This window comes from Boleophthalmus pectinirostris, unplaced genomic scaffold (assembly GCF_026225935.1).
Source record: "Boleophthalmus pectinirostris isolate CB_2022bp ecotype Guang Dong unplaced genomic scaffold, ASM2622593v1 HiC_scaffold_20, whole genome shotgun sequence".
Taxonomy (NCBI): Eukaryota; Metazoa; Chordata; class Actinopteri; order Gobiiformes; family Gobiidae; genus Boleophthalmus; species Boleophthalmus pectinirostris.
In genome coordinates this window covers 8,955,233-9,027,321 of record NW_026571153.1, presented here as the reverse complement: position 1 = coordinate 9,027,321, position 72,089 = coordinate 8,955,233, and the positions used below count along the sequence as shown (strand labels likewise).

Sequence of the window (72,089 nt, the reverse complement as noted above, 5' to 3'; positions counted from 1 at the left end):
GCAGACAGGTGAAAGTCTGGTTACGAAGTGTACTGCCGTGTACTTTAGCTGTTCTCTATGAAAGCATGAACTGATGGAAAACGTGTAATACATTTTTTCTTACATTTATTTGAGTAAACTACAGAAAAAGTTTCCAAATGATACTTCTAAATTTAAAGGTTGTATGGAGGATTTTTTTGTTTCAAATTGTCAGTGATAGTATTATAGAGATAAAGTAGCCTTCTAATTATGGCTACGTTCACACTGCAGCCTGAAGTGACCCAAATCTAATTTTTTGGCCCCTATGTGACCTGTATTTGATCTTTTAATGACAGTCTGAACGACACAGATCAGATTTTTTCAAATGCGACCCAGGCCACTTGGATATGTGCTCCTAAAACCGATACATATCCGATCTTTTGACATGCGACTTCAGTTTGAATGGCCAAAGCGCATTCATCCGACCTACATGTTATCAACAAACCACAAATGTCACTATTCTGCGCTGAAGTAGGCTGTTATGACCCAGCTCGTTTGGGGTGAGGGAAGTAACAAAAATAAAACCAAGATGTAAAATGGAATAAATTAAATAATGTTTAATTAACAGGAATGTAAAGGTAAATTAACAAAAGACAAAAAATATACAGTATTCTGCCTCCACTAGTGTTTTGGAACTAGCTTTACAGATAGTGAACAGTGTCCTCAATAAGCACCCAGGAAGCCTCTTGCTGTTTTGGATATTTACTGAAGGGTTGATTGTAAAACTGTAACATACAAAAAATAAATGCATATTACAATTATATCTTCACATTTAAACAAACAAAGAATAAGCAAAGCTACATAAAACAACGTAGGGCAACGCAACAATTCAAAATATGTACGACAATAGCAACAACATCACAAAAAAACTGTCTATAAAACAGCCAATTAGCATCATGCTAACATCAATGGAAACCTCCATAGAAAGGCTAACGCTACTAGCATATTACATTTTATCAGGAAACTCAAAAATAAAACAACCCAAAGTGCCACCCTCACTTTAAAGATTTTGTAAAATTTCAAATTCATAAATTACTTTATGAAAATTCATCAGTTAGTTTAAATTTGGAACCATTGGAGCTGGTTGACTAAACAGAGGTGACATCTGCAGGAGAGGAAACAGACCCTCCTTTCTCCTCTCCTTCCTATGTTCCCTCCTGCTCCTCCTCCAGGCAAGGTCCTTTCTGATTTTTGTAAATAGTTATTTAAAATGAAATGTATATATATATATATATATATATATATATATATATATATATATATATATATATATATATATCAGCGGATCAGCGAGACATCGACTCACTGATCCACACCACAAGGATCTACAGTACAGACATTGGGATGTCATTCGGGCTTGAGAAATGTAGCAGGATGGTGACAAAGAGAGGGAAGGTAGTCCACACAGAGGGGGTGTCACTCCCAGAGGGAACAATAGCAGACGTTGAGGACAGTTACAAGTACCTTGGTATCCCACAAGCAAGTGGCAACCTCGAAGAGGCAACAAGGAAAGCGGCTACGGCCAAATACCTGCAAAGAGTGAGGCAAGTCCTTAGAAGCCAGCTCAATGGCAAGAACAAGGTGCAGGCAATCAACAGCTACGCCCTGCCAGTGATCAGATACCCTGCAGGGATTGTAAGCTGGCCAAAGGAGGAGATACAGACCACAGATGTTAAGACACGAAAGCTCCTGACCATGCATGGAGGGTTCCATCCCAAATCCAGCACCCTGAGACTGTACGCAGGCCGGAAGGAAGGGGGCCAAGGACTAGTGAGTGTGGGAACCACTGTCCAGGATGAAACATCCAAGCTCCTTGAGTACATCAAGGACAAGGCCCCAGCAGATGAGGTGCTCAGAGAATGTCTCAGACAGTGGGGTCCAGAGGAAGAGGTGCTGGAGGGACCATCATGGCAGGACAAACCCCTACATGGGGCGTACCACCGGAACATAACTGAAGTGGCTGATATCAAGAAATCCTACCAATGGCTTGAGAGGGCTGGTCTGAAGGACAGCACAGAGGCACTGATCCTGGCTGCTCAGGAGCAGGCCCTGGGCACTCGAGCAATAGAGGCCCAGATCTACCACACCAGACAAGACCCACGGTGTAGACTGTGCAAAGAGGCTCCTGAGACAGTCCAGCACATAACTGCGGGGTGTAAGATGCTGGCAGGGAAAGCATACATGGAGCGACATAACCAAGTGGCGGGCATAGTGTACAGAAACATCTGTGCAGAGTTACGGGCTGGAAACCCCAGGATCAAGGTGGGAAACACCTCCAAAGGTTGTGGAGAATGACCGAGCCAAGATCCTGTGGGACTTCCAGATACAGACTGACAGAATGGTGATGGCGAACCAACCAGACATAGTGGTGGTGGATAAGAAACAGAGCAGAGCCGTGGTGGTTGACATCGCAATACCAAGCGATGGTAATATCAGGAAAAAGGAACACGAGAAGCTAGAGAAATACCAGGGGCTCAAGGAAGAGCTGGAGAGAGCCTGGAAAGTAAAGGCATCAGTGGTGCCTGTGGTGATTGGAGCACTCGGGGCTGTAACCCCCAAACTGGAAGAGTGGCTACAACAGATACCGGGAAAAACAATGGACATCTCAGTCCAGAAAAGTGCAGTACTGGGAACAGCAAAGATACTGCGCAGAACTCTCAAGCTCCCAGGCCTCTGGTAGAGGACCCAAGCTGAATGAGGGTGAGAGAGACCTACCACCGAGGAAGGTGAGAAACACATTTTATATATATATATATATATATATATATATATATATATATATATATATATATATATATATATATAACATACTGTTTAAATTGTATAGACCCTCCACCTTCAGAGATGAACCAGTTGAAGACATACAGGAGGAAGAATTAAACAATCTCCAAAATACTATGTATGTATTAGTTTTAATTTTAAGATCCCTGCATTTGTGCATTGAATGTAAATTATAATAATTGATTGCTTTTAGTCAGTGGCAGAGCGTGCATTTCACGCCTAGGCCTTCAGTAGTGCTCTGTCTGAAACAATCCTCAATACTCCTCCTCAATAACAATTTTTTAACCACAGTATAAAGAGCCGTGGAGATTCTGTGCAGGTAGAAGTGAGGAGAGGAGGGTGCGCAGTGCACGGAGAAGAAGTGAGGAGCGTTGGGTGCTAAACCAGGACTAAACCAGAACTAAACCAGAACTAAACCAGGACTGATTGTTGGGACTGGCCCGAAGGTGTTGGGGGACCGCAGACGAAAGGACCGCGTTGGGGCCGATGCTCCTCACTTACCGGGGCTTGGTTCCGTGCTGCACGGTGCACCGGCCCCGGCAGCTGCATGGGGCTCAGTGCAGCTGTCGCCCGATTGCGCTTTGCGGACACTCTCTCACTCACTCAAGTCCAAGATTAGTCCTGGTTTAGTCCTGGTTTAGACCTGGTGTAGTCCTGGTTTAGACCTGGTTTATTCCTGGTTCCGCTACAGATGCAGTTTGCTGCTTTGACTGGTTCGCTCTCTGACTGTCCAATCAGCGGGTCTGAATCTGGTGACGTCGTACATCTGCTAGAAGACCCTGGTGACACCAACTCAAAATCTGATTGGTTGAAGCAACAGTTTCATGGACATTTATTTTGTGTTCAAGGGCCTGCAGAACAGAGGACGAGACAAAGGAGGTGAACTCTGCCTCTGATGACAGCCAAGATCTAGACTACATACCACCAATTTGTCTAAGGTACTGTGTTTTTTTCCTGTGTATGTATGACATTGGCTTGGTGAGCGTGAAATGTTTTACTCCAACCCCCAACACAAAGACTCTACTTGGCACATATTTGGGGGTAGAAGACTGATCAGATTGTTCTTTTCCTGTCACACCTGCTTAATTGCATTTGCATTTTCACACCACAGGGCTGGGGCTGCACTGAAACAACCGTTTTCTCTTGACATATTGCCACAGATTCACATGGATGAAACAGTCCATGATGAGCCTGACGACTGTGAAACTGTGGAAGATGCCATCCCTCCTGAGACTGCTATGGCTGTTATTGAAGAAGATGTTTTGGGACAACAAGCATCCATCATCTATCATAATGTCTTTCACGCATGCCCAGCATTTGAAAAAGGACAAACAGTCGCTGAATTTCTCGTTCCTTGGAAAATCCTCTATACAACTTTTAAAACACGTGGCGTTCACTGACATTCAATATAATTTAACTGCGTTGGCGACGGCTGGTCTACATTGTTTTTCAAAGACAGGCTGAAGATCTAGATGAGCAATTGAGTGGATTCCTCTCTTTCCAGTTGACTTCACATAATCCGGATAATTTGCACCTCGGTCACGTGAGAAACTCGGAATTCCGTTTTGCCAGCCTACGCTTCGCTCCACTTCGATTGGATCAAAGCTAGCGTGCTCTGCTCTGTATCAGGCCGTACCCACCAGCACTAATGGCTTGGGTAATGTAGAGCAGCATCAGCGGGTAGTTTGATGTATGGCCTTTAAGCTATGTTACTAAACGTGCACTTTCCCATATGAGGGATTCGAATGGCTTAAGTGAAAACAAATGTATAAGATTCCCCATTCCCAAAGAAGCCGGGGTTTAACTGTTCCTGTGCCCTGTGGGACTGTGAACTCGAAAAAATGAGATCTTTTATCACTTTCAGATGCGGATTACGCTGGAGGAAGGACATCTCTTGGCTCTGGAAGAGTTTCAGGTAAATTGTAGCCAGAGATGCTAAGTGACTGGAGCGGGAGTTGGCAAAAACAAAAGGTCCTAAAGTTCCACTATGTTGCCTTATATAAGAGCGGTGAGGGGATATGTTGACAGCTTATTTAACAAGGGAACATAAAGTACTCCTATGCATTATTTTAAATTGGGAGAATGCTTTTGACTGTCTGGAAATGTTATGGAACGATTAATGTCATTTTAGTGGGATTATTAGAAATTGTACTAATTTGACATACTAATAGGACTCATGGAAAATTAATTGCAGCAGTTTAACGCAGCCGAAGGTTCATTTCCTGTAGTGGTATTACATACTGAAGTCATGCCCAGAGTTGGTATTTGTTGGAATGAATACTATGTAAAGTAGAATACACAGTTGAAGTATAAAGGACAGGTAAAAAAAAAAGCACTCTGTTTCTCCTTCTGATGTCATGTAGTAATACAGGAAGTGCGTAACTGTGTTTTTAAACTCCACACACCTCCACTAGAATCATTTGGATCATTTCAACCCTGGAATTGCCAATCTCGACTGAACTAAAGGTAAACAGGAGCTGTTAACTTGAAAACTACCGCTTCATGACGTCACAAGGGCTACGTTCAGACTAGAGGTCTGCGCAGGACAGAATTTTCAGTCCCGCTCCCAACTGCATCTGCAATATTTTGTCCCGCTCCCCCCCTGCAAATCCCGCAAATTCGTTCGCTTTCTGAAGCTCTATCAAACACGGAGAAGCAGAAAGGAATTGTCCAAAATGTGCGTGAGATTCAGACCACATCTACAAGTTTAGTCTGCTTAAAATGTTTTCATTAATGCCAAATAAAATATCCAGCACAAATGATGTATAATAGGCATACATTAATCATTTGTATATTTTACTTCACACTGTCCCACGCCACTCTGTTTGCATCGGGTCCCACTGGAGTGTAGGGTTCTAGTTCAGACTGCAGCCTGAAGTGACCCAAATCCAATTTTTTCACCCCAGTACGACCTGTATTTGATCTTTTAATGACTGTCTGAACGTCACAGATCCAGTTTTTTCAAATGCGATCCAGGCCACTTGGATATGTGCTCCTAAAACCGATACATATCCAATCTCTTTACATGCGACTTCAGTCTGAACGGCCAGGTCACATTCATCCCACCTACACGTCATAAATGTACACAAAAGTTCTTCTCGAAAATTGTGTATGAACGGTCGTTGCTGCCACTGCTCCACAAAACACCACGGCCAAAAACCTCATCCTTCTCCTTCTCAAGCTCCTCCTTGAAACAAATAAGACACACAGCAACTCACAACAGCAACTTTAAAATCTCCAGGTGCTCAATGTTCGCATCCATGTTTGGGCGACTTCTATAAACACTGACCACGCTTGTCAGACACGATGACGTCACACGCACTCGAGACACTTTTGGGGCCTTTAAAGTTCACACTGGAGATCACACACAAAATTGCATTTAATTGAAAATGTAAACGACCTCGCAACAAAATCGGATTTCACAAAAAAATCCAAATTGAGCGTTAAGCCCTGCAGTCTAGTTGGAACCGAGCATTTTGAGCTTAAGTTTTGTAAACAGACCAGGCTTCCTGACTCATGTTGGTGTGCTTAGGGAGTGAAAACATTTGTCTATCTGTGCATACCTATATCCACCGCACCTAATTTTCCATAAGCCTGACTACAAGTGTTTGCTCATTTGGGCTTCTTACCTTTGTTGGTTTCCCAAGAGGTGGAAAAAATGCTTGTCATTCCATTGCAGAGATAAAAACGGATGGAAATGTCAATATTTATCCAAACCTTTTCTTCAAACCTACTCTTTTTTGTGTGTAATTTTTAGAATATTATACTTTGTGCTGAATAACAACAACAACAAAAAAAGCAAATGTACTGTATTCATTATTGGCATCTATATGGAAATCTGTATGTAAAGGATAAGTTGGAGCGCCCAGAAAAAACCTTTGACAGTCTGGGAATGGAACCAAGAACCTTGTACGTGTGAATGTGAAGTCTAGTTGTAAGATGAACCTTACTGTACATGATTTAGGGGGTAAATCGGAGCGCCAGGAAAAATCTTACCCTGACCAGAAAAACCCAGAGCCATCCGGGAATTGATACTTTGCAGTGACATCTCTATTGGCAGAATATTCAGAAGTCACACAACACACACATTAGTTGAAGTTTAACACACTCTGAACACTCAAATAACACATTTTCAGGAACGTGTGATGTTTATGTGTTCGGTTTTCAACAAAAAGGTGAGAGTGACAACTGAAAAACGAATAATTTAACATTTAACAGACTTGTTTAACAGCACAAATCATCTCAGCTGTTGTGATTCCAACCTAGTCTGTTCTTTCTAGTCGGATTGTGTTAAACTAAAGCTCAGATCGAAGTTTAAATTGAGTAACAGAGCTTTGAATAGAGTAGTGCTTTCAGTGAGCTTCACATTTAGTATCAAAGTCTGAATAGAACCAGGAACCTTCTTGCAGTGGCGCAGTTGCAGTTTGGTGGCCCTAGGTGAACTTGAGTTTGGGGCCCTCACTATAATGTACCATTTTTTTGTTTTGTTTTGTTTTTTTAATATGTTTATTGTCTACTTTTTCATTCTTGAGACATACACATTTCTATTTATTTGAATAATGGTGGATTGGAAACTTGTCTACTAGATAACCAGAGCTGAAAGTAGTTTTATTTTTTTTGCTAGTACAATTCAGAGGCAGGGACTTTCAATTCGTGACTTGGACTCGAGTCAGACTTGAGTCACTATTTTTAGGGCTTGAGACTTGATTTGATAAAATGGACTAAGACTTGGGACTCGACTTGGGACTTGAGGCCTGTGACTTGAAAATACTTTTCTCTTTACAGTTGATACATGTGGTGCTTAATTTAAAAGGAACAAACTGAAACATGTCCCTCCCACTTCTTTGTTTATTACTTTGGATGTAAGTGAAGTACTGAGATGTGGTATCCTCAAATATACTGCAGTACAGTAATATACACTACTACACAGTAAAACAGAGAGAACTACATAGAGCATGAACCTTCCATTTTCAGTCACAATTCATGACAATATAACTCTTGTTAGACGCTTTTAAATCTGAATTCTTTCTGTTCTGACTGTAATGATTCACACTAAGATCTTGTCGAGACATTTAAAAAGGAAAAATTAGCATTTCTACTACTTTTATATAAATATACCATGACTTTTTAAGTACAATTTAGTTTAAAATTCATATAAATTGTAAAAATCTAAGCTGGTTTAAAGACTCGAATTGACTTGAAGCTCAAAGCAGACGACTTGGACTTGACTTGGACTCATGAGCTAGTGATTCGAGACTTGACTTGGTCTTTCCTGTTATTGACTTGGGCCTTGACTTGGACTTGAGGTCAAAGACTTACTTGAGACTTGCAAAACAACGACTTGGTCCCACCTCTGGTACAATTACATTTTTGTTTACATCTATTACATATGATTTTTTTTCCCTTATGATTATTGTTCAAAACTAAAACTACTCTAATTTAATTTCATATTTAGAGAAAATGTAAGGCTCCGGGCATTAGTTGGGGGCCCTCAGCAGCCGTCCACTTTTGCCTAATGGTAGCACCGCCTCTGCCTTCTCATGAGACGACAGTGTACTCCTGTGACACTCTGATGCAGGTGTTGTCAGGATATTGCAGTGAGTTTATGTCTGACAAAACAACCACATTTGCTAAAAACATTACATTTACAAAAGGAATTTCCAGTGTAGACTAATATGCAAAACAGAAAGAAACTTGTTACTTTGATTTTCTACCAGCCAAAGTGTAAGGGAACCATCTTTTCATCATTGTAATCTCTTCGCACATTAAGTGGAGTTACAGTGAAGGCTTATGAGCTCATGAGTTGGCACTGACTACTGTACACATGCTGGGGATCCAACTGTAGCCGGTGGGAGGGGGCTGGAACGCTGTGTAAGGGAAAACCCCCTCCACTCTCTTTCTCCAAAAGTTTAAACGGCACATGTGCACAGTCAGAGAGGCAGGCAGGAAAGAACTGCGGGCCACAACAAGGCACAACCAGATCCAGATTTATTGTACTGTGGAGTGTCAGGGTCTGTGGGTAAGAAGTGTATGAAATCTCTGTTGAAAAGCCACATTGTAAAGTATGGGAAATACTCACCACATTATAGAAAAACAACTTAAAAGGGACGTATGTGTGATTTAGATGTAACATTTCATAAACTTGACATAAACATTTCAAAACACATACATTACCAGTCAAACGTTTGGACTCACCCTCTCATTCAGTGTTTTTCACCTATATATTTACTACTTTTTGCATTTTATATACATACATAAGACATCATATATGTGAAATAAGTTGTATGTAAAGTTAAATAACTAATATTTTTTGTTTTAATATTTTATAACCAAATCCTCACATTAGCCACCCTTTTGCTTTGTTGAGTACTTTTTACTTAACTTTTTTCTTTACTAAATAATTCCATATATCTTGCTTCATATATTTGATTTCTTCTGTTTGTATCTAAAATAAAGAAAGTAGTACCATACTATACCATACCAACTTCATTTATACGCAGTGTTACAGTTACTTTGTTGAAATAAATGGATTACATGGCGGTATTTTCCTGTTTACACATTTTGGGCTAAACCAGGACTAAAACCAGAACTAAACCAGGACAAAACCAGGACTAAACCAGGTCTAAACTAGGAATAAACCAGGTCTAAACTAGGAATAAACCAGGACTAAAACCAGGACTAAACCAGGGTCTAATCCAGGTCTAAACCAGGTCTAAAACCAGGACTAAACCAGGTCTAAACAATATGACACCTAACATTAGGGTGGACATGATTTAAGGCAGCAGTGATCTCATATAAAAATCATTTCTCTATCAATAATATTTTTTTTATTTTATTTTTTTATTTCATTCATAAAGCATAAAAAGACACCTACAGTGTCACAACATCAAACACACAAGAAATGAATGAAAAGGAGCAGAAAGAAGAAAAAATCTTATGTTATCTGCCCCCCTTTCCTTTTTCAAGACAAAACATCAACACTGATCGTCACTAAACATTCCATATCAGTTCAGGCACAATTACTGATCAATTGCAAACAGTAAAATCTTCATTATATATACACAACTTAGTTTTCTTTTTCATACAGACACAGTGCATTCGATTTTATATGTTTTTTAAATGTCATCATTGTACTTGATTCTTTTATTTCTTTGTCAAGACTATTCCATAAGTTGAACTCCTTTCACAGCGACACTTCGCTCCATAACCTTGGTTCTGAATCTGGGTTTTTTAAACATGTAGGTTCCTTTTAAATTGTAGTGGTTTGTTCTCATCTCAAACAGTTTTTGAATATTTACAGGTAATAAATTACACTTTGCTTTATACATGACTTTGAGGATACTTAAGTCAACAATATCCTGCATTTTCAACACTTTAAGTTGAACAAATATTGGGTTGGATGGCTCTCTACAATGACTGCTGGTGATAATTCTCAAGGCCCTTTTTTGTAAAATAAATAAAGGTTGTAGGTAAGTTTTACATGTTGAACCCCAAATTTCCACACAGTACATCAGATATGGTACAATTATAGAGTTATACAAAGTTACTAATGCTGTACTATTTAGTGAGAACTTTATTTTATGCAGAACAGCAATGGCTTTGGAAATGTTGCCTTTTGTGTAATTTATATGAGATCTAATACGGTTAAGTAAAAACTGGGCTTTTTATTGTCTTTAAGCAGACTGATCTTATGTTAAGATTTCCGCGTCTTTGCTTCTCTACAGCAAACACGTGCCTGTTCATGGAGACTTGAGCTCAACAGCCAATTTGAAGACAACCAACGAGAATTGTCAGGATGTGGTTGCTACATTCATGTAGTTTTAAAAAGCATGACAATATCAAGTAAACCAAAGTATTCAGATCACGTTACTCACTTTAAGTAATTTAATGGATTACGTTACAAACTACATTTTAGGGTATGTCATCTGTAATCTGTAGGGAAATACATTTTAAAAGTCACCTTCCTAACACTGTTTTACAGCACTTTAAAGACTTTACAGCTGGCCAAAGTGTTGTACACAAACATAGAATAAACAAGGACAATCACTGTCAATGTCACAATACAACTACTAAAAAACATAGAAAACAATAAGATTGTGACGGGTGCTGTCCTACTTCTCTTGTTTGGCTTTACCTCCACCCACCTCAGATCCGCCCCGCAGATCAGCCTCACCAGGCCCGTCTGATCAGCAGGAGTATAAAAGCCCGGAGCAGTGGATCCAGCGAACCTTAGTTGTTTATTTTTGTATTATTTACTCCTTATCTGATTTTTTTGTACATCTATTTAGTCACTTTTGTAATAAATATTATTTCTTTTTTGACACCTCGCCACGCTTCCAGTTTTTTTTCCACACCCGTTTTCTTATGACATCTTTTTCCAGTTACCGTGCCACCCCCTAGACACCCCTGGCACGTAACAAAGATACTCAACAATAAGAAATGTACATCTAACTTGTTAGAAGCCCGAGAAAAAAAAGGTGTGGTTTTAGGGGTGATTTAAAAGCAGGTATAGACTCTGCTTGTCTAAACTCTAATGGCAACTGGTTCCACAGCTGTGGGGCAGCAACAGAAAATGCACGGTCCCCACAAAGCTTGCGCAAGTAAGAAAAAAGAAAAGAAACATTGAATGAGAGAGCGTGTCCAAATGTTTGACTGGTAGTGCATAGCTATTGATAATACTGATTTATTATTTTATTATAATAACATTGTCCCATTTATTTATGTTATGATTTGATATTTTGGGTCTCAAGGCCAAAAACGTCCACTCAGAAAACAGAATGAGCCTCACGAGTTTCTCATTTGTGTTGCCAGTTTCAAAGCTGTAATCCAGTTGGTTTAAACCTAAAAAAAAAAAAGGTCTCTACCTAAACCCTAGTGTAAGAGAATTGAAGTAATTTATTTTCCACGTACATCTTAGTTTAACATTGACACAAAAGCTATATTTACACCATGATCTTCCCTTGGCATACCATTGGCACACCATTATCTAAATTGTGGCATATTGCTGTCTAGCTGGTGCCTACTGGCCTTCATAGTCTCACAACTTGATTTATAAACCTCCTCCTTTGGAAGCAGAGTCAAGGGGCTTAAACACTCAAAGATCACACTATGTTCTCTTTAGAAATCACACTATGCTGTCTTTTCAAGTTCCCCCGGGCCTGTATTATTGATGGTAAATAAACTTCTCCTGCTTAAGACGTCCAGTTGGTCTCCAGAATTTTACTTCCACCCTTTCTTGGACAAGCTGAAAACTCTGACAACACCTAGCACCTGCAGCCAGTCATAAAGCAGTGCTAGTGCAGCCTCTGCAGCTCAGGGAGGGAATTCTTAGCCTGATTCATCAGCCAGTTTCACTTCATGGAAACCATTTGACCCTGCAGCATTAGGATTCGTTCGCTCGATGGTGGGCGGGTACTTTTTTTTAACCAATCACTGCTATTTGGTCGTGATGTATGTAATGCCAAATCCCGTAGGAAGATGGGCAATAACATCTTTCCCCTTGATAAAATTCACCAAACATTATCTTTGTTCCGGCTTTAAATCTTCGGTCTTGGGAATCGTTGCCAACACAGAATGTCTGTCTTCGTCTACATCCATCTTAACTGCTTTGTTTACTGTTGTGCTGTACCACAAAAGGGACCCAGATGCTTGAGTTTGATGTCATGTCTTCACAGCTCTTCGATGATTGGCCGGTGCGCGGTCTACAACTTCCATGGTTCTTGTAAACCGTCTAGTGTATTCTGATTCCTGACCTAGTCGCTGGAGAGACATTAAACTGAGCCGAGGCACTAGGTGGCACCAGCGTGGCTAGGGAATTCTGGAGCTTCTGAGCTTTCACATGAGCCTGATCATATTCTAGAAAAAGTTGTGTGTCTTCTATATGCAGGTTTAGACACAAGCGACCCAGGTTCAATTGTGAATGTAGTAGTCTACCTTGTTTTAACTGCCCCAATTTTATGAAAGCTGAGGTTTATATGGAACTATTGCTCCTAAAAATTATCACTAATATTCCTCGCTGATATTCCAAATTACTATTTAAAATGTACTTAGAAAAGTTTTAATTTTACAGAATGTATATGTTCCCATCTGAGGCATTTACTGTAAGTATATTATAAAATCTATTTGTGTTAAGAAAAATTGCCAGTGACTATCCCTAACAGTTAATTCTGTTCTTTACTAACGGTTCCAAATCAAGTATAGTAGGTCCTTTAGGTAATTCATTCGTTAGGCAGAAATAACCTTTGCTCTACGTTAAATCTGAATGACGTTTTTGTGGGTTCCAGAGGCATTAAATATAGGCAAATTTGACAGAAGTAACAGATTAGATATAGATTCCAGATTTATAAGGTAATATCTGAAGCATGTTTTACAAGTCTGTCCAGTCTTTTCCTCCATAAGTAGCTTGTAGTCTGTGGCGCCGGGTGAACTTGCCAATATAAAACATTCTTTAAAAGGAGAAACAAGAGTGTAATGAAATCCAAAGCAGGCATTAAGAGACACAGAGCTTAGTGTCCAGGACTTTTATTTAGTCTGTTTGTCTTACATTCACTTTGGCCTCGTCCCAGAAAAGAACATATCCGAAAGGGGGAGCATACTCTTTCAATAAAGGAAAGGCGGACTGTGCTTATAAAACCAACGCATCCATTTTCACATCACATCAATTCAACATCTGTTTATGTCACATACGAGCGCTATGTTTGATTTGTTATCTATAACCGTAATATATGGGAACTGTCTGTTTATCTAATAGGCTAAGTGGGAGAGGAAAGGGTGCACTAGTTCAAGCATGCAACACAACGTAGAAAAATAAAAGTTCTCTATAAGTAAGTCCACATGTACAGTACACATGTGGGCTGTCATCTATGCCTGTGTAAAACATGCAATTTCTATCCAAAGTAACATCACAGCTTTATTCGCCCCGTGCTTTAGCAAAGGATTTAACAGTAACAAAAACAAAACAAACAAAACAACACTACTACTACTACTGTCATCTGTCGATATTTTTGCTGTTGAATTTCAGAAAATAGTTGAAATATGAAGGATTTTAACTGTTCTCACTGTAACACAGGGGTCTCCAACCTTTTTCCTCTGGTGAGCTACCTTTAATAAACAAAAATGCCAGAGAGCTACTCATTTTAGCGGATTAGTGCAAAACGTTGGGTTTTAGAATTATACATTTACAATAGTAATAGTAATAGTCATGTAATTAACCAAATTTTTGTTCTTCAAAAAAAAAAAAAGAAAGTAAACAAAATTCCCCTATATTCATTTATTTATTTATGTAATTTACTGATTACTTTCCACTTATTATTATTATTATATTTTATTTTTTAAATTTTATTTTATTATTATTTTTTTTTTTCCACTGGAGACATTGGAGGAGTCTAATGGAGAATAAAAAATTGTCACATTATATTACTACTAATTTTTTTTAATTTCTCAATTTTTTCTCTGAGACATCTGCTTTATGTGCACACACACACACACACAAAAATTCTGTTCATCAGCACAATGGTATAATTTTGAAATCCTTTTGGCGAGGTACTGGTAACTCTCGAGCTACAGGTTGGAGACCCCTGCTGTAACATTTCTAGTGGAGGGTCTGCTACTCTATTTGTCCACATGGGAAAGTCCCTTAGTATGGTATTAAACTAGGGATGTAACGATATTCAAATCTCTCAATACGGTATTTTCATGATATACATCCCACGGTACGATATCTATTGCGATATTTTGTAGAAGCTTAACAAAATTGTGAAAATGCAACTTTTTCCTTTTAAAATGCCTTGACAAGACTTTTGTTCCATCATAAACCAAATAATTAAAATTTAAAGAGCTTAAAAATTATGATTCTGATTATTATTTGCATTACTTTTCATGTAGTCTGAACTGTAATGGAGCAAAGGATCATGGTCTATGTAGTTCACTCAGTATTTTAGCTATTACTGCACCAAAACAATGAATTGAAATGAACAATGAAAGAGACTTGTAATTCGATATATATTGTGTTGGCCCACGGTATTACTGTGAAACTTTTGACAATGTGATACCAATATTGATTTTCAATTTGGCCCAATTTGTGCAACCTTATGAAAAAAAAAAAAAATCATTACCAGGACCTAAACATTCACGAGGTCTTTATTATATTTTGGCTTGACAGTAGTGTTTACAGTAAGTGTCTCTACAGCATACTCTACAACTATAACATCACAGTTCAGTACACTGGGGTCTAGTTTTAGTTTATTCGACGTACATTCTTGAAATAGAACACGTCAATCCCTGAGAAATTAATTTTTTTTTTTTCCACAAATATTACCATTTACTCCTCTTCAACTCGCCTTTTCAATTTCCGATGTTTGAATTTCTTTTTCCATCGCTTTTTATTCGAAAGTTCCGTCAGATGATTGTTTATGTGTTCCTCGTCTTGTCTGTCTTTTTCGTCTTTGTACCACGGGCCCCAAACTCCTCCGTTAAACTGCGGATTGGAGCGGAGATCTTTGGCCGGATAGCGCACCGGCACTGCAGTCTTGTTGTAATGTGCAAGCCGCATGAGCATCTTCTTGACGATATGCGGGTACCTCTGAGAGAGATCCACCCGCTCGTACGGATCGGCGGTGATGTTGAACAACCAGAGAGATTTCCCCCGATCCCACCGTATCCGTTCGTTATGATAGCGATGGGTGAGCCGCTGGGTGGAAAAAGTCTGCGGAGGAACCCAGTCGCTGTACCCAGGCACCCCGGTTAGCAGTTTCCAATGTCCAACCCGCAAAGCAGCTTGAACCGCTGTATTCCAAATTCCATACCCCTGCTTTCCAAGAACCGTTCTTAGCTTTAATATAAATCGGGTCGATATTGTGTAAAATGTCTTGCCGCGGGGATGGACGACCTTCGCTGATAGCTTCCCAAACGTCGTACCCATCCAAGTTGAGATCTTCCTCCAAGGTTCCTTCGGCGAGAGTCACCAAAGTAGGAAACCAGTCCGTGATGTGAACCAAAGATCTGCACTTAGTCCCTTTGTTCATCAGTAACGGGCTGTGGACGAAACCAACCGCCTTGATGCCGCCTTCCCAATACGACGCCTTGCTTCCTCTCAAGGGCCAGTTGCTTCCGCCCGCTAGGGGTTGCCCTCCGTTGTCCGAGGAGTAAACTATCACCGTGTTGTCGTAATAACCGTAACGCTTCAACGCCATCGTCAAATTGTGGATGGCTTCGTCAAGGCAGGACACCATGGCGGCATACTTGCGTCGTATCAAGTTCGGGATCCCTTTGTAGCGTTCGAGGTAGCGTGCCGGAACTTGGAGCGGAGAGTGGACCGCCTGAAACGCTAGGTAAAGAAATAAGGGTTGCTGATTGGGGTCGTGGTTCGCTAAGATACTAATAGCTTTTCTGGTAAGCATCATGGTCGAGTACATGCCGCGATCCTGGTCCCAAGCGGCCTCTTCGCCTTCGTACAGGTCGTACCCGCACATGCCGGGACCTTCGCATTTGTAGTGGCTATAGTAATCGCCGCTTCCAAGCAAGGAACCGAAGAACGTATCGAAACCGCGTTGAGTGGGGAGGCAGTTTCGTTTGTAGAAGCCCAGGTGCCATTTCCCGACCATGTGAGTGGAGTAGCCAGCCTGCTTCAACTTCTGCGGTAAGGTGACGTTTTCCAGGGGCAGGCAGTTGGGCTGGGTGGGTCTGATGATGGAGTGTTGGAGGCCGGTGTGGATCTGATACCTGCAGACGAGAGCAAAAAAATAACTTAGTATTTTTCATAAATTCTTACACAAATTCTGTCGTTCATTTATAAAAATAGCTCGGTGTTGATGTAATTCTATTTGACTGCTGTGAAAAACACCAAGTATACCGAGCCGAGACCAGGGTAAGTGCATATGAGAGTTCCCAGACCCCCAAAATTGGCACACGTTGAATGCCATTTGTTACTACGTCCAACTCTATGCCAACGTACAGTGAAACCTCTGCACCAGCTTTGTGAAATCAATCAGAACTTGGAGCCTGCTGGTTTTTACTGGTAGCATCTAAGTTTCACTCGAGATGAGATACTCAGCATTCCAAGAATTGTTTTGTCTGTAAATAAATTCCTTTTCCTAATATGGAGCTTGTCTTCAAATCCGCCTTAGTCCAATTCTTTATACAGCCTGTGTTACAGGCAAAACTAAAAATGATATTCAGTTTTAAAACCTCTTATCTCAGCACATACCAGGTTTTGGAGTCAGTGTAAAGTCCAGATTACAACTACCTATTTAAAGTTACATGATTATCTCAAAAATTGATTAGTTACTATTGACCAATTAACTTGTTTCTGCCGTAGCTCATGCAATTAATCAAAAGGTGCACTATAACTGTAACTTTTTTTTTGTAGCCAAGACTTAAGTCCATGCTGTTTTAGAACTGTTTTAAACCCTGTTTTAGACCTGTTTTAGACATGGTTTTTGTCCTGGTTTTGTCCTGTTTTAGACCCTGTTTTAGACATGGTTTTAGTCCTGGTTTAGTCCTGGTTTTAGACCTGTTTTAGACTCTGTTTTAGATCTGTTTTAGACATGGTTTTAGATCCGGTTTTTCGTCCTATTTTAGTCCTGGTTAAGTCCTGATTTTAGACCTGTTTTAGACCCGTTTTAGACATGGTTTTAGTCATGGTTTTAGTCCTGGTTTAGTCCTGTTTTAGACCTGGTTTTATACCCGGTTTTAGTCCTGGTTTTAGATCTGGTTTAGTCCTGGTTTAGTCCAGTATTATTCCTGGTTTAGTCCTGGTTTTAGGTCTGGTTTAGAGGAGCGGCCCACGCGATGTATAGGGGACAGTCTGCGCTGCGTCTGGGATGGGGGGATGGCCCGAGCGGTGTACGGGAAGAGGGGTGTTCGCACTTTCGTGACCTGGTACCAAATGACCCATGGCCCAGACGTTTATACGTTTATATGATGACGGTCTGAGCACAAGACTAAAAAGTGGCATCGCGTTTTCACTTTTTATTCAGCGTTTAGATGAGCATTAGGAGGAAATCTGCGTGCATACAGTGACGCAAAAATGTGGTGAATTTGATTTGGTATGCATGTCAGGTTTCTGTGTACTGTATGTATGTGACGTAAACGCGTACGCAATCTGACCAGAGTTTTGCATCTTTGGCAGTGTAGACGGAAATGCTACAACGCAGTGTATTCAACTTTTCTACTCTGGAGGGTGGTTTCAGATTTTTGCTTTTTTAAGTCCCAAAAACGCCGTCACCACCTAAACGAAAGGCTCTTCAGATAAAATATTTTTTCATTTTTACCCGCAAGCGTTCTCATGTGACCAGCCCCTTCTTTATAAAACACTATTTTGACGTCAACATAAGCAATTTGTGAAATTAAACAGTGAGTCAAATGGAACCTGGAACACACCACGAAACAACTAACAAACATTTTGCAAGATGCTGATCTCACTTCCAAAAACCAACTCTTGCATGACAGTAAAAAGTTCCACATCCAATAAAGAAAACTGCAATCCTGTTCAGCATCAGTTTATGAATTTAACACGCTACCGTATGTCATTCCAATCAAATAATCTGGAAGGAGAAGCCAATAAAAATCCATAAAGCCTAATAAAGCGCCAAGTGGGTTTTTCCTCCTCTCACAGGCCATTAGTAAACTACCGCTACAGTAAGATTCATTGTGTTGGCTGCGACACAAGTGCACTTTATTCAATATGACTTTAATTATGTTGAAACGGCTCCAAATACAACACGTAGGAGCTAACGCTGGACGACTACAGGCTGGTGCGATGACGGCTAACGGCGCGGTGAAGTTCGCGGGACCACATGGAAGCGCTGGTGGTCAGGTGTGGGGCCCGTTAACGTAAACAAAAGGAGCTGTCAGTCAGAGCGCGGACAGGAAACAGACGGGCGAATGAAACGGCAGCGGCGGCCACGCTGGTAAGGTGAGGGCAGAGATGAAAATGCCTGATATGTGGAAGAATTTAACACCCCAGTGAGTTTGACATGAGGCGTAACCACAAATTTGAGTGGGATTGTAAGCTCATTCAGGACTCATTATGGTCAAGTTATAACGCTTTTTATAACTTCAAAAGCGATCTTAAAGGGCTGGCTGCAGTTACGCGCGCACCAAAATCTGATTAGAGCTACAGATTTTAAAATAGAATTGGCCCTACAAACAAAAGTACAATAATGAGTTTTCCTTTTTGTAATTTCTTGCTTAAATGGCCCATATTATGTTATCGTCTGATGTATATTATAATCTTATATCCTCATATCCTGGAGTTGTGTTTTGTTTCATTCACACGTTTAACACACAAACCTTGAATATTTACAGTTCCACCTTGTGATGTCATGTGGAAATACAGGAAGTGCCCCACAATTGTTTACATGAGAGTTTTAATTCTGAATAAACACAATTTAATTCTGAATAGAAATGAATTCTGCTTTAAAAAGATCAAGATGTAAACAGTTAATCATCATCATCACTTCCTAATGAAAATAATGATTCGGAATTAAACTTAATTCCAAAGTAAGTGGATGGTTTATTCCAATTTTAAAGATTTTAAAGCCAAATTAATTTATTCCTCGATCATGTAAACGTTTAGGCTGGTGCCACCTAGTGTTTCCGCTCAATTTCATTTCTCTCCAGCAACTAGGTCAGGAATTGGAATACACTAAACGGTTTGCAAAAACCCTGGAAATGCGAGCTCAGGCACCAGCCAATCAGCGAAAAGCCATACATTCTGTGTTGGCAACGATTCCTGAGATCAAGGATTTAAAGCCTGGACCAAAGAGAATGTTTTTTAATAAGGGGAAAGACGTTATTGCCCTTCTTCCTACGGGATTTGGGGAAAGCGTAACATACCAGTTAGCCCTGTTAATGGCGCATTACATACATCATGAATAGTTAAATAAAAAAAGGTACCCGCCTACTGTCAGACTAGTAAATGTTTAGTCTTCTTAAAAATAATTCCGGTTGATTAGCGCATGCTCATTGAGTCGCCTTTCTGATGCGATCCGGACGATCCAGCTCCACCAGTCCTTGGGCTTTCATCCACGTCTTTTTGGATTTGTGAGCTGGATGTGGGAGTGGGCTGAGGTAGAGCAGCCCTCGACTCAGTTTGTCTTCTTCCTCCCTTCTCCGACACTCTCCCCTTCTCCTCCTCAGCCGACAGACGTAAAGCGTGATGCGAGAATTCTCCAGCTGCTGCTTCATTATTATAAGAACTGCGAAAAAAGTTTGGATCGTGTTTGTGTGCGTGGCGTAACGAGAAACCGTAATGACAAAAAAGCCCGTAGCAGCTGAAGTGTGTGTTTTCTTCCGGTCGACGTAAATACGTTTGTGTCCACGTTGAGCAGAATGAAATAAAGGGGATTTAACATGTTTTCCATATAAACTCAATTCAGAATTATTATTTCCATGTAAACTTGAAGGAGAATATTTTAATTCTGAACTATTTAATTCAGAACAATGAATTTGGAATTAAAAAACATCATGTTAATGTGGCCAGAGTCTACACCTTCACTAGAATCGTGTGAATAATTTCAGGCCTGGAAATGCCTACCGCTACGGAACGTAAAATTAGCTGTTAACTCAAAAACTACAGCTTCATGAAATCGCACGGTTGAACACAGCATTTTGAGCTTTGAAGATGTAGACAGACTAATAATGCAGGATTACTCAAACATGTGTGAATGAAACAAAGCACAACTCCAGGTCTGTTTTTGATGAGGTAACAACATTATAACATGGCTTAACGCTCACAAGAGTCAATTTTGCTTAATATAGGACCTTTAAGAAACTGCCAACACCTTTACTTTTTGTCAAGTCTTGGTTAAAAATGCAATATTTAGAATGGAGGAAGTAATACTGCATTTAACACCACTTAAAAAGGTATGTAAGTGAATTTGTCATTTTTCAGTGTATTTACCGCTGTTCCAACAACCAGCTACGAGAATATAGAATTACAATGAAATCCTATCTTGACTCTAGAGAGTTGTAATCAAGACCGCACTAAATGAGGCCAAGACCCCAGATCGAGACAAGACCAAGACCTCTGAGGGTCAAGACAGAGACTTTTAAAGGCCGAGACAGAGACAAGACCGAGACCACGGCCCATCGAGACCAAATCGAGACCATCTTTTGTCTTTTTTTCACGACGGAGTCCAAGTGGCTTCAAGACAGAGACAAAAGTCCAAGTGCCTTCAAGACCGAGACAAGACCGAGCCCAAATGCGGTCGAATTTGAGACCGAGACCAAGACCGCAAGACCCAAGACCTGTCTCGAGTACTATGACACTAACAGCAAGATGAACTCAGTATAGCTTAGTTTTTATTCTCTTCTAGTTCAGAATCAGAACCTCTTATTTTCAGCATACCAAGCCGCAATAAGAACACCACATTTCACAGTTTTTTTAAGGATTTCCACCTCTCATGAGATCGACTGTAACATATTTGGCCTGACGTTGGTGATAATAAAGCCGTATTTATTTAAACTGGAGCTGACTGGAGCGGCCCACAGCAGCGCGCTCAGCTGGGACTTTGGAACTTCATTAGTTTTGGAGTCGGTGCGTCTGCTTTTAGTCAAAGTCTAAACCTCCAGAGTGAGAACACATGCCTCTTCACCTCCTCCTCTTCGACCTTGGCCTGTGCTCTGTGGACATCAGCAGCTAAACATGGAGGAAATAAAAGACGGTGTAAATTCTTTCTTAAATGTGCATTGTGTAAATACTTACAAATAAAAATACTTTTCTCTATGGAGATGTTATTGCTAGGGATGTAACGATATCCAAATCTCTCGGTACGATATTATCACAATATGCATTTCACGGTACGATATTTATTGCGATATTTTGGAGAGGCTGATATAATTGTAGATAGGACACTTTTACTTTTAAAATACCTTGATGAGATTTTGGTGTGAATTATTTCCATGATAATCCCAAGAATTCAAGTAAAAATATATTTCTTCATGTTGTCTGCGCTGAAATGAATCATGGGATATGTAGTTTCTGATGCATTTAAGCAAAGAAACTTGTAATTCAATATACTGTGACAGCCCACGATATTATTCTGAGACTTTAAATGATACGATATCATGATATTTCTGTTATTTTTACATCCATAACTACTGCTTAGAGCCTCGGGACTCGATGCAAAACAGTGCGGTGCGGACACATTTTGAAGCTCATTGCGTGAGTGGGTGGATGGGATGATAAATTGTAGTCCTACAAACAAAATTTTGTGTGTGAAGTAGGAGTGTAACGATATCCAAGTCTCACGATACGATATCATCGCAGTATGAACATTACGGTACAATATTTATTGCGATATCGTAGGAAAGCTCACAATATGCTGGGGAGGCTCACAATAATGGATGTAACAATATCCAAATCTCTCGATACGATATGTTCACGATATAAATCTCACGGTACAGATATTTATTGTGATATTTTGTGGAGACTGCGAACAAAACTGTTAATATGCCACTTTTTCCTCTTAAAATGCCTTGATGAGACTTAATCCAAAGAACTAAGTCTTAAAAGTGCTTAGAACTGTTATTTCTTCTTGTAGTCTGCACTGAAATGGAGCAAAGGATCATGGTCTATGTAGTTCCCTCTGCCTTTTTTAGCTATTGCTGCACCATAACTCTTAATTGAAGCAAAGACACTTGTATTTCAATATATTGTGATGGTCCACGATATTATTGTGAGAACTCAATATTTTGGTTATTGTTACATCCCTAGTATAAAGTAAAATATACAAATGATTAATGTTTGCCTATCATACATCATTTGTGCTGGATATTTTATTTGGCATGAATAAAAACATTTTAAGCAGTCAAAATTTGCGAATGTTTTTTAATGTCGTGCACATTTTAGACAATTCCTTTCCACTTCTCCGTGTCTGATACAGCTTAAGAAAGTGAACGTCAACATTTTGCGGGATTTGCGGGCGGGATAAGACAAAATATTGCAGATGTGGGCGGGAGCAGGACTGAAAATTACAACTCTTTGCAGGCGCCCGACTGAAAAATCTGTCCCGGCAAGACCTCTATTACAGCTTTGTCTAGAATGTTCCAAAGTATAGATTAAACCTATCTATCACGAGGGAGAGAAGCAGGTTATAGCACTACACTACATTACATTTAAGATCTGTGGAGAGTCGCCCCTATTCACAGAAGGAATTATTGTATTTTGAGCAATAGAAACACCTGTAATGAATAAATACTGTGGATTTGTTTAATGTCAAGAACATTTTGGGGAAAATCTGTAACAATATTAGTACTAATATGTCGCCCATCCCTAAATCAAAGTTAATTAAAGTAATCCAGGCCTATTTATCTGTTCATAAAACACCAAATAAAAGTTGCACATGGAAGTTTAAATGAGGCTAAAACCCCACAAATGGTAATGACCAGCTGAGTCCAATGAAATCTCAAATCATCGAATGTTTTGAGATATATACAGGATTTTAAACATCGTAACAATAAAACCACAGTAAAAAAATCTGTTTAACATAACCTGAGCCCTTTAAGTTTTTAAGTCAAGTTAATTGTGACTCTGCAAAATCCCCCTTATCGTCTTTCAAATGTGTCTGGTTTTGGTCTAGTTTTGGTCTGGTTTTTGCGGTGGACCACACCAGCTTACACTCATGTTCACTGTCCAAAACGTTTCAAACAAAGCAATAAAAAGCATGATTTAGAGGGTGCTCAATGAAAACAAAACAACCGTACAAACATCCACACGGAACCAGAGCATTAAACAGATACACGCAGGATAAAACGCAGCTGGAGCACGGTCGGGCTAAGCTGGAGACAGTGTGGTGTAATGAAGTGAAATCAGATTTAGAACATAATGAAGACTGGTTTAGTTAGAACACGCTGTATTATGTTGTAAGGCTAGAACATTTCATTGTAGCTTTGTTCGACAGTAAGGCTTTAAACCTTTCTGTCTTTATTCAATTACAGTTTTTTTAAAAGGTACTTTACTCTGAAAAACATGCAACAATTTAACATGGCACGGTCATGCCCCTGCTTTACTCAGTGGAGAGAGGGATCCCACGGTCATGGAAATCCTGGAAATGTCGTGGAAATTGAAAATGTCATTTTTCAAGTCTGGAAAAGTCAAGGAATTTTGTAAGTTCAATGAAAGGAAATGAAAGTTCAATGAAAAGTCATGAAATTTTAGGGCAAGATTGCAAATACATGTGGCCAAAATGAGTTTCCTCCGCAGGGTGGCTGGGCGATCCCTTAGAGATAGGGTGAGGAGCTCAGTCACAAGGGAGGAGCTCGGAGTAGAGCCGCTGCTCCTCCACATCGAGAGGAGCAGTTGAGGTGGCTCAGGCATCTGTTCTGGATGCCTCCTGGACGTCTCCCTCGGGAGGTGTTCCGGGCATGTCCCACTGGAAGGAGGCCCCAGGGAAGACCAGGACACGCTGGAGGGACTATGTCTCTCAGCTGGTCTTGGAACAACTTGGGGTCCCCCCGGAGGAGCTGAAGGAAGTGTCCAGGTTGAAGGAGATCTGAGAGTCCCGGCTTACACTGCTGCCCCCGCAACCCGGCCCCAGATAAGTGGAAGAAAATGGATGGATGGAATTTTAGTATCTCTTTCGCGCAACTACAGTGTTCAGTTAAGTTCTCATGCTGCTGTTATGATTATTTCCGAAAGTATGCGCCTTTTGTTTAAAAGAGATGACAATAAATGCACTGACAGTATTTTGAATGTAAAAAAAAACTATAATACCAAACCATAAGGTGAGTGGAAAGAGTTTACATTTCATATTTAGCCCTAAAAGTCTGATCAATTCTACACCTGTAGGTGCTGCAAAGTCATGGCAAATTCACTTTAGGTTATGCAAAAGTCATGGAAATGTTTTGAAATGTTGGAACCCTGTGTGTAACGTTTGAGTTTAAGCATTAAAATCATGACAGTTACAAGATTAACAGGTCACATTTTCTAGCCTTAACACCTTATCACCCAGCAAAATCAAACTCAATCAAATGTTCTGAATTTGATATCACTAGACCCTCATTACTCCACCAGAAAAGTGACACGGTGGATCTTTAAATTCACGTTATAATGGCACCGAAACGCCTACTCTGGATGGAAAAGCTCACCTCCTCCCCGCTGCCTGTAATACCAGCTGAAGTCCAGGCCTGTGCCAGAGTTTAAGGGCACTGTTTGTTATCATGCCCCCTCCTGTGGTACAACATGTGCAGCGGAAACCTTGGGGGAAGTGTTTTACGTTCACATTACAACGTTTACAAGTTTGGCAAAAAAACAATTATAAATCTGCCTTTACTAATAAACGTGATACTAGATAGAGTTTGTAGGTCCAGGTAGAGTCTTGGTGAGGAAAGAGTAGAATGTATTGTTGCTGGTAGATCTGTGTACGAGATCTGAAACCAAAAACGACATAAAGACAGCTTTGTGGTCCATCATCATGACTAAGAATTCAATTTGGGAAAGTACAGATTATTGCTTATGAGTTTCAACATTCCCTTTCAGAATAAAAAATATGATTAGATGAACTTGTTTTCTCACAGTTGTCAGTGGTGTCTCATGCTTCTAATATTTATCAGAGGACTGCATGGCTGATGGACAGATACACCAGAACTTTCCCAGCGGAGAGCCAAGTTCGTGACCCTCCCGAGAGGCGTTCTGGTGTTCTGGAGTAAAGTAATCCAGATATGGTTAGTAGTGGTGGTAGCAGGGCCTCGTGTACTCGCTTGACCCCCTCTGATCCTGCATACTGAGCTGTAATCTATACTCCCCTTAAGATGGGACTTTCAGATGGGGCTCACTTCAGTTAAACTCCATACACATTCACTAGGATCGTTTGGATAAGATCAGCCCTGGAAATGCCAATCTCTACTGAACTACCGTATTTTTCGGACTATAAAGCGCACCGGATTATAAAGTGCAGTATCAATTATGTTCAATTTTCTCATCTATTTTCATACATAAGGCGAACCGGATTATAAGGCGCATTAAGCGAAACAAACAGACGACACTTGAGACTGATCTTTAACCCAGGCGTCCACGATCCATTGGCACATCGTGGCGTAACTCACCCGGTGTTGCCTCCCTGTCTTGGTGAATGTGAATGAATGTGAATGTGGATGGATAATGTAAGTTTGTTTTTTTATTTCCTACAAGGAGGACTCAAATATACATTGAGTAATAATGTGTTTAATGCAGCTTTGTGCACATTTGTTTACGTTTTACAGAAATGAAACTTAAAACTACAAGGCTCATTTGCATAAACTATAAGTGCTGAAAAAACTGCTCGCTCCTTGTGCGCTGATGCGGTTCAGCTTCTGTCGGACTTAAGGACACGACTTATTCCACGAGGCTCCTGACTACAGTAGCCGTGCTCCGACAATCCATCAAGCGGTGCGGCTTCGTAGTTTACCAAAGTCGTACTAAAACATTTTGACAGATTTTTGAGCGCCGTGTACCACATAAAATCAGTTCGAGGTCAGTAAACACAACCAGAATTAATATATAAGGCGCTCCGGATTATAAGAGAGAAAATTAAAGGATTTTAATTGCGTCCGATTATAGTCCGAAAAATACGGTAAACGTAAAAAGTAGCTTTTAACTTGGAAACTACAGCTTCATGACATGACAGAGTGGAATGGACCATTTTGAGCTTTGGAGATGTGGAGAGATTCGTAAAAAAGGATTACTTTGATTTGTGTGAATAAACACAAACATGTTTTTGAGGAGATCACATTTAAACATGGCTTAAAGCTCACAAGAGTAATTTTTGCATAATATAGGACATTTAAGAAAAACTACAGGTATACATGACTGAGTACTGCTGCCAAACTGTACTCAAGTATAACAGTATGGAAAAAATAGTTACTTTTAAACAAACTTTTAGTAGAATTTTAGATCATATAAAAGTACAATTACCCAAACAACTCTACATACCACAGATTTTTTAAGTTTTAGATGAATAAAAAAAAAAATCTCTAGTGTATTTTTGACGATGAATAAAGAAACAAAGATTTATTCTAAAATGTCTTTGCGGCTCAGTGGGTAGAACATGCACCTCTATACTACACAATCCCAGGTTTCTTTAAGCCTGGTCACTATTTCTTGATCGTTGCCAGTAAAACTAATAACTTAGCAGGCTGATATTTTATTTCTTGCCATAAAAAGTGGAATTACGTGAACATTTTTACTGCCCTACATCCTTTAAGGTCTATAGCCTATATTAGCAACAGATGCTACCAAGGATCGAACTCACACTACCTTCCTTTTTAGGACAATTTTAAACATTGTTCTCCATAGTTGGCCAAAGAACATGCATAAATTTGCTTCGTTATTTGCCCATAATTGTTCATAAACCACAACACAGCTTCATCTGCGTACATTTTCACTTAACGCACTTGTTCGTACGCCATTCTCCATTAACTCTCCATTAGTGAAGCAACCCAGATCTGAAGGTATCTAAGTTAAAATCTCTTTGAATGTTTGCGTGTTTTGAGCGAGCTTGAGCCCTGACCCCTTCAGAGGCTCGACATACCGCGGGGTTACGGCCGTGTAATGAGAATGTCATGCTGGCGAGCCCTGTAATCGCCGCAAATCACTCAAACCTGCTTCATGTCCCAACGGTGGAGGCTAACAGTGTGTCTGGGGTGTTTCTGGTGGACGGGGGGTAGTTCTGTGCTTTTTTGTGGGATTCTGGGGGGTAGTTAAAGGACAGCTGGGCAGCGATCGTTGGTTATGAGTTTCTGAAATGAAATGATGGATGCTGCGTTGGAAAGACCGGTCTCTGAAGGTTGATGAGGTGATTTGTGGGAGCTTTGTAATATGAATGGGCAAAACAGGTGAAGGGTTTGGGGTTCAAATCATTGCAAATGCAGGACACAGAGACATTTAAGTCAATAAATTCAATTTTTTGGACAATAAGAAGCTTTATGTTGTTTTCTCTTCTCCTCATTTCAGAGTTCACACTTCGCTGTGATTGGTTAAATGGCCTTTTTTTGGGGAAACATATTTATTTATTTAATTTTATCAGTAAGTCCCATTGAGACTGCATCTAATCTTCAAGTGAGTCCCGAGTACACAGTTAAATATAGATAGATTTGTGGTCATACCAGCTTGTCAAAGCCTGATCCCAGAAGCTAAGCAAGACCGTGCCTGGTTAGTACTTGGAACAGGAGACTGAATGCTCTGTAAAGCGTCTTTGAGTGTTCAAAAAAGCGCTATATAAAACTGATGCATTATTATTATTTATTATTATTATTATTAGACACATAAATGCCATATTGAAGTATCAGGTACATTAAGATATTAAAAGAGAATCTGAGAAAACAAAACAACCGTACAAACATCCACACGGAACCAGAGCATTAAACAAATACACGCTGGAGCACGGTCGGACTAAGCTGGAGACAGTGTGGTGTAATGAAGTGTTATCAGCTTTAGAACATAATGAACACTGGTTTAGTTAGAACAAGCTGTATAATGCGTTAAGGCTAGAACATTTCATTGTAGCTTTGTTACACAGTAAGACTTTAAAACTTTCTATCTTTATTCAATTACAGTTTTTTTTAAAAGGTACTTTACTCTGAGAAACATGCAACAATTTCACATGGCAATCTAGTGCCCCTGCTTTACTCAATGGAGAGATACATTTAAAGCCACACTGTGTACAGGGATCCCACTGTCATGCAAATCCTGGAAAAGCCATGGAAATTGAGAATTGTTATTTTCCAGGCCTAGAAAAGTCATGAAATTTTAGGACAAGATCGCGGATACAAGCGGCCGAAATGAGTTTCCTCTGCAGGGTGGCTGGGCGCTCCCTTAGAGATAGAGTGAGGAGCTCAGTCGCACAGGAGAGGCTTGGAGTAGAGCAGCTGCTCCTCCACATCGAGAGGAGCCAGTTGAGGTGGCTCGGGCTTCTGTTCCGGATGCTTCCTTGGCGCCTCCCTCAGCAGATGTTCTGAGCATGTCCCACTGGAAGGAGGCCCCGGGGAAGACCCAGGACACTCTGGATGGACTGTGTCTCTGGGCTGGCCTGGGAACGCCTTGGAGTCCCTCCGGAGGAGCTGAAGAAAGTGTCCAGGTTGAAGGAAGTCTGGGAGTCTTTCCTTACACTGCTGCCCCTGCAACCCGGCCCCAGATAAGCGGAAGAAAATGCATGAATGGAATTTGGAATTTTAGTATCTCTTTCACGCAGCTACAGCATTCTGTTCAGTTCTCATTAGACTATTATGATTTTTTCCGAACAACAGGATTTAAACTACCAACCATATTTGGATCTTGCAAAAATAAAATAATTTCAGGTGCAATATGTAACTTTCTTGCTGGGACGTCCGGCGTCTGCTTGTCTCCATTGAGATGCTAATACTTTGCTTTTAATGTTCCACGGAAAGGCATTATGCTGGCGTCAACTGCTTGTCTCCGTGGAGATAGATAAATTTAATGGCAAACTGTTGAACATTCCAGGCAAAGCAATAATATCTGTTCATGCTCATGTGTTTTTATTTGGTCAATGTTTAACTCATTACAGTCGACGTACGTTACATTCAAGTCTGATGAATATGTCCATGAAGTAAAAGTGAAAAAATGCACAGTGCACTCAGACGGCCGATGTCCAAAAGCTTTTTTTTTTTTTATTTCTAAATAATGTTTTGGCAAAAAAGTCATCAGATCATTTTTCTTGCTTTTGGACCATAGTATACCCATACTTCGTATATTTGTATACTGTGGTCCAAAGCAAGAAAAATGATTTGACGAAGGCTTTTTTGCTGAAACATTATTTAGAAATTTAAAAAAAGCTTTTGGACATCGGCCATCTGAGTGTGCTATGCATTTTTTCACTTTTATTTCACTGTTCCTTGCATTTGCACCTCTACAAGAACCTTGGTGAGCGTTTTCTGTCTCATTTGAGTCCATGAAGCAACATAAATATTACATAGTGCCTCTTTAACTCGACATAAATCTCACATAACTAATAATACGCAACAATCGTCTGTGCAGAAATCGTGCCTGACAGTGCTCTACTATGAGTCAGTCAAGGTGTGGACAGTGAATGAGCTCCACTGTATATTTACTTAAGCACTGAGCCAAAAGGCCAACAAATCATACACGCTATTAACTGTACTATCACCTCGAGGATACACACACCAGCAGGGCAAGTGTACTGAATACTACTACTACTACTACTACTATTACTGCAGTACTTCTCTCCCCCACGTCAGCACACATATGGTTCCAATAAACAGCTTGTGTTTGGACCTGTACTTCATCAGAGAGAGAGCTGCCGGTGATATATCTTGTACTCGGCGAGGATGTTCACTATCACTCAAACTGTTTACATACAGAGTCCAGTACAGCTGTGGATAAGGGTCTATAAGATTGGTACATGGTTATAAAAGGAGCGAGCTTTAGGTTGGGATTTATTCATACGGGTTTTTGAAGTTCCCATAAATGTACTGATAGTTGTTTTGAATCTTAATATGACTTTTTGGATTGGAGTGATTTGACTGTGTTGCTGCCGTTATAAAGTCAAAGAGACAGATTTCCTCGTGAGCCAAAGTGTTGGAGATGTGTGGAGACACTTTTTTCAAATATTCCATCCAGTCCTTGTATTTGCAGAGGTCGTTGGTGCTAGTTCTAGTAGAGGTCTGCGCGGGACAGAATTTTCAGTCCCGCTCCCGCAAAGAATTGTAATTTTCAGTCCGTGCGATATTTTGTCCCGTTCCTGCTCTGTCAGATGAAAATGTTCACTTTCTTAAGCTCTATCAGACACAGAGAAGCAGAAAGGAATTGTCTAAAACAGTGGTCCCCACCTTTTTTGCGCCACGGACAGGGGGGGTTTAGTCCTGTGTAAGTCCTGGTTTTAGACCTGTTTTTAGACCTGTTTTTAGACTGTTTTAGACCTGTTTTAGACCTGTTTTAGACTTGTTTTAGACCTGTTTTAGACTTGTTTTAGACTTGTTTTAGACCTGGTTTAGTCCTGGTTTATTCCTGGTTTAGACCTAGTTTAGTCCTGGTTTAGTCCTGGTTTAGTCCTGGCTTAGACCTGGTTTAGTTCTGGTTCAATTCTGGTTTATTCCTGGTTTAGACCTGGTTTAGTCCTGTTTTAGATCTGGTTTAGTTCTGGTTCAATTCTGGTTTAATCCTGATTTAGACCTGGTTTAGTCCCTGGTTTAGACCTGGTTTAGTCCTGGTTTAGTTCTGGTTCAATTCTGGTTTAGTGGTGCGGCATATGGGACGGGGGACGGTCTGCTGCTTAAAATGTTTTTATTAATGCCAAATAAAATATCCAGCACAAATGATACATGATAGGCTTACATTCATCATTTGTATATTTTACTTTACACTTATATTTAGTTTGCGGGACTGCAGTTTATCATCCCACCCACCTGCTCCGGCATTGTGTAATCCCGCTCCCGCATCAGGTCCCGCGGGTGCAGGGCTCTATAGGCTAGTGCATGTCAATGGCCATAGTTTTCCTGCCAGTACAAACAGTCTTACCCACTCCACAAAACACCCGAAGCAAATCTATTATTACACCAGACTGTCGATGTAAATGTCTGTGTTGATAGAATAATTTTAGAAGTAAAACCAACCTTGCATTTGAAGGATTTATGTCTGAGCAGCAGCAGCGAGTTGTACTTCCTGATAGAAAGCTTGGCATCGGTGGACTGATATCACCTAGAACCCATCTTACCGACAAAGTCAAATTCAGCTGCTGCTGAGAAAATAGTCCCTCAACATGCGACGATTCATACAATGCAAGATTATGTAACGTTATTCTATCAACACAAACATTCACATCGACAGTTTGGCGTAATAATAGATTTGCTTCGGGTGTTTTGTAGGAGTGTGACGATATCCAAGTCTCACGATACAATATCGTCACAGTATGACCCTCACGGTACGATATTTATTGCGATATCGTGGGAAAGCTCACGATATGGTGGGGAGTCTCACGATTAGGGATGTAACAATATCTAAATCTCTCGGTACGACATTTTCACGATATACATCTCACAGTATGATATTTATTGCAATATTTTGTGGAGGCTGCCAACAAAATTGTTAATATGCAACTTTTTCCTCTTAAAATGCCTTGACAAGACTTAATCCAAAGAATTAAGACTTAAAAGTGCTTAGAACTGTTATTTCTTTTGTATTTATCACTGAAATGGAGCAAAGGATCATGGTCTATGTAGTTCCCTCTGTCTTTTTTAGCTATTGCTGCACCATAACTCTTACTTTAAGCAAAGAGACTTGTAATTCGATATATTGTGATGGTCCACGATGTTATTGTGTGAACTCTGACGACACAATATCACGATATTTCTGTTATTGTTACATCTCTAGTGTTTTGTGGAGTGGGTAAGACTGTTTTTAGTGGCAGGATAACTATGGCCGTTAACATGCACTAGCCTAGCACCAGTGACCTCTGCAAATACAAGGACTGGATGGAATATTTTAAAAAGTGTCTCCACACGTCTCCAACACTCTGGCTCACTAGGAAATGATGTCCTATGTCCAAAAATTCCAGACTGAACCTTTAAAGATGCACTTTTGTGGTGAAGAGTATGCTACCTTTTTGTCTCACGAAGATGTTATTGCTCGTCTGGAATGTTCCACAGCATGGCATTAAACTATAAGATCTATTCAGCATTTAATTATTGTGTTTTTGTTGGCATCTTGAAAACATGCATTCTTACGAGAGCTACGAGATTACTTACATTTTTTAATCTAAACCTCAGCGTGAATATATGCAATTAGCAAATCACAAAGGTTGCAATTTTTGAAAATAGGCCACCGTAATTCCCCCAGTAACAACAAAATATCCTGTGTTATTTAAAAAAACTGCAAACCGTGTCTTTTAGATGTGTAGAAACATGTACTGACATGTGATTCTTGTATTAGTTTGTCAGTTCATATTTTGGTCTGTCTGTCAACTCTTGTGGAAGTGTTTAAAATATGAACTTTGAAGAATCTTATTACTAATACAGAAATTGCAAATCCAACACAACTGCAATGCTAGTCACAAAAAGTAATTAAAGTAATTAAATATTTTGAGATAAATCAGTAAAGTAATCAGATAACAGTTAACAGATAAATCAGTAAAGTACATCAAGAACTAAATGCTCTTGATGCACTTTTTAATATGGCTTATTTATTATCATTTTTATCTCTCTTAATCACTGGGCCTGGAGGAACACATTTCGTTCTGTCATGTGTTTCTCTCGCAGGCTTGAATGACAAATAAATAACCTTGAACCTATTTTGTCTCAAATCATTCAACCCTTAAGCACTTGAAGAGAGGACATATTCTTTGCAGTGAACATTCTATTATCTAAATAACTGCAGCCATTGTGATTTGATAATTGCACCAACTATAACTGCAGCCATATTTTTAATTATACAGTATTAAATCGTTTTGATTAGGGATGGGCATGATTAATCGATTAATCGATAATTGATCATTAAGAATTTCATCGATTACGTAAATTTTAATCGACAAACCGAATGTAGGTTGCTGTGCGTAGCGTGACCAAACAGGGTCCGTACATGTGTCTCTCTGCACTCAGAAGGACCGAGACACAAACAGTCAGTCAGTCTGTAACGTACCAAAGCACAAATGTGTATTTAACGATGAGTTGCACAAGAAATTCCACGCTTTCCGTTGCGTTCGGGACAAGTGTGAGTCCATGTGCACAGTGTATAAAGCAGGAACATATGTTTCGGTGTCCAGTGGGAAAAAGTTTTACCAGGTGAGAGTCGTGCAATGTCGATGACGAGTCCCACCTCCCTCCCCCCGTACGGTGTCCTGGTTTTGACAAACGCAAATCTGGTCACACTAACCTGTATTCACCTGAGTCATGTCTTTTAATCCAACAGAAATTGAACCGCATCAGCGACACAAGAGCTGCAGTTTTATCTTCGCTGAGTTTATGCAAATTAGCGATGCGGTTTTAAGTTTAGTTTCTGTGAGAGTTGCGCAAAACTGAATCAAACACATTATAATGTCAAACAGATTGATGTGGCTCTAGAGTGGTTACGGTTTATGTGTCGTAAAGTTGAATTTATTTATGCAGATTAGTAGTGCAGATAGTAATAATAATGATGATCATTTTAATATAAAAACGTTAATGATTTGATGAATCGATAATCGATCGTTAATTCTTCCGACGATCGATTAAGAAAATTTCATCGAATGCCCATCCCTAGTTTTGATACTATGGCTTTAAAGATCTGCTCATACCAGATATCAACCTATACCAAAACGTGATCTGTGGTTATTATTTACCTTTCAAGTAACTACGGAAAATCTTTGTATAAATTTCAAACTTTATGAAACTTCTTACTAGTGCGACCAGATGTTCCTATTTACCCGGGACAGTCCCAGTTTTTGAGCCTGTGTCCCCTGTCCCAGCAGATTTATACAAAACCACTGATTTGTCCCAGTTTTATAAAAGAAATGTCCAAAGTGTCCATATTTTTGACCAATTTGATACCTGCATCCATTTTAATTTTTGTAGGTAAAATACAGAAAAGCTGCTTAAAAATGATCAAAACAAAGAAAATGTGACTATACTGACTCACTTTACTCATGAATAGGCCGAGTGCACAACCATTTTTCCGCCACCTGCTTTTCTCCATGGGCGATTGATGAGTTTAATTCCATAATGTGGAGCATTTCCGGCAAAGCAAGAACATCTCCATGGAGAAAAGTTAAATAATGCACTTTTAATGCATACAGCACACCTTACAGAAATAATGTTTGGAGAAAGGTCTGGAGAAGAAAACTCAACTTACATTGTGGTTACCAAGCAATAAACAAGAATTAGGGGTGTAACAGTACATGTATTCATGTTGAACTGTTTTGGGCATTTGGTTCGGTGCAGGGGTGTGCACGAGTGAATTTGCGCAATTTGTGTGTGTTTACTTTTCGCCACTACTTGTTCAACTACACTTAAGGCTCGGCTCTTTAATATTCACAAGGGTACGTGATTGGGGTGCCAGTGTTTCAAGGTGGCTGCTGTAACAACAGTTGCCCCCAACCTTGACTACATCTATTCAAACCACGTGAATCCTCAAAAACTACGGTCATCGCGCCAAGATCCTCACTTGCTCCGGCACGGAACCCCCCTCCCCGATTCCCGCGAACTCTGTCCTTAGCGAAAGGGTATTTTCAACCGCAAATCTCCACTTACTGCAGACAGATGTTTTTTTCTGGCCAAAAATATGAAGATTGAGTAAAACTTCATGCTGGAACTGTTAGTGCTGTGCTTTACTTTTTGAAGAGTTTTGTTTACTGTTTACAAAGAATTTATTTTTTATAATAGTTCATACATTTGTTGCTTATTTGAGAATATTTTATTTAACTTATTAGTATTAACAAGCAGCACTTTTCATTTATTTAATTTTCCAGTTTGTATAACGTTAAAACAAAGTGATGGTTTAATAAAAACACAAATAAACAGCAAGCAAATGGTTTTTCATTTTGTTCCCATACTGTACCGAAAATGAACTGAATTGTGACCCCAAAACCGAGGTACGTACCGAACTGTGATTTTTGTGTACCATTACACCCCTACCAGGAAAAGTAATAAGTAGTGATGGGCGAATGGAGCCTCGTGAAGCATTGACACCTCAGTCGCAATATTGTCTCAAATGGTTCGACGTGTCTGAGGCGTCGGAGAAACACTGACCTCTAGTGGACAAATTTAACCATTGGCACACAGGCGTCTCAGCATCGATGAAGTATTGTTAGTGTAAGACAATACTTGTGTGCAGAGCGACACCGTACCAACGACAACAATAACAATGATGATTTAAAATAATATGTAAAGAACAACATAAATAACAGCTGTAAATAAGAAAATAGGTGTTACCTTGTGAGGTGGAATTAGATCAAAGTGATCCCAAACCATGGATCACTTTTTTCCACTTGTAGATGCCATCGAAAATGAAACAAATGCCAAAAGTCGCCAAAATCACCACTAACGTCACACAATACTCCTCACTACCCAACATTTTTAAGAAATATTGGTGCATCTTTTATACTGTAGCAGTTCAGCGCTTGTCAGACCACGGAAGCGCGCTGAACACTCTGACACTCTGAACCAATCACAGAGCGGAACATTCGCTGAGCCAATGAAACGCTTCGATACACTGAAGCAATTGACACGCAGAGCGAAGCAGTAGGGAGAGGGACCAACACTTCCACACTTTGGCCACGTGAGCGGCTGCTGCGAGACGAGCTCCGAGGCAGCGCTTCAGAGCAATTTGTTTCAGAAAGAACGAGACGTGCTCCGGAGCTCCGTCTCATTGGCCCATCAGTAGTAATAAATATTGAAAGTAAGTTGCGTTAATGGACAGAAGTAGTAGAGTTACCTGTGCAGACATGGCATTACCTGCAAAAATGGCCCTACCTTTACAGTATACCAGCGCTGTATGAATGACTGATCTGAATGAAGTGAGGGTAGATGGAGAGAGTGTGAGGTTACAGGTTCACTTTCCTCTTAAGGCCCCTCCTCCCTCTCTCTCCCTCTCTCTATGTTGCGTATATGCGGTTTCGGCTAATGTAAGAGCGCAGTGTTGGGGATGACAGAGCAGCTTTTGGAGAGCGGCCCCTGTCCCCCTGAAAGTGTCTGACTGTTCCCTCTCAGGCCTAATGGCTTTAAGTATCTGCACCGCTGATGGATGAAGCTCAGGCAGCAGGGGAGGGACAGGACACGGCTTAGTTTACTCCCTCACACTGCTCACACTTAGCGCACAGTCAGAACGTAATATGTATCAAAGGATTTTATTGAACCTTAAGAGAGATATTCAGTTACATGTTAAATTAAACAGACCTGGAGTTGTGTTTTGTTTCATTCACACATGTTTAACACACAAATCCTGCAAATTTAGGCTGTAAACATTTCCGCCTCATAATACAGGAAGTGCTCCACTGTGTTTTTAAACTCCATTCACTTTCATTAGAATCATTTGGATGATTTCTGCCCTGGAATTGCCCATCTCTGTTGAACTAAAGGTAAAAGGTAGCCTGATTCATCACCTGGATTCACTTTGTAGAAACCGTCTGACCTCGCAGTGTTAGAATTCGTTCACTCGACAGGATGTGGGTACTTTTTATCATTTAACCAATCGCTGCTTTTTGGTCATCTAGTTAGGTATATTAAGCTTTTCCCAAATCCCGTAGGAAGAATAACGTCTTTCCCCTTGATGAAATTCACTAAACATTCTCTTTGTTCCGGCTTTAAATCCTCAATCTCGGGAATCATTGACAACACAGAATATATGGCTTTTCGCTGATTGGCTGGTGCCCAAACTTGCTCTTCCCGGGTTTTTCGAACCGACTAGTGTATTCCGATTCTTGACCTAGTTGCTGGAGAGAAATTAAATTGAGCGGAGGCACTAGGTGGTGCCAGTCTGGCTAGATAAAAGGAAATGTTAACTTGAAAACTTCATAGACATTACAAAGTGGAACAGAGCATTTTGAGCTTTGGAGAAGCAGACAGACTAATAATAAATGGTTACTCAAACTTATGTAAGAAACAAAACCCAACTCCAGGCTTGTTTTTGAAGAGCTAACAGCATAATAATAATAATCATAATAATAATAATACATTGAATTTATATAGCGCTTTTTTTGGACACTCAAAGACGCTTTACAAACAAATAAAAAGTGACACTGTAGAAAACGGGGGTAATCATGGGGAATGCCAGGACTCAACGCTCACAAGAGTCAATCTTTGCGTAATATAGGACGTTTAACACTATGCCTCTGTTTACATAGCCTATGGAAGCCTCACTGGGACAATGTAGACATTAGGACTGCAAGATTAATAGCAATTTAATCGAAATTACAGTGTGAATGGATGGAATTAACAAATTGCTAAAGCTGCAGTTTTATAAGTAGCAGATTATTCTCCAAAAACAACACATTATCCTGTCTTATTCTGCATAAAAACTGCTAACCCTGTAACTGATATCTGTACAAACGCGTTTTGAAATGTGATTCATTTGGCAGTTCATGTTTTTGTCAATACTCCAACCCTGAATGTGTCTGAACTTTAAACAGAATCCTAGTATTAAAACATCAATCACAAATATAATGACTATTGTAATGCTTGTCAGAGAAATCACACTTACTATTTTCCCCAAACTGTGCAGCCCTGGTAGACATGGATTTTGCAAAAGAATCTGATCACCGTATTTTTCTGACTATAAATCGCACCGGATTATGAGGCAAAATATCAATAATGTTGAATTCTCTCATTTATTTTCATACATAAGATGCACCGGATTATAAGGCACATTAAGGGAAACAAACGGACGACACTTGAGACTGAGCCTTAGTCTAGGCATCCACCATCCATTGGGAGATCGTGGCGTAATTTGCGTGGTGTTGCCTCTCTGTCTTGGTGAATGTGTATTAAGAATGTGAATGTGGGTGGATAATTCAAGTTTGTTTTTTATTTTCTAAGAGGAGGACTCAAATATATGTTGAGTAATAATGTGTTTAATACAGTTTTGCTCACATTTGTTTACGTTTTACTGAAACGAAACTTAAAAACACATGGCTAATTTGTATAAACTATAAGCACTGAAAAAAACAGCTCGCTCCTTGTGCGCTGATGCTGTCAGCTTCTGTCGGACTCTGCGAGGCTCCTGACTACAGTAACTGTAATACTTTGACAATCCATCAAGCGGTGTGGCTTTGTAGCTTACCAAAAATGTACTAAAACATTTTAACAGATTTTTGATCGCCGTGTACCACATAAAATCAGTACGAGGTCAGTAAGCACAACCAGAATTAATACATAAGACGCACTGTTGATTTTTGAGAAACTTAAAAGGATTATTAAGTGCGCCAATAGTCTGAAAAATACGATACCAACTGACTACACAAAAAGTTTTTCATGAGCATTATAGCTTGGCAAGTTATATTGTAATATACACACAATAGCTCTTTGCTTTATTCAAGAATGACAGCTGAACAAGTGACAACAAAAGGAATAGTCAGAATACATTTCATACCCAAATGATCACCATGTGTTGTTTGATATTCAAATTGTAGCTTGAGGCGATGTGGGGCGCAGCGAGTGTGCACAAGCTACTGACTGCAGAGAAAAGAACCGAACTGACAAGTTCAAAAGCATCAATCACTGCATCCGTCCGCAATCGTGCAAACCGCATACGCACATGTGTTCACTTTACATTGTTAGCTGTAGCACTGGCATTGACCTCTGACCTTTCCTTGGCCATACATCTCAGGGAGTAAAGATGAGTTGAAAGGCAAAGTACAAGAGCCTGACTTAGACTGGAAGCCTATAATCACATCAGTGCGACTTCTGCACAGAAAGTTCCCATGACCCCTGTAAAACCTTTACCGTAACAGCAAATATTTGGGGAATAAGTAAAATATTGTGAATGCTTTCCACTGATTTGTCCCAGTTTATACAAGAATTTAGCCTGATTCATCAGCCGGTTTCACTTCGTAGAAACCGTCTGTCCTTCCATTAGGATTCGTTCACTCGACAGTAGGCGAGTACTTTTTTATTTAACCAACGGCTGTTATTTGGTTGTGATGTACAGTATGTAAAGCATCGCTAACGGGGATAACTGGTATATTAAGCTTTTCTCAAATCCTGTAGGAAGAAGGGCAATAACGTCTTTCCCCTCGATAAAATTCACCAAACATTCTCTTTGTTCCAGCTTTAAATCCTTGATCTCAGGAATCGTTGCCAACACAGAATGTATGGGTCTTCGCTGATTGGCTGTTGCCCGAACTCGCACTTCTGGGGTTTTTGAAAACCGTCTAGTGTATTCCGATTCCTGACCTAGTCGCTAGAGAGAAATTAAATTGAGTTGAGGCACTAGGTGGCGCCAGCCTGGCTCACAAGAAATGTCCCAGATGTCCCTATTTTTGACCAATCTGATCCCCACCAACAGTAAAGAGAGAAATATATTGTCAAGTGTTTTGTCTAAATACAGAAAACTGTGGGTGAAAACTGCCAAAAGCCTCATGCTGGTTACTGATTCACAAGTGAGTGGAGAAGTGCCTAAAAATGTTTTTAATTACGTGCTCTTTTCACAGTTTTATCATCAACCACCCCAAACCAGGTGTGACCCAGTTTTTAATTTTGAAAATCTGGTTATTCTTATCAAAATCATCTTTCAACATGTAAAGAGGAGGACCAAACATGAAACTACAACACCCTAGGCAACACAAATTATGCAACCTGCAAGATCAAAATGTAGTCAGCAGTTCAGGAGAGCTCTCTTGGGTTCTGTATTTTCCACAAAAACACAAAACCACCTTTTTACTACAGAACAGCACTATGGTGAAAGGAGCAAAACAGCACTAATGTCACACAGGATGTCACGGTGTGGTATTACAACTACTCCTCTACCACGAAATGCCACAGCCTATTCTAGCTCAAAATTACATATACTTCGAAACACACAGCTCACATTGGACCTATGCAGTTTTGACGAAAAGAGTTCGTATATGACAAATTAATCAGTTTAAGACATGACATGTTTTTTACAATGAACATTATATAATCTAAATAGCTGCAGCCATTGTATCCGATTATAATTGCTGCCATATTTTTAATTATACAATATTAAAACGTCTTGATACTATGGCTTTAATCTGCTTTTACCCGATATCAACGTATACCAGTGCAACATTTATTTCTTTAAAATGAAAATAACATGAGAAAAAACTGATCAAAATGTGTTATATGGTTATTATTTTTTTCTCAAGTAACTACAGAAAATCATTGTATAAATCTTTGTATAAAGTTCAAACATTATGAGACTCATTAATAAGGCGACCAGTAGGGACGTAACGGTATCCAAATCTCTCGGTACGATATTATCACGATATGCATCTCACAGTACGATAATTATAGCGATATTTTGGAGAGGCTGATATAATTGTAGATAGGAAACTTTTTTGTTTTTAAAATAAATACCTTGACAAGATTTTGGTGTGAATTATTTCTGTCATAATCCCAAGAATTCAAGTACAAAAAACATATCTCTTCATGTTTTCTGCGCTGAAATGAATCATGGGATATGTAGTTCCCAATATTTATAAGCTGTTGCTACTGTAAAACCATGCAAAAGAACTTGCAATTTGATATATTGTGACAGTCCATGATATTACTGTGAGACTTTTGACGATACAATATCACGATATTTCGGTTATTGTTACATCCCTAGTGACCAGACCTAGTATTTACACGGAACAGTCCCAGTTTTGTAGCCTGATTCATCAGCCGGTTTCACTTCGTAGAAACCGTCTGACCTCGCAGTATTAGGATTCGTTTGCTCAACAGTAGGTAGGTACTTTCCCCTTGATAAAATTCACTGAACATTCTCTTTGTTCCGGCTTTAAATCCTCGATCTCTGGAATCGTTGCCAACACAGAATGTCTGGCTCTTCACTGATTGACTGGCGCCCGAACTCGCACTTTTGGGGTTTTTTGCAGAACGTCTAGTGTTCTTGATTCCTGACCTAGTCGCTGGAGAGAAATTAAACTGAGTGGAGGCACTAGGTGGCGCCAGTCTGGCTACCAGTTTTTAGCCCTATGTCCCTTGTCGCAGATTTAACCAAAACCAGTGATTTGTCGAAGTTTTATACAAGAAATGTCCGAGGTGTCCCTATTTTTAACCAATTTCATCCCTGCCAACAGTAAAGAGAGGCATACATTGTAGTTTGTGTAGGTAAAATACAGAAAAGCTGCTTAAAAATGACCAAAACACAAAAAAAATGTGACTCTACTGACTCACGTTAGTAATAAATGAGCCGAGTAGAGAATAATTTTCCTTAATTATGCACTTGTTTCACAATTTTATTATTGCCAACCACCACCACCCTCAAGTTTTTAATTTTGAAAATCTACTCACCCTACTTATTACATAAATTTAAATGCCCAACCAGGATTTGGAAGCAGATATAAGACCAAGCAGTCTTTTCTGGATCGGGGCCAATATCGGATTCCAGTATCAGATCGGTGCATCCTGATTTATCATTGTTCAAATATTCCTCAAAACCATGTTGTAACGGATTAAAACAGTCTTTAACACTGACCTAATTTACCGTAAATCTATCCCATTATCTTGTATCATTCATCATTTCAGCACCTTTTCTCCGTCTTCCTCGGGGCCCTGCTTGTACGTGATGTAGAAGATGCTATCAACAGCCCACGGGTCACGTCCCCACAAGTTTGTTAAAGGAAAACTAAGCGAGGCCGTGTTTGACAGGGCTGATATTTTCCATATGTTCCCAAACCTCCAATCTGACCACACTCTCCCAGTACAGTCAGTGTGTACAATAAGTCCTGCTCCAGCTTGTCCGTGTGTTCTGCTGTAGTGTACGCCGAGGAAGTCAACGCCCACTCATGACTTAGGCTATTGTCATGACAGATATTTGTGGTCAGAGCAGCTATATCCACCCTTTTACTGATTTATTGTTCAATATGTATGGGATAAATGTTTATGTAGGAATCTGAGCGTTGTAATAAAGTTGCGGTAAACTATGTGACAAGTATAAGTTATATGTACAAATACGTGGACACTGGACAGTACAAATGTTTATGGAAATTTATAGCTGTAATTAGTTGTAATTTAGAGTTGTGGGAAAACATACAAAACATCTGTGTGTGATGTTTTGTATGTATGTTTGTATGTTCCACTAGGGGTATGCAAAAATACTGAAAGTGATATGTTGCAATCCTAAATTTTATGTAATTTTTTGGTATTTTTTAGCTGTTTTTGTGTGTGAAACCACTACAAATTGGTTGTTTATTCAGTGGGAGGAAACTTGTTTATCCAATACACGTGACATATTCACTCACATATTCACCGGGAGGAGGCCCCGGGGAAGACCCAGGACACGCTGGAGGGACTATGTCTCTCGGCTGGAATGGGAACGCCTCGGGGTCCCCCTGGAGGAGCTGGAGGATGTGTCTGGGGTGAAGGAAGTCTGGGAGTCTCTGCTCAGACTGCTACCTCCGTTACCCGGCCTCAGATAAGAGGAAGAAAATGGATGGATGGATATTCACTGTTTTTGTGATTAAAATGAATATATTTCATCTTAACTCAGTGTTTAGTGTTTGGTAGTGGTTTAACGAAGAAGTATTGTTGTTAAAATGTATGTGGGTCTGCAAGAGTATCATGTGCAATATATCGATTGTTGCAAGGGTTTTTAAATTGAATGAATGTGAGCAGGTAATAGGAAATAGAGAAGGTAAATACAGCCGAGCCCCCCCTACCCAAACTCTCATCTGCCCCGGCCTTTGAAGGAAATGCATCTTTTGTGTTCCTGCCAATGATGAGTTACAATAACAACTAATAATATATATATATTTTTTAAATATTGTATTTTCATTTTTTTGTGCATTCATAAACGATTTTGGCAACAGCAAATAATTTCCAACTTCATGCAGGCCTAACTGAGCAACTTTTAACATGACTGAACATCAGTAGGACACAGGATTAAACCAGGACTAAACCAGGCCTAAACCAGGCCTATGCCAGTACTACACCAGTACTACACCAGGACTACAGCAGGACTACAGCAGGACTAGACCTGGATTAATCCTGGATTTGAGAGAGAGCACAGAGCGCGATCGAGCGACGGCTGTGCTTTGCTCCGTGGGGCCTGAACTCTGTGCCAGTCCTTTTGTTGGTCCAGGCATTCATTTCTGGTTCAGTCCTGGTTTAGTCCATGTGTGTCACGCCCTCCCAGTGGCTCTTTGGAGGGCCTCACCTATTGAAAACCGCTGGATTATTGCATCTATTGCCATATAGTGATACTATTGTATCGTGAGCCATGTACCAAGTATCATATTGAATCATGAGGGACTCTGTGATTCTCATTTGTACTCAACATAGCACCGTGTCAATGCCCGATCTAGTCAGAGCTTCAAAACTAAGAGGCTGGCCCTGTTTAATACTTGGATGGGAGACCGCTGGTAATCTCATGTTCCAGTGGGGGACAATGGCTCTATTGTATGCTATTATTGTGCCTTTGGGCAAGACACTTCACCCACATGTTATGAATGTGGTGTGAGTGTTGGTGGCATGGACTGGCAGCCTCACTTCTACACAACCTCAGAGCAGCTGTGGTTACAATATCAGTTTACCACCACAAGTCTGGAGTAACTTCAATTAAGAGTTTTTACCATAAATATTAAAATCCACAGGTTGTGCTCAACGTACCCCTATACATCTGTATCATTTGTATGGAAAAAGTGTATATTCGTTGCAACATTGGACATTCTCCTTTTATAAGATCTTATATATCTTTATGTAAACCAGCTGGGCATATGGAGAACGTTCACAATATAAAAACTATGTAATTAAGTGAGGCATGACCTGCAATATTTCTTTCTACTTTTTAAAAAACAAACAATCTTAATTCATTCTAGAAATACCCCTAACAGAGGTCGTGTACATTTCTTGGTCTGAAGGATTAAATGACAAATAGGTAAATAAAGCCCTATAGCAACCATCCCCCCGATATAAAATAGTCTAGAATAATAAACTACTCTTACACCGAGAAGTACGTGGCGTATCCAGATGCTGACAGTCGGCCTGGAAACCGACCTAAACAGACTCATTCAGATGTAGTGATTTACTGCTGTGCGTTAATTCTCTGCCAGTTGATGTTTGCCCTGGCGTTGGTACAGGCCGGGTTAAAAGACTTTGTTCTCCAGTATTTAGTCTGCTGAGCTCATGTGTTCACGCGTGCTGTTTCACGGATGGATGGAGCTCTATCACTTTTCACAGTTTTGATCTCAAACAAATGGCATCTCCCGTTTGCAAACAGAGGCTTAACTTCGAGACAGCAGGTGAATAATGGCAGCATGAAAGAAAAATATACAAAAGACTTGAATTTTGATAATGCAGCATTGGATTAGAGTAAATAATATCTTAAAGATGATTGAAAGGAAGGCTTATTCGATCTCCATCCTCCATCCTCCAACGGGTAAACCAGTTAGGAGTGGCCAAATCCAGGGTCCTTCTCCAGATCTGAGCTGGGATCTTGGTCTAGAACAACTTGCCAACTGTATAGTATTTTTCGGACTTTAAGGCGCACTTAAAATCCTTTAATTTTCTCAAAAATCTACAGCGCGCCTTATAATCCGGTGCGTCTTATGTATTAATTCTGCTTGTGCTTACTGACTTTCAAAACGATTTTATGTGGTACACGGCGTTCAAAAATCTGTCAAAATTAGGGATGTAACAATAACCGAAATATCGTGATGTCATAGAGTCAAAAGCCTCTCAATACTATCGTGGACCATCACAAAATATCAAAATATCGCATATCTTTGCTTAAATTCATTGTTTTGGTGCGGCAACAACTAAAAGAAACAGAGGAAACTACATAGACCATGATCCTCTGCTGCGTTTCAGTCCAATTTACATGATGAAATAACTTATTAAGTACTTTTAGGTCTTAACTCTTAGGTTTATGACAGAACAAAAGGCTTGTCAAGGCATTTTTAAAAGAAAAAGTAGGATATTCAAAATTCTGTTAGCCTCTACAAAATATCATAATTAGTGTCGTACTGTGAGATGCATATCATGAAAATATCATAGAGAGAAATTTGGATATCGTTACGTCCCTATCAAAATGTTTTAGTACGACTTTGGTGAACTACGAAGCCGCACCGGTTGATGGATTGTCGAAGCATTACAGCTACCGTAGTCAGGAGCTTTGCAGAGTCGTGTCCTTTAGTCCGACAGAAGCTGACCGCACAAGGAGCGAGCTGTTTTTTTTCAGCGGTTATATTATTTATGTAAATTAGCCATGTGGTTTTAAGTTTAGTTTCTGTAAAATGTAAACGAATGTGCGCAAACCTGCATCAAACACATTATTACCCAATGTATATTTGAGTCCTCCTCGTAGAAAATAAAAAACAAACTTCTACTAACTAATACGCATTCACCAAGACAGGGATGGAACACCGGGCGAATTACGCCACGATCTGCTGATGAATCGTGGACGCCCGGACTAAGGGATCAGTCTAAAGTGTTGTCTGTTTGTTTCGCTTAATGCAGCGAATAATCCGGTGCACCTTATGTATGAAAACAGACAAGAGAAATCAACATTATTGATATTGTGCCTTATAGTCTGAAAAATACTCTAATTGTACATAGGTTTACATCTGATATTTGCACTTTTTTAGCATATCAAATATCATCTCCAGGCTGATATTTTGTTTTGGTTGTCTTGCTGCATAAAGAATTCACATAAATCTTTATTTGAATGGTTCATTGTAAGAGATAATTGCACAAAACATGACTACACTACTCTCCTGTAAGTTTAAGTTAAAAAAAAAAAGGTTGAGGGTGAGTTTGTAGTACATTTTAATTGCAGAATATGGGGAAAATAAATCAAATTTGGCTCTATATCGGCCCAAAAATATCGGCAGAGCTTACTGGACATCAGTACCTCTAGATTCTAAACAAGCAGTATTGGAATTGGTCATGAAAAAAGCTGTATCTATAGTTCTTTGAGTATGCTATAACTCCAATAAGGGCTGGCAAAAGTGTAGAAAATCTGATACTAATTAATATTAAAACTTATCATAAAGTTATCAAAAAGTATCAAAAGTAGGTACTCATTTGAGAAAGGATTGATACTAAAAAGTTATATTCACAAAACAGAAATGAACCTTTCTTGAACATCTTAAGAATGATACACCCTTGGACCACACAGGAACATACCTGAACAACTGAGGGATTACACAGATAAAAGACCACATGGTAATATGAAAGTAAGCCACAAGTAAACCACATTCTGTTGTCTAAAGAAAGATTGTTTTGTGGTATTGGAATCAGTAGTGAGTATCGGTTCTATTCCTTAGTATTGAAATCAAGCTTAAAGTTTTAGTATCGTAACAATTCTAGCTCCAATAATCCAGTCAAAATGTGCAATTTGGTTGAAGTTTATTGCAAGAAACGATATTATACAATAGTTAGACCAAAACAATTCTAATTTGTTCACTGGTTTTAAGTTGAAATATTCAGAAATATCATGTATTTGACAAAGATTTTCTGGGTTTTACCAACGCAAACAAGTTGAACTGTAAGTGCACATGCAAATAGCGCTGATAATAATGCTTACTGAACACAACAAGAGACAAATGACTCCCAGCTGTACAATCTCTGATCACTCATAATGGCTCGCAGTCTTAACTGTAGCTTGTAAAGGCGTTGTGCGTGCGTAGCCTTTTTAAGTGAACGCACATGTGAGGAGACAAGATACAGAACAGTGTTGGTGGCTCTATTATGTCTCTATAAGCAAACAATAAATAATGATGAAATGTTCCTTCATATTCTTCGCAACTGAACTATTTGAAACAGTCATCAAGTGATTTTGCTGATTTATTGGTTGTAAGTCATGATTTTTGAGTTCCTTTTAAAGCTCGTGTCCTCATAGTTTGAATCTGAGTCACCGAGGATGAACATCAAGAGCACAAGTCGATAACAATCAAGATCTGGGGCAAAAATGCAAACTCCACACTGTTGTGCCATCATACAACAATTCATATAATCCTTACAGAACAAATACTGTGCACGCTTGTAGCTTTAATTCTCTGCTTTTGGTCTAACTTGCAATAATATGTACATTTGGAAAACACATTTTATAAACTTCACTTCCGTTTCCAGTGAGGTATTTGGGCGTCGGAGCTTCCTCTGCTGTCAGCAACAGGAACGAACAATGAGAAACTAAACAAAGTAAGCTCTTAGACTCAGTGAATGCCACGCTAATTGAGCCAGTAGTTGTGAACACAATTTGACTACAGTACGAGTTCAGTGATGGTTTATGGACATGAATCTGAGCAGGAGAAGTCTGAAGTTTTCCCTATGATGCAACAATCTGTAACCTGTGACAAACTTGCGCCCGCCTTTAGGTTCATTGGGCAACTGGACCAATCACATCACAGCATTGAGGTTTGTGAGGAAGCTAAAGGTGAAGCGTCTAAATGAACCAAAACAACGATTGTGAATCTGACACACATACTTCAGGTTATATTAGCGTCAGTACAGACTATTTAGTTTGTGAAAATTGCAGAAGATAAGAGCTTTGTGCGTGTTACGATCCACAAACATGGGTCTCAACATATTTATCAAAGGACACGGAGGCCAAATTCAAGGATAGAGTTCTTTTATTTTTTCCTTTGTGTAGAGATGGTTTTAACCCCAAAAAAAGAAACCCTACCCAAACCAAAAAAGTAACAACGGAAGGTGGACCTGATGAGCCGGCCAAAAAGAACAAAAGGGTGCGACACTGGGCCAATCCTATACAGGGCCATAGGAGTCGGTGCCAGCACCCGTATCTAAAGACCAAAAAAAAACACAACAACCTAAACCCAGCAAAAAAGCGAATACAGTACAGCCGGTCCCACCAGGTCAAAACAAAAAGCTAACGGTTAACAAAAAAGCTACCCGACCAATGGAGCAGGGGAGCCAGCAGGGCGGCTCCCAGCGCCAAGCGTGCGCGCTCCGGCACCTGCGGCGGCGACGAAGGAGGAGGAGAGAGCGAGAGAGAGAGAGGTGGTGCCGGGCTCGCGTATTTAAGGCCTCCTGCCAGAAATGAGTACAAAAAAACTACAAAAACATAACTAACTTACAACAACAAAACTAGGCAGAAATGCTACAAAAAATATAAACAAGAAAAAGAAAACAGGGAAAAACCAAAAAGTGCCCAAACGTAACAGTGCACTTGTGGATAGAAATGTCTGCGCTTTTCGCTCAGTGGATGTAACAAAAGTTCGATTTTTTGACTTTTCTGTTCTGCTGTTATGATGCTTTAACCAATCAGATTCAAACAGTCGTCTGACGCAGTAAAAGGCATTGCAGACTGATAATGTGTACAGCTCAAGTCAGAGTGAGCCACATAGCAGTCTGGCGTGAATATACTTAACAATCCAGGAAAAATGTTCAGAGAAGGCGACTTTGGATTAATGGATTCATGAAACAAGCATCAATGAAGAAATACAACTCCAGGAATGTATTTGATGATGGGAAAACATTGCTTAATTAAAATATCAGAAACTTAAATTTGTATGTTAACAAAGCTTATGTTTTAAACTGAATCATTTATGCATCACCTGTACATTAAGACACATTAAACTCACTTTTACGAGCACATATTCTCTGTTACCTACGTGGCACCTTTTCAAACCTGGTGAGCGTGGGTGGCTGCACTTTGCTCATTACCCATTCGGACCCGTGCCAAAGCCGCACTGTACCCTGCCAGCAGGACCGGCCCGCAGGAGCTGAGCTCTGGAGCAGATGTGGAAGAGGAGTCCTGCTGTGCACACGGGAAACTGCTGATACTACTCACATGAAGCAAAAAGTACAAAGCCAGACCACATGCCCCCCCATCAGGAGAGGAGGACCAACCTTAAGCTTCCTGTCACCCGCCGAGGACCAACGCGAGTACTACCACAGCTGCCAAAAGTACAATTTCACAGCCCATGGGTCGTGTAACGGGATATTCAAACTACTGGAGGATTGAAGGATTGGGTTGTCAGGGGGTATTCGGGTGCTTTGGTTTGATTCTGGCCATGTGGGATGTGTAATGGCCCCGTGAGCGATGATAGCTCTAACAATACTTTACATTTCAGAACATTATGCACAATTTCAGACAACGGAAAGGCGGGTTTTGGAGGCCAGGAAAAACAAATAGTGGCTCCTATAGGTTTACAGTAGATATAAGTTTTATTACAGTTGCGGTGGAAGACAGAACATAAATTATAACGGGGTATTAGATGCGTACAATCTAAATGGATGGTTGCAAAAGATGTATAGAGCAGTTTTCCACCTCCTTAGGAAACTGGAAGTGCTTTTCCATCAGAGTAAAGGACCACATCCAAATCTGCATCTGCAAAGTGTCTTGCCAAAGGATACAACAACAGCATGGAGGAGCTGGGATTGAACCACCGTGCTCTTACAACTGAGCTGCAAACATGACAAAAACATCTGCCCACTATGCAGGTGTAATTTTTTTAAGACAGAATATTGAAGGCGCAATTTGTAGCTTTTTTTGTTGGAGGGTCCGTCACCTGCTTCTCTCCATTTAGATGTTGCCAGGAATGTTCCGAAGTATGGCATTACACTTAATTACATCTACGGAGGCAACAGGTGACGCCTATAGGGCCAAGTTACATGTCAGATCTGCGGAAAGGCGAGCCCACTCACAGTAATGTCCTGTTTACACGAGAACTCTTACGGGTAAAAATTACAAAATATTTTATCAGAAGTGCCTTTCGTTTAGACGGTGATGGCGTTTTTGGGGCTTAATAACGCAAAAATCTGAAACCTGAAAAGTTGAATACGCTCCGATAAACCGTTTCCGTCGACACTGCCCAAGACGCAAAACTCTGGTCAGATCTGCTCAGGTCGCGTACACGTTTACGTCACGTACATACAGTACACAGAAACCTGGCATGCATACCCAATTGAATTCCACACACTTTTGCGTCACTGTATGCACGCAGATTTCCTCCCAAAAACGCTCATCTAAATGCAGAAATGTATAAAGTGAAGACACGACATCACTTTTGCATCTTCTGCTCAGACTGTCGTCGTTTAAACGTAGCCTAAGAGTACACGTTTTTAAGTCAGTAAAACCCGAGACAAGCAGATGGCAAAACCTCCACCAAAAAAGTTTACACTACCGGTCAAAAGTTTTCAAACACCCTAATTGTTCCAGTTATTTATTGCAGTTCAAGTCGTGCAAGTCCAATGAAGAGCTTGAAATGGCACAAAGGTAAGAACTGAACAGACAGAGGTTAAAAAAAAGATAGAAGATACAAAACATAAGTCCAAGCTCTGCCAAAACTACCTCAGGAAAAAAAGAACAAGATGTTAAACTGGAAAACATGGAGTGTCCAGCACAGTGTCCAGACTTAAACCCCAACGAGCTGGTTTGGGATGAACTGAACAGAAGAGTGAAAGCCAAGAAACCTACAAGTGCCACACATTTATGAGAACTTCTGCAACAGACTTGGGAAGAACTTTCTAAAGAATATTTGATTTCTACTGTAAAAAGAATAAGCCACGAGTGTGTTCAGCTGTTATATCTGCCAAAGACGGACACTTTCATGAATCAGAAGTTAAGTTTTGGTCAACAATAAACAGTAAAAAAAATGGAAAAATGTGGTGTTCGAATTACTACTTGAGTTTGGAAGTGAAATTAGCAGCTCTGTGACAGGTGTCTATTATTATTTGGTCATATCCAATAGATAAATGATGGTATTAGATTTTATTGCTATCACCAAATCAGGTAATTACGGTTCATTACTTCATTATGTTGTCATTACGTCAGTCCAAGATCCAATAACACGATGATTTACGTAGAGGATAACGATGTGGTCTATTAGGCTCTTCTAATCAGAGATCTGCAGGGTTGAGTTACCTGCCGGTCATGAGCTGGCTGCGGGACGGACTGCACAGCGGCTGGACGTAGTAGTTCTCCAGCTTGACCCCCTGCGCCGCGAGCCGGTCTATGGCGGGGGTCTTGATCTCGGAGCCGTGGTACCCGACGTCCCTGAAGCCCTGGTCGTCCACGAGGATGAAGACGATGTGCGGCTGCGAGCCCCGGTTCTCCCACGGCATGTGAACGCTCCACGTCTGCGAGGTGATGAAGCCCAGGAGCAGACCCAGCGGGACCCACGCCACCAGCGGCATGCTTCTGGCTCACTCACGCAGTGCAGGGCGCGCGCGGGCTGCAAGTGTGCGTGGAGAATAGCGCGAGACGTGACGTGCGGCGCATGTTTAACGGCGACAGCTTCTCGAGACGTAAAAGTGTCAGTGAAGTCATCCACGTGGAACTGTCTGAATCCAACTCCGAGCGAATCAAGCCGCTCGTAAAGTCCTCCTCCTCCTTTGAGCTGCGCTGTTTGTCAAAGAAGCTTCAGGTCACAGAGGGAAGCGCGTGCTCGGGGCTTGGGGTCCATCCCGCGCCGGAGTGGGCTGTACCCGAGTGCACGGTTAAAAGCCCCGGTGGACGTCCCGCGGAGGAGGCTGGTCCTCTCTCCAGCCCTCTCCGCTCTCCTCTGCGCTGAGGCTGAGCTGCGCTGCACCTACAGTTGTGCTGCGTTCACGGACAGCTAGGACACACCGTGCGTAAAACCTTAGTGCCATTATTACGCGTAAGTTTTAAAGTTTTTATTTAGAAGCGTCATGGTAAACAGCAGAGGTGGGATCGTTGTTTTGCAAGTCTCAAGTAAGTCTCAAGTCTTTGGCTTCAAGTCCGAGTCCAGTCCCAAGTCAAATACAGGCAAGTCCAAGTCGAGTCTCGAGTCACTGGCGCATAAGTCCAAGTCAAGTCCAAGTCGTCTGCTTTAAGTCATTTCAAGTTTTTAAGCCAAAGTACCAAATATAGCTTAGATTTTTGCAATTTGTATTACTTTTAAACTAAATTGTAAACAGTCATGGCATTTTTATATATGAGTATTTATATAAGAGTAGTAGAATTTAAAAGAGTAGTATTTTATTTATTTATTTATTTTTTTATTGTATTGACAAGATCTTAGAGTGAATCATTACGGTCAGAATAGAAACAATTCAGATTTAAAAGTGCTTCTCAAGTCTTCGCAAGTCACAGGGCTCATGTCCGAGTCAACTCCCAAATCACTGACCTTCAAGTTCAAGTTGAGTCCCAAGTCTTAGTCCGTTTTATCAAGTCTCAAGTCCTAAAAACAGTGACTCAAGTCTGACTCGAGTCCAAGTCACTTCTTGCAAATCCCCACCTCTGGTAAATGGTTATGCATATCTGCTCCATATTGGTACAAAATCACACAGTTCAACAGGTTTATTCTGAACAATTAAGACATGTCTCAAAATCCACAATGTTTTTAATATTTATTTAGTTGGTTATTTTGTCTTTGTCTCTTTGTACTATGAATTCAGTTATTGTGTTATATAGTCCACATATTAGGTCCAAGATTTAACTTACTTTATTCTAATTTAGACAAAATGCACATTGATTAATCATGAAATAACTTTTCCATAAGTGTTTCTTTGCATTGTTTACTTATCCACGTGTTGATTCCATGTTTGTGTAATGTTTAAGGGAGCATTACACTGGAATATAAAAGTAATATCTAGGTAAGTTAAAATAACTTAAATTAAGAACATTTGACTTTATTTGAGTCGATTCAACTTGACAAGTAAAATTATCTACCAATGGCATAAGTGTGTTTCTCTTAATTCAAGCAACACTCGATTTTGTTTCTTATTTGAAATGCAAAAAGTTGTTGTTTTTCTTATTTTAAGTGTAGCAAGATGTATTTTGATATTTTAAGTGCAAAAAGTCTTAATCCGTTGGCAGATAATTTTACTTGTGAAGTGAAATTTACTCAAATCGTGATGAAAGTTCCTTAATTTTTAACTTAACTTGACTAGATTTTGTTTTTCACAGTGTATGTAGAATTCTCTGTAAAATAATGACTGTTTTGTAAACCCATGGCTGTATTTGTCATAACCTGATGCCGAGAGTGAACTTCTTCTCCGCTGTAAACTCAATTCAAAGTAAAGTGTGTAGCTCAACATTCTATTACTGAAAGGTTTTTATTCTGTTCACTTCTCTTGTCTATTTTAATGTTAATTTTATGATGATTACTTATGTTCTGTTCTGTTTGTATTTGGGTTTTAATGTCCTTCTAATTCTGTAAAGCACTAAATAAACTTGCTCCTATGATACAAACCCACAGAAATAAATTAGTAACTCCTCACTTTGAAGAAGCTTTGAAGATGGATCCCACAGACAACACAAACACAGACCTGCATCTATCAACTTTCAAACACTCTCAAACACACATGAGCTAAAGAAAACAGCTAAAACTTATTAAACATTGAAGTAAAATAGATTAAAGTAAAAGTATCCACTCTAAAAGCCCACGCTATCCATGCAGTAGAGGTTGGAGTGATGATATACCGGTCGCTCTCCCCTCTCCACACTGTCTGTCCACTTGAGCTCTGTGCTTTCTTTTGCTCTGCTGAAGAGTGTGTGTGATTAATGTGCGGACCCAGGAGAGACATCCATAAATGACTAAAGCAGAGGCGTGCGCACACACAACAGTCCCACCTGAGTGAGACGAGAGGAGGGAGGAAGAGAGGAGAGAGGAGGGAGGAGGAGAGCAGGGGTCTGTTGGAGGAGAAGAGTGATGGTTAAAGATTAGGTTACATCAGAACTGTGGACAGGTTAGGGTCATCTGGAGAGACGTTTTGTTTGGAAATCACACATAAGCTATAGTAGTGGTGTAAAGTGTACTTCAAATGTGTGGTCAAAAGTAAAAGTAATAGTATACCGTATTTTCCGCACTATAGGACGCACTTAAAAGCCTTTAATTTCATCCAAAAACGACTTATAATCCAGAGCGCCTTATATATGAATTTATTAGGGTGTCTTAGTATGACTTTAGTAAACTATAAAGCTGCTCCACTTGCAGCATTACGGCTCCCATAGTCAGGAGCATCGCGGAGTACCGTATTTTCCAGGCTATTGGGCGCTCTGGATTATAAGACGCACTGTCATTAAATGGTCTATTTTCGAACTTTTTTCACAAATAAACTGCACTGGACTTTAAACGAAACACAACAGTTGGATGGGTCAGTGGGACTTTGTTTGTGGCGTTCACGGTGACTCTGGGCTTTGTTCAGTTGTGGCGTGTAGGGAGGGTGCTGTCTGGGACCGCTGGATTGTCGGCGTGTTCGCAGTGGCTCAGTTGTTCAGTTGTGGCTCAGATTGGCACATTGGACTCGCTTTTTCGGTTCGTTCCTCCGTTCCTCGTCGGCGTGGAGTGATGAGTGTGGCTGTGGGTGTTTTTCGCTGTGCGGTCGCTGTCTGCTCCGTGTGTGTTTGCGTGCGCTGCAGGTGGTGCGGCTTTGAAGTTTACTGAAGTCGTTTTGGGACACCTGAGTGGATTCATGTATAGGGCGCTCTGGATTGTGGGGCGCGGTCGTTTTTTGATGCGGTAAGAGGCTTAAGAGCGTGTCTGATGGCCCGGAAAATACGGTAATACATACTGTGATTCCTTTTAATATCAAAATGCACCTGTCAAGAGACATGCTCACAATGCCCACTTTAAACTCAAGGCTGTTATAAAGTTAAAGTTTGAGCTGCGCGGGAGCAGTGGATGAGAAAAGGAGAACACACATTCACCAAGACAGGGAGACGGCGCCGAGCGACTTACGCCACGATCTGCCGAAGGATCGTGGATGCCCGGGCTAAGGATCAGTATCAACTGTGGTCCGAGCTTTCACCAAGACCAGAATCATCCCTGAACTGCCAGGGAACAGGAACCACACTGACTTGGCTAATGACGAGAGGGATGTGGGCGTGCTGGAGAATTTCAGGGATTTGTGGACGAGGAACGAACTGAAAAAGTGAGTGTAATGTGTTATGTTTTAGTTATAACTGAACAATTATGAGTTATTGTGTTATTTTTTGTGAACGTGTTAAATAAAGTTTGACTGACTTTTCTAACTGTTGTGTTTCGTTTAATGCGCCTTAAAGTCCGATGCGGTTCATATGTGAAAAAAGTTTGAAAATAGACCATTCAATGACAGTGCGCCTTATAATCCAGAGCGCCCTATAGTGTGGAAAATACGGTAATTACATGTGTCAAAAAGTACAGTGCGGCAGACAAAATTGTACTTAAGAAAAAGTAAAAAGTATGGATAACAATTACTACTCAAAGTACAAGTTTAGTAGCGCTTTATGTCAGTGTTTTACATAAAATATGATTAGATAAACTGTAAGTTGTATTGTGTATTGTAAAGGACAGTCCGGAGCAGCAAAGTTTGTCAAAGAATTTTCAAATCACAGAGGGAAGCACGTGTTCGGGTCTTGGGGTCTGTGCTGTTCCCGAGTGAACGGTTAAAACCCCCAGTGGACGTCCCGCGGAGGAGGCTGGTCCTCACTCCAGCCCTCTCTGCTCTCCCTGGGCCAAGAAAGGATTTTTTTCATAGAGCACAAAACGTGTTCGGCTGACAGGCACCTACAACTTTCAAAAATGTCAGCTTTTGTGGTGATTTTTCCCTATTTTTAGATCATAAACTATTTCTCAGCTCAAAATCCTTCTGTTGTTTTAAAAAATACTTTATAATCGTTAGCTCTGGCTCCGCTCTAGCTCCTCTAGCGACCTCTGCCAATACAAGGACTGGATGGAATATTTAAAAAAGTGTCTCCACACGTCTCCAACACTCTGGCTCACGAGGAAATGAGGTCCTATGTCCAAAATTCTGGACTGTCCCTTTAAACCACATATTCTCTGAGTGCTGTTATGTGTGTTTGTGGAGAGGAGCAGATGGAGTCATGGGCTGAATTCTTATGATTTAAAAATATATCAGAAAAATGTAGAAGTGCATGTTTATAAATCTAAAAATAAATGTATAAATTCTCATTGTTAAATTACTGTAATCTAATGTGAGTATTTGTAATGAGTTACTTTCCACCTCTGACAATGAGAAATGTGTGAACTATACTGTTATATGATTAAATTGTTTGCGTTTACTTCATCATCAATATTTTTGTTTTTGCTTTTATGGCAATATCTGCAAAAAATGTGAGTGTTGTTAAAGATAGAACAGTTGCTCCAAGGCACAATATGTAACTTTTTAGCCAAAAAAAACATGTTTTTCATTTTGGTTGTATTTATTGCATTGCAAATTTTAGAAAGTGTGTTATTTGGCGTGGAAATAGAACGGAAATAGAAATGGAAATGTTGTTCCTTTGGCTAAAATCCTCCACAGTTTGGCATAAAACTCATCTATCTCAAATGAAGTTTGGTTTGAACTTTCCATGGACTCATGCAGGTGACGTGCCGCCTTCACAAAGTTACACACTGTACCTAAACAGGAGGTTGGAAGTTGAAAACCCACTCACCCCAGATGTTTGACCTTGTGCTCTTCAGCTAAATATTATCATATGTAGTTTATTGCCTGCGGTGCTTGGATGTGAGCATTTACGTACCGGTATATGTTCTCACCTACAGTGTTGGGAGTAACGGGTTATAAAGGTAATGAATTACTGTCATGTGTTGCTTTTTGCTGTATCACCGTAATGTTCGGCATCACAAGGAAAAAAATTTGAATATTTTACTCGGTACAAATGTCAGTAACATGCGTCACAATGCATTTTTAACCTGGACTGAAGAGGTGGGTTTTTCATTTTTTCTTCTTGCAAATTCGCTAAAATCACCGCGATATCAGTAGCAGTGAAACGCCATCGTTATGGTTCCAAATGTCGAGAGGGTCTCGGAGGTGCACCCACGTAGACCGTCGGGTGACCGTGGGCGAAAGGACCAGTACAGAACTCCAAGCCGCACAGGGCTAATCACAGCTGACGACTGATTGTGCTTTGCGGACACCCTGCCCCACAGGCTCAGGGTTCTCTCAGGAGCAATCCTAAATTCCAAGTTCTAGTCCAAGATTAGTCCTGGTTTGGTCCTGGTTTAGTTCTAGTTTAGTCCTGTTTTAGACCTGGTTCAGTTCTGGTTTAGACCTGGTTTCGTCCTGGTTTAATCCTGGTTTGTCCTGGTTTAGACTTCATTCAGTCCTGGTTTACTCCTGGTTTAGTCTTAGTTTAGACCTGGTTTAGACCTGGTTCATTTCTAGTTTAGACCTGGTTCAGTCCTGGTTCAGTCCAGGTTTAGTCCCTGTTTAGTCCCAGTTTAGTCCTGGTTTAAATCTGGTTCAGTTCTGATTTAGATCTAGTTTAGTCCTGGTTCAGTCCAGGTTTAGTCCTGGTTTAGACCAAGTTTAATCCTGGTTTAGACCTGGTTCAGTTCTGATTTAGCCCTGATTTAGTCCTGGTTCAGTCCTGGTTTAGTCTTGGTTTAGTCCTGGTTTAAACCTGGTTTAGTCCTGGTTTAGACCTGGTTCATTTCTGGTTTAGACCTGGTTTAGTCCTGGTTCAGTCCATATACAGCACAAAAGTTCGGCATTGTTACTTGCTGATTGACAGTTATTTTGGTGAGAGTAACTTAAAGTACTGCAATAGTCGTGCAATGTCTTAAATTTTAAACACAGTAATATTTTAATATAACAAATTACTGTGAAATGACAGTAACAAGTCATAAATAAATAACACATTACAATTTTGAAGTAACTCGCCCAACAGTGTTTACCTTTTCACTAACAATACGCACATTTTCTGATTTATATTTAACAAATTCATTAAATATTCATCCCAAATTCACAGTATTTATTGGCTAATGATTTCTTTTTAAACTGCACTCTGCTCCCAAAATATTTACTCGATTTCATTTACCGGTTTCTTATAATGTTTTCAGTATTTGCTTAACATATTTGCGCAGGCTTCTACACGTTCAACTTCTGTACACATATAAATACATTCAAGATATACAAAAACACCTCAACATGTTAAGATAATAATTCTAAAGCTCTTACCGATACTAGATCTATTGTACATGTTTACCTGTACGCGGAGGGTAAATATTGGACTTGAGGGGCGTGAGGTGGTTTTGTGGGAGGGGCTTGCTCTGGTGGAACGCTACATAAAGACGGCTAATGTGTGCGGATGAATTAGAGCAGAGGTGTGAGGGGGGCCCCGACTGTGCAGCGCTCAAAGACCCTCACATGCTACGAAAAGTTTGGACATGTGCACGACGAGAAGAGAGTAGTAAAGATAAGATGGGTTAAGGAAATGCAAGGTCGCTCATAGATTTTTGGGGGCCTTGCCTAAAATGTTATTGGGGGCCTTATTTTTAGAAATGGGAATAGAGTGAATGAAGTCTAAATTTGTGTTATAATACTAAAATTTCAAACGATTTTGAGCCCTAAAGAGTAGATTCGGTACTGGTTTTGATATGCAAATGATCTTATTGTACTGTAATTTCAACACAAAATAATACTATTGTTTATCATACCACCAGTTCTGATAAAACTCAAGATGAAACGATAAAGGAATGGTCAAATTTTATCCAGTTATCACGGGCTCTGTCTCTGTTTTTCTATTTTGAGGTGACCCGGATGCACTAGGGCCCAGCGCATCCAACCACCCACAAAAGGAACCCGACTCCTACACACATTACTGCTCCTCGGCCCATCAGCCGATCGCCACAATGCACTTTAGTACTATTTGCACATATTTATTGTAGCTACAAGAGGGCGTTCTAGGCTTGTGTGTCAGTATCTGCTGCTCCCGTTCCTCCTGTACCACTGTCACTTGGCTCTACTCTGCATGTCTCCTGCAGAAAGAGCCTCTGTTCTGTCTGTATCATGTCAGTCAATCTCACCATTACTTCTGTACCACTGAAAATTTAAAACTTAAATAAACTTATAAAGACAGCTGAGAAGACTGAACACAAATGCCCACAAAAAGAAAATCATATTTTGCAGATTACAAGCTGCAAGTAGTGAAATATTCAGTCGAAAACAGTAATCAAGCAGCAGAAAGAAAGTTTGGAGTGAGTGAGAAATTTTGCACTGGAAGGGTGCAACATGCAACTTTCCCGGAAATCACTGGATGGATGGACAAAGCCTGGACTTCAGTGACAACTGGAACCATCCTGTCCTGATTCAGAAAGGCCAAAATAATTCTAACTGGAACTGATGCTGAGTCTGACGACAGCTACACAGAAGAGGAAGAAGTGCTCCATTTACCTCCAGAGGTTGTGGAGTTGATCAGAAGTGACTCCGAGGATGAAGAATTCAATGGATTTAGTGATTTGGAGTGAGATGGAGAGTTTGGTAAACTTGTTCTGTTCTGTTGTTTATGTTATAGTTTATCTGAAGAACTGTTCATATGTGACGTTAACAGCCTGTTGTTCTCTGTTATATTGTTTTTACTGTATCTTGACTTTCAAGATGAAATGTCCTTTCCTGGTCTCTGATTTTATAAAAATAAATTTCCCCCAAAAAGTACAAGTTATAGTCCGGTTTGACTTATATGTTTTTTCTGTTCTTTTCTTCTTTCTTATTCATTTTTTGGCTGGTGCGACGTATACGGTAAATGCTTCAGCACAGAGCTTAAACCTTTGCCGTGGGTCTTGTCTGTCACCTTTCTCTGTTCTCTGAGCCAAGCCGTTCATAAAAAAAGGAAACCATCTCATCCCGTTTTGAGTGACGTCTTTGCATTGTACTGTCTGAGTTCCACCCCGGCCGACAGAGCAGAGGGTCTGTAGCATGTCTCCACTCGCTGCCCTGCTCTAGTCACCTCTCCCTCGCCTCACAGGAGCTCTGTTCTGTAATTACACCAGTGGAAGAGGTACAAGAGCTGAGCCTGGATTTGGCACGAGATTTTCTGGCCCAATAACCCTCAAGTGCATGGTAGTGTGCAATTATCACAACACTCCAGATTATGGTAAATGTCAACTGCTATGAATATCAAACAGCACAGGGGGAACACAGCTGCTAAGTATATTTTTCTTAGAGAATGATAAAAATGTATTTGCCAGCTAACTTTTGTTATAGCAACAGAATATACAGAATTACAAGTTTAATTTACAGTTTGCCAGTTTGCTAAAGTCAGCTGTTTTGATGAATGTATTTGGGTCCACACATGTTGAACACTATGTAAGTTTTCTAGTGAAGTGTCTTCCATCTGTATGTCTCCATGGAGATTTCTTTTCTTGTCCTGGAATGTTCTAGCCAAGCCAATTTCATTTCTCTCCAGCGACTAGGCCAGGAATCAGAATACACTAAACGGTTTGCAAGAACTCCAGAAGTTGTAGACCGCGCACTGGAAAATCAGGGAAGAGCTGTGAAGCCATGACGTCAAACTAAAGCGTCTGTCTGGGTCCCTTTTGTGGTACAGCACAACAGTAGACAAAGCCAATGATGTTAATTTTGTCTTCTTATATACTGTATTTTCTGGGCTATTAGACACGCTCTTCAGCCTCTAACCGCATCAAAAAAATGACCGGCATGCCCCACAATCCAGAGTGCCCCATACACGAATCCACTCAGGTGTCCCAGCACGACTTAAGTAAACTACAAAGCCGCTCCACCTGCAGTGCACGCAAACACACACGGAGCAGATACAGCGAAAAACACCCGTAGTCACACTCATCACTCCACGCCGACGAGGAACGGAACGGAGGAACGAACCGAAAAAGCGAGTGCAATGTGCCACTTCTAGACACAACTGAACAACTGAGTCACTGCGAACACGCCGACAATCCAGCGGGCCCAGACAGCACCCTCCCTACACGCCACAACTGAACAAAGCCCAGAGTCACCGTGAACACGCACAAACAAAGTCCCACTGACCCATCCAACTGTTGTGTTTCGTTTAAAGTGTTGCGGTTTATTTGTGAAAAAAGTTTGAAAATAGACCATTTAATGACAGTGCGCCTTATAATCCAGAGCACCTAATAGTGTGGAAAATACAGTACTTTAACTTCTTGGGTTCTTTTTAAAAACAGTGCAGTAAAGTGTACACATTATGGATTGGGACGGGGCTCGGGTCATTGGATCAGAAAACAGCAAGTTCAAACGCTGGATCAAGGAGGCCATTGAAATCAGGAAACGATGCACGTGACGGCATTAACAGTGATGACGGAGCGTTCCTCCTTTCACACACCTGGGACACCCTCCTCTCTCCTCTAGAGAACATCAGGCTACGGGAGGTGTGGTCAGTCTGAGCGACCTGCCAAGTCCATCAGGCTGACCACGTCACCACCAACACCGGTGACAGTTCTGAAGATGTCTTGCAGCTCACAGCCAAAACATGTCAACAAGGTAAATACACTTTGCTGCATTGTCTTTAAAAAGAACCCAAGAAGTTAAAGTAGACAAAGCGGTCAAGATGGATGTAGACGAAGACAGACAGATTCCCGAGATCGAGGATTTAAAGCCGTAACAAAGAGAATGTTTGGTGAATTTTATCAAGGGGAAAGATGTTACTGCCCTTCTTCCTACGGGATTTGACGCATTATAAACATCACGACCAAATAGCAGCAATTGGAGGAGCAACGGTTTCCACGAAGTGAAACCGGCTGATGAATCAGGCTAGGAATGTTCCACAGTATGGCATTAAACATATCTGTCTTGCATTTATCCAGTTGCAGGTGTTTTTCTTGCATTCCTGTGAGTGAGCTTGCCTCGCCGCAGATCTGACCTGTAACTTTGCCTTGTAGTGCCGCTCAGCTTTTCTCCAAGCATAGACCTGGACGTGTTCAATGCCATACAGTGGAATCTTCCAGGCAAAGCGGTATCATCGCCATGGAGACAAACAGGTGGCAAACGCTCCACCAGAAAAGTTGCATGGTGAACTTTTACTGTACAACAATGACTTGGTTGCTATGATTTAAGTGCGTGCTGTACTTCTTCTATTTCCATTTCTTTTGGCCAAATAGCCCTCATTAGTCAGAATTTGTAATTGGTTTCATAATATTATTCTTGCATGTTATTTCCAAAAGGTGGTCTGTCCGGTTTTGTTGGTACGGCACTTCATCTGAAATCCAAACCGACCTCAGTAACTGGAAGTATGTTACAAATAATAAAACTACAACTTAATACTAATAATCTCAAAGGTGCACTGTGTTATTTCTAAGGTGGAGGCTCCGCTGCTTACAACAATAATATTGTGGGCCATCACAATATATCGAATTACAAGTCTCTTTGCTTAAATTAAGAGTTGTGGTGCAGCAATAGCTAAAAAAAAGGACAGAGAGAACTACATAGACCATGATCCTTTGCTCCATTTCAGTGCAGACTACAAGAATTCTAAGCACTTTTAAGTCTTAGTTCTTTGGATTAAGTCTTGTAAAGGCATTTTAAGAGGAAAATTTTGTTAGCCTCCACAAAATATTGCAATAAATATCGCACCGTGAGATTTATATCATGAAAATATCGTACCGAGAGATTTGGATATTGTTACATTCCTAATCGTGAGCCTCCCTATCGTATCCTGAGCTTTCCCACGTTATCGCAATAAATATCGTACCGTGAGGTTCATACTGTGACCATATCGTATCTTGAGACTTGGATATCGTTACACCCCTACTTAAAACCATGACATCTAAGCATGTGTAGGCTTGCTTTTCCATAGATCTGACCTTTAACCTGTCCCCATTGTGATAACCAAGTTTATTTCCATACTGTGGAATAATCAAGGTAAAAACAATAATATATCTTATTTATTTTCCCATCTTCAGTCCCTGTCCCATGTGAAATAATCTACAACAGTGTTTCCCAAACTTTTTTCTGTATATTTTAAAAGCCACAAACAAGTCAATAAACATTATTCGTGAATCACAAAATGAGGGTGGATTTGACCATTATTGAACATTAATGAGGATATTTTATTGTTGACTGAGTGATCGTGTCTCTCTGAATAATTACTATTACTCAAGTTTTAAATAATGATAAACAGTAATTGAAGCAGCAATAAAAGGATCCATAAGTCGCCTATTTGGACATTAAATGTAGCTCATTTCTTTTTCTTTTTAATATTCAATTGAACCTGCAATATTGGAACAACATAGTCAATAAAATAAGTACAAAAAGATTAGAAATTATACAAAATATGTCTTAACATTTCAACACTTCTGATGAGATAGAAATGTTGAGATAGGTGGGCCTGTCTGCGTTTTTGTAGCTCGTTTCAGTCTAGGAGGAGAGGGCAACACCAGATCAGTATCAAAACAGAATATTGCAGAATTTCATGCAGATTGTGACGAGGCGATGCAATAAAAAAATCTCTTGCAACCCACCTGACGTTCGTGACCCAACGATAACAAAGACAAGGAAAAGTACAGCAACAATCACAAAAGTACGTAACACAAGCACACTCACTATACATATAATTAATTTCAAACCGTTCATTTAAACTGTGAAGTCAAGAGTTAAAGATTTAAACCAACAACCCCTGTAATTTGGCTGAACATGGTTACATATTTGACCATTGAACAACCTCTGTTTTAAAGCTTTAGAAAATGCAGAATGGGCTGAAATAATCACCAAAATTCAGGTTATGGAACGAATAACATTTTCCTTGAGAAACTCTTCCTGCAATCAAAACAAATCCTAATGTCAATTTTTTTATACATCTTTGTCAGTTGCTTGATGGCCTCCTGTTTTATTTAAAATTGTGTTTTTTCTCCCTTTTTTGATCTGTCTGATGATTTATTGTGTTCTTTAGTACTAATAATCTGTGTATGTAAATATGTGATATACAAAACTAAAACCTTCTAATATAAATAAAGTTTAAAAAAAAAAAAAGCTTTGTTGAAAGTGTGAAAACTCTTGTATATGAGCAATCACTCCATATCTCCTTGGTGATAAGCAGGTGGCGGACCCTTTTCCAAAAAAGTTACACAGAACACCTTTAAAATGTGAAAAACAGAAATAGTCAGAACTTACCTTATGCATTCTGAGCATCCACAATGAGTTTTCACAACTTTCAGACACTTAAGCGGAGTTTTGCCTTCATAGAAATGCTATCAACAACTAGCATGCGAACCACACACTTAAAACACTTAATGATTACATGCAGACAGAACACAGCGGACTTATTTTGACCTCAAGATCTGCTGAAACAATACATCTGTACTGGGGCAAGACAAGTTTTGCTCAAATGGAACAAAAAAACTCAAGTGCAGGTCCTTTTTTTAGACAGTTTTCTTCCTGCCAACTTGCGTTCAGTGTTTATTTTGGTATAATTATCTTAAATTGGTCAAGACAACCTTCACTTTTAAAATGGCAGAATAATTCAAACATCTCTAGAACTTAATCCGTGCTCAGATCTTCTTCCAAGTGGTGATCTCAGGCCTGCCACACACTCCCCAATCTCCATGAGCTCACGGAGCCTCCTGCCGGTCTGTGCCTCGAAGGTTTCACAGTATGGCATTAAATATATCTCCAAGGAAACAAGCAGGAGACGCCACTAGGCCAAGTTTAAAGTTAGAGCAACAAAAACATACAGTATCTAACTAAATAAATGGAAGATTGATCAGTTTAATTCTTTACTGTGGAACATTTTAAGCAAAAATGGTAACATATATTTTTTTATAGCGCTTTTCCACCTTCAAGGCACTAAGAACTACCTCCACTCAATTTCATTTCCCCCCAGCGACTAGGTCAGGAATCGGAATACACTAGACGGTTCGCAAAAACTCTGGAAGTGCGAGTTCGAGCACCAGCCAGTCAGCGAGATCGATTCCCGAGATCGAGGATTTAAAGCCGAAATATTGGTTGGTTTAATGGTAAATTTTACGTATGTCACGTCCAAATAGCAGTGATTGGTTAAATGAAAAACCATCTGATAAATCAGGTTAACTCAGAACGCTTTACATCAAGAAACCACTCATCCAATCACACAAAAATATCCACTAGTGTACACAGACATTGGGCGTGAGGTAGGTTAAGACTCTTGCCCAAGGACACAACAACAGTATTCATCTGTGTGAGCTGGAATCACATCAATAACCTGTGCATCAGTGGGCCTGACCGGTCAACTATTGATGTTTATGTCAAGAGGATCAATGGACAAACGCTCTACCAACTGAGCTTCTTTTGCCCCATATAAACAAATATCTCCACATCTCTATGGAGAGCTCTTTACTGGAAAATTACATGGTTCATCTTTAAAGAGCATGTACCTGATTTGAACCATGAGGGAGGAACAACAATCTGGTATTGACACTTTGCAGCTCATGTCCTCAACGTTCTCTGGAGGTGTGATGCTAACTTGATTGATAGATGTATATAAAAAATGTTTTGTGTGTGTTTTTGCCTTAGTAAATGGTAAATTAAATTGAGATTATTCATTTGGCTATGGCAAAAACAAAAAAATAAATAGAAATGTGGGTATGTTGCAAACAAGTGCTTGCCAAAGGTTCCTAAGAAGGTCCTGCATATGCACTAACCATTATTGGGGGAATGCAGTTGCTATCTCAGCTTATATCTTGATCCAAACAGTTTGTTGCATATTTGTGACAGTCGGCGTTAAGGGGTTAAGGCTCTGATCTGTCTAAAACTCAAATTAAACTTGAGTAACCCAACACAAGATAAGGCTGCCACAGACTACAGGATTCTTCGGTCTTAAATGATTTTTAAACGTGCGACAAAAAGCGCACACCACAGACACGAGGAGAATCTCATGAGGCTTAAAATCTCTGATTGCAAAGACTGCAGCGGGATATATGTCTGCGGACCACAGGATATAAAGTTGTGAGCCCGATCGTGTCAGCTGTTTCCTGTCGACAGTAAAAACACTCGCTTTGAGACTCTTAAGTGTTCAAAGATCAGAGCACTGCACTTCTAGTTTAGATACAAGTCAAAACTGTGTTATGATTGTAAGTGAATTTAAGTAATTTATCTTCCAAGTACATCTCAGTTTAACATTCACTCACAAAAGTTATATTTACACGATGACCTTCCCTTGGCAGATCATTACTAAATTGTGGTATATTTCTGTCTAACCCGTGACTGCTGGCCTTCATTGTCTCACTACACTTGCTTTAAAAACCTCCTCCTTTGGAAACTTCTTAAAGGGGCTTGAACACTCAAAGATCAAACTATGTTCTGAAATCATATTATGTTCGCTTTTCAACTCCCCCTGGGCCTGTATTATTGATGGTAAATAAACTTGTCCTGCTTAAGACATCCAGTTTGCCTCCAGCCTTCCACTCTTTCTTGGACAAGCGGAAAACTCCTACAACAATTATTATTTGTGAAATATGGTGCAATACTTCAGATACATGACTTTTAAAGCATAAAAGACTGTCGATAAAGTTCACAGGAAGTAGAGTCACTATCGCTAATCTGCAGCTTCGTCTCTATCCCTTATACACTGTATGGTCGCAAACAGACAAACGTGGGGAACTACTCTTGCCTTTTGAGAAGCGCAGCAGCTTCAAAATCACAAATGAAGACACAAAGTGGGGTCAAGCCTCCCTGAACTCGGGGAGAAGTAAATCGCAGCCAAAATCTGACAAATTTTCCTGTTCTCCTGTTTAATCTCAGCTTTATTTTAACACAATCTGACCAGAAAGAGCTGACTTGTAGCTGGAACCACGACAGATGAGATGATTTTTACTGGTAAATTAAACAAGTCCTTCTCACATAACATTCCAGTCACAAGTTTGCGAGCATTAGCCAACAGTTTTTCAGTTAGTCACTCTCACCTACAGTGTAACCGGAAATAACAACTCCAAACTGGGATTTCTGCACGGAGGGAGCGTGCCCGTAACTCCAAAATCTTTCAGAAACCCTCTAAAAGGCTGCACGTGTCCAAGAAAATGCTATGTTTCTGGAAGTCAGCTCCATGCCTCCTGCCAAGCTTCTCCTATAAACGCTTTATTGTTGCTGAAAACTGTTAAGGTGGAGAGAGGAGGGGAGGGGAGAGGAGGGTGCTGATGGGGGTTGGAGCGGTGACCAAATTACCTCTGGATGGGATAATGAAATTCCAAGGAAAATAGTGCGGAGAGATTTGTCTGTTATGGTTTTCGAGCTACTGTACTGCACTGGAGGAACCTGATGTAGGAACTCGTATGAATGTTGTGAAGTAAACTATGACTCATGGTAAAAATGAGCTGATGATGCAGAAATTACTGAGGATAAACAACCTAATCCCAGTGTGTTTACTGTGACATAGGGTCATTAGTGACAGACAAAACATGGTACAGGCAAACGTTTGGTACGGAAAACTTAAAGAATCACTTTTTCATACCAGGAACTGTAACATTCACTGTAAATAAATAATCGTACGTACATACAGTGCTGGTATTCTCATAATTTGGGTGACATTAGCTCAGTTGGTAGAGGGTTCGTCCACTGATCCAAAGGTTGATGGTTCAAATCCTGCTCAGTGTCATAAAGAACATTGGTTGAGAGGTCAGATCCACTGGTTCACAGGTTGGCGGTGCGATTCCAGCTCCCACAGAAGCACTACAAATTTCTCTGATCTGGCCAAGATTTTAAAACTTGTATCAGGTTATTCATCTTGTTTTCAGATTTTTATCAACTTAATAGTTCTGAAACTGCTTAATTCTAGTCTAGAGGTTGTTTATTTTAAGATAACTTGTCAAGAAAAATTGTCTTGCTGCATGGACAGATAATTTCACAACTTTTACGTCATTTTCTGATAGATTTAAAGTGTTTATATCTTAAATTTTGGCCAAGCTTTTTTGCAGTGTGAATTCCGTCGTTGCGTCCATGGGTAAGACACTGGTGTTTGTGTGTGAATGGGTGAGTGGTTTCTTGATGTAAAGCGTTATGAATGCCTTCAAGGTGGAAATGTGACTGTTTACCATAATTTATTTTACAAGAAAGTCCACAGAAAACCTAACCTGATTTATCAGCCGGTTTTACTTCCTCAAAACCATCTGACCTCGCAGCATTAGGACTCTTTTGCTTGACTGTAGGCGGGTACTATTTTTATTTAACCAATCGCTGCTATTTGGTCGTGACGTATGTAATGCTCCGGAATGCTCAGTGGTGTCTCAGTAATTTCTGGCACAACAGTAAACAAATCAGAGAGTGAACATGTCTTTCAACGATCATTGTCATTTCTGCAAAATCAACTTGCAAATTAAAGGTGCAATAAAAAATGCTGAGTTTGTATTTGACAAAGGAAGTCCAAAGGAGGATAGTGTATGCAGTCTGGTATTGCAACTTGGGTTGGTTCAGCTCTTCACTGATTGGCCGGTGCACAGTCTACAACTTCCGGGATTCCTGCAAACCATCTAGTGCAGGGGAGGGCAAACTACGGCCCGGGGGCCAAATGCGGCCCTTTATTCTTCTTAATCTGGCCCGCCGAACTTGATAATATTCAGTGTTTTCAAAGTCATTTCAATAAATAGTAAATATCGTGGGACCTGAAAGACAGATATTTTGTTGTAATGCTTTGTAATGATTTTCAGTTATGGGATATTTCAATAAGATGGGATATATTTTCTCCATATCTCATGTTATTTTTTTCTCTTATGAGGTAGATTACCAAAAATCTCCATCCATCTGCTCCTGGTCCGGCCCTTCCGTCAAATTTTAATACCCTTTGTGGCCCTCGAGTCAAAAAGTTTGCCCACCCCTGATCTAGTGTATTCAGTTCCTGACGTAGCTGCTGGAGAGAAATGAAATTGAGCGGAGGCACTAGGTGGCACCAGTCTGGCTACAGAAAACTCAGAATGACAGTAAATCCCATGATACCAACACAATAAATACAACAAATAAGATATGGTTCTATCCTGAAAGTATGAAACCAATTTAAAATTTGCAACTGCCATTTTTACAAGATTATGTAACACTTTTTTCCAGTAGCTCTCCGAAACTTCTGCTACTCATTATACAGCTACAGTTCTTAGCTCATAAGAAAGCTAATAAAGTGCACTATGTAACTTTCTAGTGTTTTTGATTTGCCTGGGAGGTCTTTTTATACAGTCTTTATTGTTCAAAATACCTTAAAAATTCTCCACAGATCTGACCTGTAACTTGTTGTAGTGGCGACACCTGCTTATATCCCTGGAGATGAAGTTTATGCAACACTGTGAGCTTTACACCAGAACAACATGATAATTCTGATAGAAACAAGCAATACTGTAGTCAAGACTTTTGGGAACATTTCTTGAACGATACAGATTTTAAAGCACCTCATCATTTGTAACACAAGAGTTTAAGAGAAGAGAGCGTATACGATCTAATCCCATATGGAATCCTTTTAGTGTCAGCTGAAAGTGTTCGTATTTGTACAGTGCCGGAGTGTTGACGTGGAGATTAGCGCTCTCTTCTCTCTCCTCATGTGGGTCTGTGTTATTGTCACACATTCCTCACACAGCCGGGTCCGGGGTCATCGGGTTGAACTTTACCTGTACCATTCTGCCGTAGGAGATACCAGCCGCAGATCCAGCGATACACGAGGAATGTCAACTATGAACTACACGAGGGAAGAGATAGGGGCAAAGTGTCCAGATTCTGTTACATTTTAGAGAGTATATAGGGGATGCATAGGGTATTCTTTAAGATTGGGCATCCGTCACCTGCTTGTTTCTATGAATATGTCATTGCTCTGCCTGGAATGTTCCACAGTGTGACATTAAACTAAACCTCTACCTTATATTTATTCAATTACAGGTGGTTTTAGAGCTCAAAAATATTTAGAAAAATCCACAGATCTGACCTGTAACTTGGTCTGGTTTGGTCTCCTTGAAGATAGAAATGTTTAATGCCAAGTATTCAGCATGTATTCAATCTCAGGTGGTTCTATAGCTCAAAAACACCTAGAAAACACCCTGACTGTGAACGACGTCGCCCCTCCACAGATCCGACTTGCAACTTGGTCTGGTTTGGTCTCCATGAAGATAGAAAGGTTTACTGTCATACTGTGAAACAAGTTTATCTAAAGTCTAAAGTTTAAAGTCCAGATAAAGCAATGGAGAAAAACATTCAATGGATCCTCTACCAGAAAAGCTACACGATGCTTCTTTAAAATGTTTTGCAAGTAAAATGCCAACACACAATTAAAAAGTATTATTGGATGATTACTTTTTAGTTTTTGTTTGGTTTTGTGTTGTTCTACTAAGTTAAATGTGCAGTATGTAACTTTTCTGATAGAGTATTTGTCGCCTGTGTGTCATACATTATTGCTTTGCGTTGAATGTTTCACAATATGGCATTAAATATTTGCCTGGTTCATCAGCCGGTTTCACTGTGTGGAAACGATGATTAGAATTCGTTCGCTCGGTAGGCGGGTACTTTTTCATTTAACCAATCGCTGCTATTTCGTCATGATATATGTAATGCGCCGCTAACGGGGTTAACTTGTATATTAAGCTTTTCCCAAATCCCGTAGGAAGAAGAGCAATAACGTCTTTTCCCCTTGATAAAATTCACCAAACATTCTCTTTGTTCGGGCTTTAAATCCTCGATCTCGGGAATCATTGCCAACACAGAATGTATGGGTCTTCACTGATTAACTGGTGCAAACTCGCATTTCCGGGGTTTTTTGTGAACCATCTAGTGTATTCCGATGTCTGACCTAGTCGCTGGAGAGAAACGAAACTGAGCGGTGGCACTATTTTGAGCCCTGTGTCCCCTGTCCCATCAGATTTATCCAAAACCAGTGATTTGTCCCAGTTTTATACAAGAAATGTCCCATGTGTCCCTATTTTTGACCAATCTGATCCCTGCCAACAGTAAAGAGAGGTATAAATTGTAATTTGTTTAGGTAAAATACAGAAAAGCTGCTTAAAAATGACCAAAACAGAAAGAAAATGTGACTATACTGACTCACGTTAGTCATTAGTCATTAGCTTTTCCCAAATCCAAATCCCCTGATTGGCTGGTGCCCGAACTTGCACTTCAGGATTCTTGCAAACAGTCTCGTGTATTCCAATTCCTGACTGAGTCGCTGGAGAGAAATGAAATTGAGCAGAGGCACTAGGTGGTGCGAGCCTGGCTAATTAAATATAACTATCTCCAAGGAAACAAGCAAGAGATGCATTCAGTTTTTTTCTTTTGTTGTTGGCTGTTTTACGATATATTGGAGGAATGCTCGAAAGGTATGCCTACATATCTAAAGTTGGTTCACAAAGAGAAAGTTTTTTTTTTTTTTTTACACAACTTCAAGACAGGGTTACAAAACTTAACAACTGTTGATTTTCTTTGTCAGACACCTTTTACTGGTAGTGTAAAAGACTGCAACATCCAGTAAGTGACTACGGTGTTCATTCTCTTAAAGACATCCTCTCGTGTAGAAGAGTCTGTCCGGGGGGTTTCTTTTGACGCAACAGCCAGATGATTCACACTTTATAGCTCACGGATTTGTTTTATTTCCTTTCTTTGTTACACCACAGGACCACAGAGATTCCTGATAACGGTTAATCATCATAGTTTTGACGGTGCACACACGCCAAAGCATCTAGAAGCACTAATCTGTCATTACACTCTTCTAATGACCGTCCATCACGTGATCTCTGACCTTTTCAGACCACTTTAAAGAGGATATCAGTAACTTTGGTTCTATTCGAAAAGTTATTAGTGACAAAAACTAACAAGGCCCATAAACTGTCTTACATCACAAACCAGGAAGACGTTTGGAAAGATGTGATGACAACTTTCGCTGTAGTTACCGACAATGAGCTCGGCGACTGACTGTGATAAAACCCAATGAAGTAAATGTGATCATCTCCTCATCTCTTCTAATCGCATGTACCCAATGTGCTCGGAGTTTTGCGTCAGCGGGGAAATGATGAAAACTGATTTATGGTTGTCATTGTTGATTAGCCGAACATAACGGAACGCTACAGTGACATGAAGATGAAGAAAACTGGGTCATTTTCTTATTTTTCCTAGATTTTGTCAGACTTACT

At 40.1% G+C, this 72,089-nt stretch overlaps 1 protein-coding gene across 1 annotated transcript; it reads right to left on the bottom strand.

Annotated features, from left to right (window-relative positions):
* Window positions 1-14,732: 14,732 nt before the first annotated feature.
* Window positions 14,733-51,850, bottom strand: LOC110158725 (arylsulfatase J-like). Its single transcript, XM_020923249.2, is given in 3 exon segments — window positions 14,733-15,613; window positions 15,615-16,518; window positions 51,224-51,850. Coding segments are annotated over 3 exon segments (1,671 nt in total). The 5' UTR covers window positions 51,496-51,850; the 3' UTR covers window positions 14,733-15,118.
* Between the last annotated feature and the right edge of the window lie 20,239 nt (window positions 51,851-72,089).